Genomic DNA, 72,089 nt, shown 5'->3' with positions numbered 1-72,089 from the left:
TGGCACCTATCTTTCATAGTTTTCAATTTACTTTCACTCTCACTAGAGAAACTTTAGCAAGTACCATAATATTAATAACTCGTACGTCGTTGCATAAAATCCAACAAAAATATTCCTGTAACGTCTTTGGGGGTGTATCGATTATCACGAAAAGTTACGGTCGAATATCAGGTGTGGTTCCGAAGGTGAACAAATTCCAAACGCTTCCTATATCTCGAGACACGAGGAGGGTGCCTGGAAGAGATTCGGTAACGAGCTTTTCTTCTTATTTAGGAAGACGCGACTCGAACTTCTGGCGTATTCAAGAATTCTAATCGGACCACTCACGAGTAACTCGGTTCGTTTGAAGCGAACCAACCTCGCGAGCGCCGAGGATTCTTTAATTTCAGATTCCGACGAGAGCCCGCCGGGCGGAACTCGACGATTGCTGCGGGTACTTTTAGGGAAATGAAACTCCGGGGGCCGTGGAACCTCGCGGCGAAATGCTCGCCGGAAGCCAGCGGAGTTAAGAAATGCTTTCACGGCTTCTATCCGCCCCCTCCTCGACACCTTGAGAAACGACCGACGGGGTCGAGGAGATGAATTTTAGGCATCGTTTGAAGACAATCGAGCGTTGAACCGACGACGGGCTGTGGGGGATCAACCTGTTGGAAGAATCGTGCTTCAACGAAACGCGAAACCGTATGTTTCCCATGTTTGGTCAAATTACATCGCCCAAAGAAAGACAGTCATGTACACGTTTGCTAGAAAAAACGATTCGTTGATTAATTTATGGGAATACAATAACAGGAGCATATAATAATTTCTTTATTACTAGGTACAGATACAGGGTAATATTTACATTTTTCTAAGTTAATAATGTACAGTGAATTCTCTTCATTAAGGAGGGGTAACATTAGTTCGATGTAGGTTGGGCAGATAGTTATTTCAAAATTTTTTATGGAACTGAAACCACCACGAATACTCCAGTATGCAGCGATTCCCTTAAAAGATGATCTCCGATTTTTTTCTAGGTTTTGATCACCTTTCAATGGTCATAAGTGTCATGATAGAACTTGCTATATTCGTGTGAAACGAGATATTTAAATTCCAAATCTCGTCTTTTGAAATTGATTAGAATTCCACACTTTTGCACCCCCTTTCTCACGTTTGGCCTTCATAGAATAATTGTTACATCGTGTCCCATTGAAAGTGTGATAAAACGTTGAATAAAATCGAGAATGAGCTTCTAAGGGAGTGGTTTTAGTCGAGTAAAAATATTTGAAAATTCAGTAAACTAATGTTCGCTTTCTCGCTTGCTTTCTTACGTGAAAGGATCGTCGAGGAAATTCGACACAGGAATGTGGGAGTAGAATATTCAGAAAGATTACGTCTTTCTACCAATAATACAAATATCGACAACGTTTAGGGCAAGCATCCTAATAATAATACTTATAACTAACGAAATGTACCGGAAGCATATTTTTACAATGGTCGACGAGGTCCAAGAATGATCGTCCCTTAAAATTCTCCACTCTCGTCTCTAAAGCGTGCAGTTCTTCGCGTCGCTTTTCCCGCGACATACAGGGTGGCCAGCGTAAACTGTTACGAGGCACAAGGATTTGCATGGCACGATCGACTGCATAAATCTTGAGGAAATTGCAATGTCCAGTCTAGGCTCACGCGATCACCGTGGAAAACACGTCGAGCACACTTCTGCGGCATTCCGGATAAAGGGCGTGGCAGCTCTGTCCCGACACCTGCTCGCCCAAATGCTCGGCTGCTCGGTACTCCCTGTCCGAGTACTCGTCGTACTCCTCCGCGGTGCTGGACGGCCTGGAATCCCACGGAATTCGTTGTTCGAGTTGCCCGTGAAAAATTACGATTCGTCCGCCGCGAGAAATCGTGGCCACGAAAGGGATGAACGGGGGTGGAAAAGAATTCGGTTGGCGGAGTAGGGTCGAGGGGGTGGAAAGGGGGCGACGTGGGGCGTTCGCGGGATCAATAATGCGAGCGGATAGGCGAGAAACCCGCCAAGTTATTTCGCACCCCCACTCGTTAATTGGCGTCGCGTTGTGCAGACATTGTTTAATCCAACTGTACACGACCGGCGCGTTATTGTAATCCACTGTTATTTATTATGCCGGTGGAAATCTCGACCCGCGAATTTTCACGCGCCTTCCTGTTGCGGCCACCGACTACGCGGTGCGTTCGGTCGCATCGTGCACACGTTGTTTCACGGTTCTGAATCGAGTATAGGCTCTGCTTTTGGACGCTGTTAGGTTTTGGGTAGGTTTCTACTCGAATCGTCGCGTATCACAACATAGGATAATAACTTCAGCCTGAACTAGTCATACTCAAAATTCTTTTTTCTTGGACCACGCATGTGCATATCATAAAGGAAAGTTGATACATTTTTTAGTTTTCAATTTTTGCAATTTTGTATTCAAGTCAAACTGAATAAAAAGTATTCTTATAGATGTGTACAGAACTAACCATACTCATACCTCCTTGTTTCTTGGGCCACGTATGTGCATATCATAAAGGAAAGTTGATACATTTTTTAGTTTTCAATTTTTGCAATTTTGTATTCAAGTCAAACTGAATAAAAAGTATTCTTATAGATGTGTACAGAACTAACCATACTCATACCTCCTTGTTTCTTGGGCCACGTATGTGCATATCATAAAGGAAAGTTGATACATTTTTTAGTTTTCAATTTTTGCAATTTTGTATTCAAGTCAAACTGAATAAAAAGTATTCTTATAGATGTGTACAGAACTAGCCATACTCATACCTCCTTGTTTCTTGGGCCACATATGTGTATAGCATAGGGGAGAATTGTTGTGCTTTTCAATTTTCAATTTTTGTAATTTTTATTCGAGTTAACCTGAATAAAAAGTATTATAAATTTGTATAGAATTAGCCATACTCAAATCTTTTTTATTCTTGGGCCACCTACATGCATAGCATAGGGGAGAGTTGATACGCTTTTCAGTATTCAATTTTTGCAATTTTGTATTCAAGTCAGTCTGAATAAAAAACATTATAGATTTGTATAGAACTACTCGTACTCAATTTTTTTTATTCTTGGGCCACATATGTACATAGCATAAAGGAGAGTTGATACATTTTTTACTATTCAATTTTTGCAATTTTATATTCAAGTCAAACTGAATAAAAAGTACTCTTCTAGATTTCTATAGAACTAACCCTACTCAAACCTCCTTGTTTCTTGGGCCACGTATGTGCATAGTATAAAGGAAAGTTGATACATTTTTTAGTTTTCAATTTTTGCAATTTTGTATTCAAGTCAGCCTGAATAGAAAGCATTATAAATTTGTATAGGACTAGCCATACCCAAACCTCCTTGTTTCTTGAGTCACGTATGTAAATAGCATAGGGGAGAGTTGATACGTTTTTCAGTTTTTAATTTTTGTAATTTTTATTGAAGTCAACTCGAATAAAAAGTGTTCTCATAGATTTGCGTTGGCTCGATTGTTCGCTCAGTTTACTTACTTAAAGAAAATTTGCATCAACTGTCCCAGCAAACCGTATTTGTCGTCGAAGGGCGCGGACGCAGCCTCGCATATAGCCTTCATCACGCAAGCTTTTCCCCCGAATCCATACAATCCTGCCATTTTCTCCAGCATCTTGTAGATGCTCCATCTGCTCTTTTGCGTTCTGGAATAGGAGACACCGGGTATCGTGAAGTCCGTGGCATTGCTGGGCATGGCGTACACGATCTTCGTGAACATGCCGATGATTATGCTCTCGGTGTCCAGTTGCAACGGCGTACCCAGACCAAAGATTAGCTGTCGACACAACGAAACGAACGTTACCAGTTTAAATTTTTCATTTATACGTACAATAGGATGATATATATATTGCTATAATCTGAGGAAACGAAAGTGTCACTGAACAAACGGAAACAATATGGTTTTTGCATTAAAATATATAGAAAAATCAGTATCATCAAGATGTTACAAGTTGACTTAAAACTGTTTAAAAAATGGAAAGGATGGGTCACAGTTAAAATTGTTTATTTTTATTAAATTTACCTTTTCTCATCTATCACTCTCAGCCATTTGATAATTCAATCGTACAACCCACATTCTATCTTTTTTCTTGCATTACTCTATTTTAAACAAGAATAATAATCTTCTCTATTCAGTTCTTTCAATGTAATAAAATTCATAACGTAATGCCAATAAAGATTATCTAAAACTTCCGTCTATCGAAAACGATACGATTTTGTAGGAGGAATTTAAGGAACAATCCTGGATAGTTGATTTTTCGAAAGCGGTTGTTTAAATTCAAATAGAGCCCATAGTCTCTCTATAGGTATCGCCAGAACTAAAAGTAAATATGCAAAGAATAAATTCTAAAAGCCAAGACGCTCGGTCTCGCGGCGTTTACGATCGAACGAGTAATAAGAAGCTTCGGAACGTTTATTCCTTTCCCTATCTTCGTCTAGCCAGGTGTCCGTGTCCCTTAAACGACATTTTGTGCCGCCTTCGCAGAATCCGTCGTTGAGAGGCAACCGTGTAGATATCACGGATTGCGATTCGATCAGGAAAGTCGTGGTTATGACCGTTATTCATAGGAGGATGGGTCTAAAGAGGAAATTGGAGGAACTTAGACGAGATCGGGTTAAAGTCCGATGGTGTCCGCGCATTTGAGTGTTCCGGTGTTGGAAACGAATTGAGGAATAGCTTTCCCTCGTATCTCTGCGAGCATCGTCCGGTGGAGTTTGCTAGATCAACCGAAACGCGCGGAAAAATGATTTCAAAAGGAGCTTTTAAATATGCTTTCAATCACGGGGCTAATTTGACACTGCAAAAATCACTTGTTCAGTCAGAGAATTAATTATCGAGTAAATGTTCCAGTGAAAATTACCAGTGAAATATTATAGTGAAATTGTAAATTAAATGTTCCATTGAAGGGGTGATATTACCCTCGAGTCTGCACACACTGTAAAATTCAATTTTATTTGGGATAATCTAAAAGTTCCAGTAACAATAGATAACTTTGATTGAAAGAGCTTGTTATAGGATTCCTCTGTTACTGGTTTAATTTTTTAATAGAAAACTGTTTTCGTTTAGATTATAAATATAAAAAGAATCCCAGAAAATGATCGTCGATTGATTATAAAGCCAAACTGTGCCAATTTTCCATTTTCGACGGTTTTATAATCTTTCTCCAACATACATAAAATAATGTCAAAAAGAGCTTTGACATATGATGTTACTCTCGAGGATAATTTGACACTGTAAAAATTACTTGTTCAGTGAGAGAGTTAATTAGTTAATTATCGAGTAAATATTCCAGTGAAAAATGAGGTGAAGTTACCCTCGAATCGAGCAAGTCTGGGACGACGTCACAGTTGAGTACTTATTACCACACACACGCTGTAAAATTTATTAAATTTTCAGTAAGAACAGATAAGTTTGATGTAGAAAACTAAGTTGATAGATGTTTTCTCTGTTACTGAGGTAATTTTTAATAGAAAACTGTTTTCGTTTAGTGTATAAATATAAAAAGAATCCTAGAAAACGATCGTCGATTGATTATAAAGTTGAACACGCGCATTTCTCGTGACAATTTTCCATTTTCGTCGGTTTTATAATCCTTCTCTGACATACATAAAATGATATCAAAAAGGGCTTTGACATTTTACTCAAGGGGCTAATTTGACACTGCAAAAATTACTTGTTCAGTGAGAGAGTTAATTAGTTAATTATCGAGTAAATATTCCAGTGAAAAATGAGATGAAGTTACCCTCGAGTTTCGAATCTCGAATACTTATTATCAATTAACACACTGTAAAATCCAATTTTATTTAGAAAAATCTAAAAGTACCAGTAACAACAGATAACTTTGATATAGAAAGCTTGTTAGAAGCTTCCTCTGTAACCAGAGTAATTTTTAATAGAAAACTGTTTTCATTTAGTGTATAAATATAAAAAGAATCCTAGAAAATGATCGTCGATTGATTATAAAGCCAAACTGTGCCAATTTTCCATTTTCAACGGTTTTGTAATGCTTCTCCGACATACGTTGAGCGCAGTAACTGGCCTAAGAGCTTTCAGGGGTCGTATATGTATCGGGAGTCCACGGCGTGTATCGATCTCGATTGGCAGCGGGCCGTCGTTCGATGTAAAAACGCTTTACGCCCTTCCCACCGAGCCCTCCGCGAATCTCGTTAAACTGTCCTCCCCAGACGCGCGGCCCGAAACGATTCTCCGTGGAAATTCGCGGTTTTATCGAAAATTCATACCGGGCCATGATGCCGCGTGTACGTGCGCATGAATATGTATAGGGAGGCGGCACGCAGTCGTGGCACACGTGTGCAAAGGATAGGTATCCACCTGGCGCAGAAATTGGATGAACCCTGAAAGGTCAGGTGGAATATATGTTATCCGCGATATCGGGACGGGAAGATGGAAATCGAAACACGTTATACGCGCTCGCGAAATCTTCCAGGGACAGATTATTACTCGGTGCATCGATAATTACGAACATACCTCAATGACGGTGAGGTATAAGATCGTATTTGACATTTTAAAAATTAGCGATACTTTTCTTAAAAAAGTGACCGTAGTTTCTAACTTTCAGTAACCTTTTTCCCCCTTTGGCTTTAATGTCACATCGACAGATTCTATGTGGTTATTTTTTGGGTCATTCTGTTAAATTTTATGGTATAATTGGGTTTCTTTCGGATAATTCAAGGTGTTCACGTGGTCCTCTGAAGTTAATGACATTTCCGGATGGAGTCCATATTTTCTTCTTTGAACAGCAAATCTTTAGCATTCATATAGTAGACGGTGTGTTGATATTAGTTGCTTCAGTAACCTTTATTTGTAATTTTTAGTACGATAATTTCAATAATTGTATTTTTAACAATACTCGTATCCCTACTTCACTCTGGTAATGCACATCTTTGAGAAATTTGAATACCAAAGATATCACTTAACGTTATAGGACTCATAAATATTTCTTGTGAGTGTTTTACGTTGAATTGAATTGATGTAATGATATGGATGTATCCTCTAATTAAAAGAAAAACTGCATTTTAATGCAACTGTCAACGTAGCGAATTATAATAAAAATATGTGCAACGAGTGTCCGTAAACCTAGTGTTAAACCCTCTAATTAATATTTGAAAGGGACAAAGAACGCGTCCTAAGCTCTTCGACAATAACAATGTTTCGTAGTCCAAACAGATTCTGTAGAAGAAATTGTTTACGTTGTGGGAGTCGTGTGTAGAAACGTTCGATTTAAAAAGTCGCGCCTCGTTTTAAGAATCGTCGTTGTAATTCGAATTCCCCCCGGATTGTTGGGAAATCGAGCCTACAAGGATCGAATCGCTCCGTAGGAACTTTGACCGTGGGACAACTAATTGAAGTTTTTGCGGGGCTCGGTGGCCCATCCACTCAGCTCCTCGACCGCACAAAGCGAAATCCAGCGGTCCAAGTGGCCGTGGATTCCAGTTGCAGGCCCGCGAGCGTCCTGGTCACGGGTTTGCTCGTCCTATCAAGCCGCGCGCGGTTGTAATCCGAACGACGACCGTTTTCAAACACGCTGGATGGAAAATTGGATGAGCCTCGTACGCGTGGCTCGACCGGGAATTATTCAAGAAGTAAACGGTGGACGGTTTCGCGCGAGACCAGCTCTCGAACGTTTCTCTTTCGGAATAATTGAGCGAATCGATAATAATCCGAACGCCCGGGACTGCCGCGGGCGCCGACAAAGACTCCTACGGGGGCGACATCCGCGAAGCTTTTCAGCTTCCTGGCCGCTTAACGGTCGACGGCCTCGGATGTTAATAGGCACTCGTTCGCGTGGTTCGAAGGATCGCTCGTTATCGTTCGCTCGTGGGCCTGCACGTGAAAATCGTATTTTTTTTGTCGACGAAATTGATTCGCCCACGTTGCCCGCGACTGGGGTGAACCGAAAAAGAAATGAACGCTCGGAACAGTCGAAAGGGACGGATCGTTAAAGGTTAATAGATCGACGAAGGAAATAGTAATTGAAACGATAGGTTCTGCGGGAAACTATGTTTGACGTATTTGTTGCCTCCATTCGGAGGGATTCTGGCAACTGGGGTTGGCTGTGGTTTTATTTTGAGGGGACCTGGCAGTCAGTTTATGTACTGAACCTCGGTATGAATTTGTAAAAACTTCTAATTTCTAGAAAAAGATTTATAAGACGAGCTTTTTACCTTAAAATCTCCATTTTCTGTATTTAATGCGCTATTTTCGTAATTTTGATTTTTGTTAATATTTAAGTAGGTTCAAAGCGGGAGTTATTTCGAATAGTTTGATCACTGTAAAATAAATAATTTCTATTTGTTTAAGTACTCGCTAGAATGGTTGTTTGATTAGACTTTGTAATAAAAATATTTGTATTTGTATACATTTTAAGCTACCAAAACATCGTGTAAAAGGGAAATTATTTATACGTAACAGTATTTTTTTTAATAAATCGTTACAAAAGGGCTCAATCTGATTGCCTGGTTTTCTCAAGCAAAAATGGACGAAATTTAATTTTTTGAAACCATGTTCCCTTTGTGTGAATTTTTTTTTATAATCTTTGATTGTAAATCTAATAAAACATAACGAATCGAAAGAATTGTTTAGGTTTTAATATTGCAATTTATTGATCAATTAAAAATTCGTAAATTATAAATAATTGTGAGTACGATATATCAGTTATAATAATTTTCTCTTTTCCATCGTTTATCAAAACAATACGATGCAAATATATTTAATTTTCTCTTTAGTCTCACAAGAATTTAAATAAAGATGCAATGTTATTGAGGGTTTGGAAATACGAGCCTCGGAGAAGCTTGTTTACGTGCCAAGATTTAATTTCAGATATGTAGAAGATATTCTTTTTACTGTCCCAGAAAACAGAATAGACCACACTTTGAATATATTTAATTCGTTTCACCAAAGACTCCAATTTATTATGACGATTGAAATCCAGAATATTATAGAGACCCTCGACGTTATAATCGTTAATTGTATTGGTTGGAATCATCATTGATTAGTTCAGCGAATCTGCTTCGTTTCGGAAGTATCTACACGAACATTAACTGGAAATATTCCATCAAACGTAATATTAGAATAATTTATAGTTTGATAGATGCAGCTATCTTTCTGACAGTGTTTCAATTCAAAATCAATTTTCTAATAATCTCAGAGATATATTTAACAGAAAAATTCAGTATCCAAATTATAGGATCAACGCTTTAAATATTTATTCAAACAAAGAATATTTCATTTTCCTTTCACTTCATTCTAATAATACCTCACAGTAATTACTACCAAACTCTCATTAGAACAAATTTCTCATTAAATTCAGCTCAATAGGGAGCTTGTGAAATACAAGAGTAAGATATCAGATATATCAGTCGTTGCTATAAACTTATCGAGGAATACTATTTCTATGATAACTCATATGTGGTCATTTAGAAATATAAACCGTGAAGAATGAAAAATTTTAAAGTAAATAAAAACACTTAATATTCTGCAATTTTACTACTTTTTTTTAATAGGCATTTTCGATTCGCTTACTTTTAAGAAATCCTCAGAAGAAAAATAAAACGATCGAGGGGGTTCAATTTATTTTTCACCGAAATATTAAGTCAAACGTTATATTTTCGATCAAAACAATTATTTACAATTCCAGAAATATTAATTTCTCAACCCCTCTTACCAGGACTATTTCCTTCCACTTAGAGTACTATTTGCTCTGAAAGTCCTTAACCATTTGTTCAAATATAGCGTCATACGTTTCGATCAAAACAACTATTTACAATTCCAGAAATATTAATTTCTCAACCCATCTTACCAGGACTATTTCCTTCCACTCGACGAGTACTATTTACTCTGAAAGTCCTTAACCCTTTGTTAAAATATAGCGTCAAACGTTTCGATCAAAACAATTATTTACAATTCCAGAAATATTAATTTCTCAACCCATCTTGCCAGGACTATTTCCTTCCACTCAAAGAGTACTATTTGCTCCGAAAGCCCTTAACTCTTTGTTCAAATTTACCCTGTGTAATCAATAATCTATCATAATACAATTTTCAAAAGTTTCGTGTCTACCAGAAATAGTTTGTAGACGCGTGTTACGACAATTTCACTCGAGCTCGTGGAACAGAACCCTCGACATTTCCGATATACCTAGCCGTGCCCAGCGACAGGAAGAAAAGCCAGAAACCAATCGCGAGCACTTGAGCGACGCGCGACTGAATCCTCGATTGGCCTCAGAGACGGTTCGTTAGCCTCGTCGTGCGCAATCCGTGAGCGTACGTACCAAAAGCTCCGAGGGTTCCTTGAGGAAAACGAGAGCCCTGGATCGCCGAGAGGGACTTTCGATTGGCCCCGTCCCGTTCCACGACGCGTAGTCGTCGTTCTCCAGACTCTGGGTTGAACACCGTGGCAGGCAAACGAGCACCAGCGTCAAAAAGACGCTCGCAGGGATCATTGGAACGGCCATCCGGGACCCGCCAGCGATCGTGGGGACGACCGTGTTAGGGAAACGTGGAGGATTCGCGACGAGTCGTACGTTTGGTCGACACCAGACTGACTCGAGATGCCCGACAAACGCGAAAAGGGGTTCGTCGAACCGAGTGTTTGCGCGACTTGTACCGTTGCGTGGCTCGCAAAATAACTTGTAAATATTTAAACGGCGGACACCGCGTCTGGTCGGGCCGGTTTGCTCGTTCAATTGGCTGATTTTCACCGATGAGAAGCCGCTAACTCGGGTAGAATGCTTTTGGTAACGGAACGCCTCGTTAACGCGGCACCGAAGGGACCAGTTGGCCTTTGATTAGTCTTTGTTTGGATTTCGAATTTGGCCAGGTCTCCGAGAACTTCCCGGGGTCTTTGATTCTTGCTGGTTCGTGTCATCCGACGGATTTCGAACAGCTGGAGTCGTCTGTGAGGGAGTTTCAGCGCGTGGGAGGCGACTGCAAGGTTGCCACTGAAAGTTATGGCTCCACCGATGGGAAATAGTCCTTGCATTTAGAGCAGGGAACTCATTTTGGTCAATTTGCATTCTACATACACTCTGGATACACGTAATCATCTTATGACTGCGTCATAGTGATTTGTTTACAAATTTTAACGTCTCCTTAAAAACATTTTATTTTTAGTAGTACGTGTCTACCTTTTTTTTTAACTGGTTTGGAAATCGCGTCGAGCTTAAGCAAATTGTATTCCAACATCCCCCTTGCATTGTTTTTATAATTATAGAAGACAGAAGAGTGTTAAAGAAACGTGAAACTCTCATAATCTTGCACTTGAGTCGTAAAATTCAACAAATGGTAATTAAACGTTTTTTATCATAATTCGTGGCTTCGTTTTATCCATAAATTAGAACTAAAAATTATAAATAACTCTTTCTGGTTCAAACTACCCCTTTCTAAAGGGGATAATTACGATTCGAAAAAATTGAAAAGCCACCCTCGCGTCGTTTAAAAACTTAGTCATTCAGAATGTTGTCTTAAAGAGTAATTTCGACTCGCTGCACAACCTAACAAGCTTAATGCAATATTACTTGCTACATCGAACGTTTTTTAATCACCTTCGCTTCCTCTGATATTTTCTTAGCCTACCTCAGTGTGTTTTCTTTCCCCTACCCAATTTGGAAACCTCCCTACTTGAATCACTCCTGTCTTCACCGACGTAATTTTCAAACCTAATTCAGTCTTATTCCATAGCTAACCACTAAAGCATCCTTCTCGCGCGAACTAATATCTGCGTGAATTACACCGGCACATATTCCACAGTCGTTAGTTATTCTCACTGTGCAAATTGCCTGAAAACATTTAATCGATTAGCGAGGCACTTGTGAATTATTAGAATTTATATAGAACCTTAAGTGTTTGGAAATTGAAAAATACAAGCATCAAACTCGAGATTAAAGTATTTAGTGGAGTATACGTTAATGTAATTTGTGTGAAATATTAAGCTCGTGGAAATTGCTGTGTACTGTTAAGTAAAGCTAATGGCACTTATGTACAGGGATAATTTTATTACCGAAATGCAATTGTCCGAATGAGTATTTGACTAACGGAAGTGAGTACAGAACCGGTGGCTGTCGAGAGCCTATAATGTGTGCACCGACTGTGTGTGATTGACTATTCGCGGTTGACTACTTGTCTGTGTGATTCAATGTGCTGTCAACAGTGGTGGTGATTTCCTCCCGTTGGTGATTTCTCATAATGTTGGAGCAAGTACACGTACATGTATCATTTTGAATCGTTACGATAAAATAATTAATTTCCGTTTGCTCTGTTAGGTATCATTGATAATGTTATTCCAGAAATTACTATTAAATCTTTCTAGAGTAAATAACATTACATTGGAAAATTTTGTTATTCGTCTGTTTGTATTTTTATAACGAACACGCGTGCTTTACACGTATCAAGTAATCTAATTTCATCGCTGGAACGTAATATCATTAATAACTATTGTCACTGCTAGAACGATCGATCTTGACCCAATCTAAATCATTGCATTACATCGAGAAATGATAAATTTTAGACGAACAATACGTTACTTTGTTTTATTTTGCGAAGAAAGCCGTTTGATGAAAAGAATTAATTCAGGAATGATGGATTTCTGTATGCATAACGCGGAACCCGTTGGTTTATCGAAAATGTGAGCTTTCCAAACTTCTCCACGCATCCAGTTCCCTGTATCAGATAGTTTTAAAAAAGCCTCTCCGGCGGTAATTAATTCTGGACCAACTGAGCTCGTAGGTGCTGCAATTCGAAGGCTCGCTTGGAAAGTGAGGAGAATAACCGGCGGAAAATCAAGAATTAATACGTGGCGAGGAAAAACTCGGCGACTCGGAGTTTCGAGCAGGGTTAACGTGCAGCCAGAGTTTGTTATTTTTCAGTTCTTTATAAAAATATACTTGAAATCATTAAATAAAATTAACTTCAATCGATTGTCTTGCTCTCTATGGCTAAACAACTGCACTGTTACTGGTTAACGTTAACGTTATGTTTGTACATCAGTATTGGAAAAACAGTAATCTGATTAATAATTAACGATTATGCATTATGTACAAACGAGCCAGTGACAAATTATTGTAATTACTAGGTAATCGGTAACCACGATTAATGAATAATGCGAGTATTCAAAGCGAATGTAATCATCAGACACGATTAACTCATTAATCATTCATCGTGAAATGATTACATTACGATTGATACAATAAGCACGATGTAATCGAAATAGATTTTCGGGGTAAGGAATACGATCAATTAATTCGAGATAATATGTTATTTGAAATATATTTCAATCGAGGTAAATAGCATTTAATATTGTGCACAAAATATGGAGGTCTGGATTGTATTACTAGTTTTAATAAAAATTGAAGCAATTTATCCATGAATAATGACAAATTACTAATTTACGATGGCTGATTACTCTCACCGATGGTTATTTGATTAATAATTCTGATTATCGGTTTGTTCTCCCTTTGTTATCGAGAAAAGATAATCAATTACTGCCCAATATTGTTCTACATTTATTATTTACTTAAATTAACGAAACAAATTGTTCGACTAGCATAGCAAATTCGCGTATGTATTCCGATTCTCCGAAAAACACACTCTCTGATCGAATCGGAATATCGAATCACGGGAAGCACGAGGAACAATCGAGCCAACGATCGCGCAAAATTCTCAACAAATCCGGTTACACGAATCAAGCGAACAATGGCCTCATTAACCTGTTCTCTGTCGAAGTCGTCATTTTCATGTGTTGCGAATCATTGGTAATAAAGGGGTAAAAAGAGTCAATTACCTGAATATAGTATACTCTTATAGAATATCCTTTCAACTATCGAAACGTTCTTCTATTATAATTAAAACTAATTCTGACTAGTTTATCATTATTCATGCTAAATGTTCATTTTCTCGAGAAACAAAGACTCACAATCAGTACGACAAAATGTTAATCTTCGTACGCTGTCGTGAATAGAAACGTTCAACTTGCGAATCACGTGTGGAGTTCATTTAAAGAATCATTACTTCAGACTCGATTTTCTCGAGAAACAAAGACTCACAATCGGTATGAGAAAATGTTTAACTTTGTACGTTGTCAGAGTCGTGGATAGAAACGTTCAACTTGCGAATCATGTGTGGGGTTCATTTGAAGAATCATTACTTCAGACTCGATTTTCTCGAGAAACAAATACTCACAATCAGTATGAGAAAATGTTAATCTTCCTATGCTGTCGGAGTCATGGATAGAAACGTTCAACTTGCGAATCATGTGTGGAGTTCATTTAAATAGTCATTACTTCAGACTCAATTTTTTTGAGAAACAAAGACTCACAATTAGTATGAGAAAATGTTAATCTTCCTACGCTGTCAAAGTCGTGGATAGAAACGTTCAATTTACGAATCACGTATGGGGTTCATTTGAAGAATCATTACTTCAGACTCGATTTTCTCGAGAAACAAAGACTCACAATCAGTACGAGAAAATGTTAATCTTCCTACGTTGTCAAAGTCGTGGATAGAAACGTTCAATTTACGAATCACGTATGGGGTTCATTTGAAGAATCATTGCATCGAACTCGGTATTCTCGAGAAAATGTGCATCGTCGTGGCGTTCATGCGTTGCAAGTCATTGGCAATTAACCCGCGGGAGGAACAATGATAAACGACGGGGGTTGGGGGGGGGCGACGGGCGAAAAAGGAGAGACGAAGAGCTGGCGAAACTCAAAGGTTTCGGCCTCGGTGGCGTTGTAACGACGCGGAAACAAAATCGTATATTGTCGGCCCGTGTTAATTACCACGAATGGCTTTGCCCTGGAAAACCATTCTCCTCTTTGCCTCCCCCGCTGTCGGTTTCTCTCGGTCACCGGCGTCACGGGCCATTTTTTTCCCCTGCGCTCCGCCTCGCTCCGCGCCCGCTATAAATTTCAACCAGAGTATTTTCTCTTTTACGTGTACCTGTTATTGAACGAGAGAACTGCCAATAACGCCGGATAACTGCGTCACGTTTCGCCGCGAGGTACCGTTCACCCTCGCCACTTCCCGACCGCCGCCCCCGCAACGCTGCTGTGACTTTCTCCACCCGCTGCGCGTCCCTTCTTCCCTCGATATTTCTAATATCGTACGACATCGGGACACGTAAATTACCCCCGCCCCTCCCCGGGAGTTTCGATACAGTGTTTGGTTTCAGTCGTAGCTTCCCACCCACTCTTTTCCGTTTTTCTTTTTGTCGGCGCACTGCTGATGTTTTCTCGATATCATTTTTTAATAAAGATATTTTCTCTCGTTCGTTTTACCGAGTAAGTATTTTGTCGCTTCAGGGATGGCTCAAAAGTGCACAGAGTTAATATTGTACTAATGAAGTTATGATGTAATATTTACGATTGAATTTCATAATAATGCAGCAGAGAATGATTGGAAGATTGATAGATATCGCGAGGGGGGGGCAGTATCAATTTCAATTTTATTTCCCCCGCTGTTATTGACTATAACAGAGAGGAAGTATTGCTGTCGCTCGAAACTTGACACCCCTGCGTTCTAAAAGTTATTAAAAAATGTAAAAACAACGGTCACAACATTCTATATGTCTATTGACGTCAGCTTCATTTTATACCGGTTCGTCAAAAAATCATTTATACGATGATTTATACATAGAGCATTGATTCCATTAAATATTTGGATGATATATTGAAATAAGGGTACCAAATTTCATTTTGTTACATAAAGTAACATTGGCAGACGTAGTGCAAAAACTAACTCTCATATTTCTCATTATTATACACGAAACAAATTTATTCCCATAAGTGGATAGTGACAAATAGTACAAAGCTGTTCTCTGCAGAATAGTTTCAAGTCAAAACTCTTTTATTAATTTATTGTAATTTTGTTTCAGGGACACTCCTCATTACATACCTGTTGGGATACATTATAACGGCAGGTTCGTACAATTAAATGTTAATTACGGGTGCAATTAGGATGACTGACGACCATTTTGATGAATATCAAACTGTTCCCTCGATGTAACATCGGTGCGGTCGTGGGAAATGATACAGATAGCGAAGCAAATGATCATTCACGGACCTCGGTGAAGTACTCCAAGAGGCTCTCCGAGCATTCCGGAAATAAACTGTCACAGCTCCTGGCTGCTTGTCGTCCCATGATTTCAGCAGCGCGATATACTCGATCAAAGTCAGTCCTGAAGGGCTCAGAAGTGGTCGACGGCCTGAAATGCAAACGAAATTATCCACGGTATTGCGGGGGAGGAATTTAAATATCCGACGCGAAGACGGTGTGTGACGAGAGGTCAATCTTATAGCGTCGTTTTTTTTTCATTAACACTTTGCAATGTTTCTTTCATCGGTGTCGTTTCCTCGAGAAAGTTAAGTAAACTATACAGGGTGTTCGGCACCCCTGGGAAAAATTTTAATGGGATATTCTAGAGGTCAAAATAGGACGAAAATCAAGAATACCAATTTGTTGATGGAAGCTTCGTTAAAAAGTTATTAACATTTAAAGTTCCGCCCGTACTGAATTTTTTTCTCGAAAATGCGCAAGATTTCGGGGGTATGTCTATTCATCAAAAATGATTATAATTGACCCCCGCAACCGAACATAATTTTTCCAAAACGATTTGAAATTTTTCATTTTCGTCGAAAAATTTAGGCACCTTCTCGAATTTTTTTCTTGAAAGTGCGTAGGATTTTGGGGGTATGTGTAATGACCAAAAATGATTGTAATTGACCCCCACAACCGAAAATAATTTTTTCAGAACGATTTGAAATTTTTTAATTTAATTTTTAATAACTTTTTAACGAAGCCTCAGTCAAGAAATTGATATTCTTGATTTTCTTCTTATTTTGGTCTCTAAAAATATAGTATTCTATTTAAAATAGCAAAGCTGACCTTCGAATCACCGAAACATCTCCAGTCATAAAAGAATTAAATATACTACGTAATGTATTCCTTTAAATCATGCAACTTTTGTACAATTAAATTTTTTCGTGTAACGCATATTTTGGAAATTACAGAGCTGCACAAATTGCATAGACCACCCTGTATATTTTATCGTTACTCAGATTACTTATAGTGAGGTTTTCATCTTGCAATTATATCTTTATTAAATTATTACATATTTCATTGCTTTCAAGAAAAAAACATGTGTAACATTCTCCTGTAAAAATTTTATCAAGGGTCAGAAGTGACCCTACGTAAGAATTTCGATACTTTTCGAATGCAGCTCACCGTGAAAATGGATTAGAATTATGGCTAGCTTCTCTGACCTAAGGGATTTATACTCACGTGAGGAGGAGATGCATGAACTGAGAGCTGAGCCCGCGAACGCCGCTGAAAGGCACAGAGGAAGCCTCGCAGATCGCTCTCAGAAGGCAGGCTTTCCCCGATCGCGAATCGCCGAGAACCGATTCCAGAATTTCATAAATTTCCCATCTGGAAATGAGGCGCCCTTCCGGCGAAAAATACTGGTAAGAGACTGCGCTGGGAGAAGACGGGAGAAACGATTAACAGGGTCGAGACGAAAGAGAGAATCAACGGATAAGGGAGCTTCGCTTTCGGGTATTGTGCTCTCTTGGCTACGGGCGTTATAAGGCACGCAACAAAAGTAGCCTTGTTAATATGTAAAGGAAGAGGATTTCCTTCTTATCCTGGCGCTGAGCTTCGTTCCCTGGTCCTCGAAGCCGAGAGATACTCGTGAGGATTTAGAAGAATCTGGTTGTTACATCGAGATCCGTCCTTCGAATCGTTTATTTCGTCCCGGATGCGACGCGGGCTATAAAAGACACTCATTTCTAAGCGCATAGATTAATATTCGAATGTTTTGTCGTTGTGATATGCTACTGTTCGGACATTTTCAGGAGAACGCGCCGAAAGATATGGTTTTGGCGCTTGAAAAACCAAGCTTCTTAAAAATCACAAGGCAAGGGCAATTTTTGGTGAAAAATATTTCGCGTTTGCTTGCTGACGTCAATGACTATTTTATTCTGAAAATTTATGTGGTCGTATTTGAGTAGATATGCATCAGATTCACGTTAGATACTGTTAGAGACTGTTCAGACGCAATCGTGTTTACAGACATAAGAAATCACTTTTTTAAATAATTAAAACGTCCTAATCGAGGGGTCTTGAAACACCTTTTCGTAGAAATGTAAAGTACACTTTGAAGACCCCTAGTTACAGACAAATAAAAAAAGAAAAAGATTTCTTATTTTGGAATAAACGTGAGCGCAGAAAAGAATAACATTGAGCTTACTTTTTGCTCGTACGATTCATCGTACTTGAAATCGAGGTGGTTGAACCGGAGAAAGCGTCGACAAAAATGCCGGAAGCGCATCATCAGGAGAAACAAGGGTTCGCGTACCTTGGTGATCCGTCGCGGGGTCGTCATTTCCATCGACCTCGTCGCCGTGGCTGATCGATCTGTCATAGCGAACGTATGAATCCGTCAAGTAGGAAGCGTTATAGGGCAGGACGTAATTAAATTTCACCACATATCCGATAATCAGGCTGACATCGACTTCCATGGGTATACCGAGGCCAAGGATTAACTGGAACGGTTTTCAAATACACGAAGGTGTCATCAATCGTTTATAATAACCGCCAATCGAATCCCGTATGCCAGGATTGTTTGCGACTGACATTCAGTCTGGACGAAATGAGACCGGGAAATGTAGGCGCGACGAAATTCGCGAACCTATGCGCCCAGCAATTTTGGGACTTTCGAGCCTGTGAAATACTCTGTGCATTCAAAACTTTCAAATTTGCAGTCTGACCGATGCATTTTTGTTTTAAAAATGTTTTTATTAGAAGCACGAGAATTGTTTGAATTATTAACAGAAATTAACGCAATGATTTTCATCGTAGTAGAGGAAAATACAAAATGAAAAATGATATGAGCGAGGCAATGAACACGTAATGAAGCTTATCGGTATTTTAAAGTACAATAATGTATATAGTAAGATTCTGGGGCTTTAGAGACTCATTACAAATAGGTTATAGAAACGAACGTACGAGGAAATGAGACAGAAAATAAAATTATGGAAGCATTTCTGGCCACATATTATAATTTCGGTAAAGAATTTTTTTCTCAAAACTGATTGTAATTGACCCCAGAACCTAGAAATAATTTTTTTAGAACGATTTGAAATTTTTTATTTTCGCCGAAAAATTTAGGCACCTACCCCCGGCCAATTTTTCTTAAAAACACGTTTTTCATTTTTGGTAATTTTATTTGACGCGCTACGGAAAAGTTGTCTAATACTTTTTTGTAGGTACCCATGAGCTCTACTTCAGAAAAAAGTTTCATTGAAATATATTCACAATTGTAGGAGTTATGGCTGTTTGAAAATTGGACCATTTTTATGGGGTTTTTCTCAGTTTACGGCATCAACGATCAACTTTTCGAATATTTTTGTAATTTCTACATATTCTTCATTAAAATACGCGTCGTTTGCTTTTTTAAACATTAAAATCGTCCAATCCGTTCAGAAGTTATGACGTTTTAAAGATTCGCATGAAAATTCGGGCATACATTTCTGGCCACAAATTAGATTTTCGTTAAGGAATTTTTTTCTCGAAAATGGGTAGGATTTCGAGGGTATGTCTAATGACCAAAAATGATTGTAATTGACCCCAGAATCTAAAAATAATTTTTTTAGAACGATTTGAAATTTTTTTTTTCATCGAAAAATTTCACACTTACTCAAATTTTTTTCTCGAAAATGGTTAGGATTTTGAGTGTATATCTATTGACCAAAAATTATTAAAATTTACCTTTACAACCAAAAATAATTTTTCCAGAACGATTTGGAATTTTTTTTTTTCTCCAAAAAACTTCAACATCTGCCCCATGTCGATTTCTCTTAAAATTTCGTTTTTCATTTTTTATAAATTTGTTTGTCGCTGTACGGAAAACTGGTTTAGTACTACTTTGTAGGTGCCTATGAGCTCTACTTCAGAAAAAAGTTTCACTTAAATATATTCACTATTCTAGGAGTTATGGCTATTTGAAATTTGGACCACTTTTATGGGGTTTTTCTAACTTTACGGTGTTAAGGAACAACTTTTCCAATATTTTTAGAATTTCTACATATTCTCCATTAAAATACGCGTTGTTTGCCTTTTTAAACATTAAAATCCTTCAATTCGTTCAGAAGTTATGATGTTTTAAAGATACTCAAGAAATTTCAGTAGAACGTCTAAACTATTGGTCAGACGTGAAACTTTCGATAATGAATTTTTTTCTCGAAAATGGTTAGGATTTCGAGGGTATGTCTACTAACTAAAAATGATTATAATTAACTCCTGCAACCAAAAATAATTTTTTCGGAATAATTTGAAATTTTTTAAGATTCGTGACCTTAGCTGTCAATGCAACCTTAAATAAAATAACATAAATATAATTTCATAGTTATCATAGAACCTCGATTATGGGAACGAACAGAAAAATTAAAAAGAAAAAATTCTTTCTATCTTCTAGACTCGTTGTCACTCCATCTTGAAACTTTCAATTAGAAATCACCATAAAATCGTATAGCAACGTCCTACCTGTACTTTCGTCGGAGCTCCGTCCATTGGTTCCGGAAACACTAGATACCTCTTGGCCCGTTCAGGAGTAGAACAAGTCGAAAGATTGTAAAACACGAACGAAATCCAGATAACAATCACGCGATGCATTCCGAACTCTTGGACAGTTAAACGCGCACGGTTCTCGCCAGAACTTTTAGAGGTTCTAAAACGGGCATAACTAGATGGTAGCAGACGCCGGTAGATGTTAATAGCTGGCAATTAGTTCGTTATCACGGGTTAAGGGAATAATGAACCCGTTTCGATCGCGGTTCCCGTTATACAGTGCTAGGCCATGTACACGGGAGATGGACAGGTTGCATTGAAATTGCAGCCACTGCAGGCTGCCCACGGTGAAATTAATGCGACGATCAGTTCCTATTCATGAACTCGCGGCTCCGTTAACGCGGACGTAAATTTTTCGAATGGCGATTAACGTGATTCAACATCGGGCCAATTAATGGACTGGAAGCGTTTTTTTTCTGCGTTTAAAGGGGTTGGTAATCGAGGGTGCGAGGGAAAAAATAAGACGGGGGTGATCGATGGGACGGAATTAGAATCGGGCTCGAACACGCCGCGAGGAATGCAAAGTTTGAAATTATTGCAAGACGGTTGAAACTTGTGTTCCGGAATCGTAATGGGACCTTAAAAGGTAAATCCTTTCTACGTGAATTTTTATGAAATTGCGGGCAAAAGTATTGGTCACAGGATTTATAGGATGAATCAGTTTAGTTTAATGATCTCTTTATCTGGCGATATAAAGTAGCGAATGGAGTATTTTGTTTTAGGTCGATGCATTACCAATCGATAGGGTATTGCATTAAAATTAAATTTAAATTAATTTTGAAATCTTGCGCCCTTCTTTAATTTTTCGTACTGTTTGGAAAATAATTTTATTGTAAAAGAATTCTTTCAAGATTATCACACGATAGTTTCAGATGATTTTGTTATTTTTTATTGTTTTGATTTAGGACGATTCCCCTTTAAGAGATTCAGAACCAATTTGAGCCACTCCCATCCACGAGCTAATAAAGTAACGAAGATAAGACAAACTGCCAAGATTTCTGCTCAATTTGATCTGATCTCAAGACTACTGGCGATTCACGTGATCCTAGCGAATTCGGACACGTTTAACTGGCAGACATCGCGACTCCTCTGGTATCCCCCAATCGTATAGTCGCGTTCGCGCGACATTTGCATTATTTTCGTATTACGGTCGGCCTCGTGCGTTTCAGGCTGTACGATCATAAATCTTCCTAACAACGGGCCGCGGAGACATCGCAGAAGCGTATACAGGGCGAGCAAAATAAAGTATTACGAGCTTTTTTCTCTGAAAAAACGTGGGCATAAAAATTTCTTTAAACCAAATTGGACAAAGAAATCAATTATTCGATTTACAGTGAATTTTTCTCAGTCGTTTCCTTGGAGTACAAAAAGACTCGTTAAAACATTACTTTCTTATATTTTTTCGAAGACTAGATTCGAATAATATTACAATATATAGAATGAAACATGCATGTTTAATGCTTTAATATTGTTAAACTTTACAACTACACGTATTTCATTTAAAATGATTGGACTTTCTTCGTCTCCTCAGTAATCAGCTTAAAATAATTAACTCCCACCTGCTTCTGTTTAATCTTTTCGTAGTAATTTCAGAAATAACGGTTTGCAACACTTTATTTGACCCTCCCTGTAGATTCCACGCGCCGCGGAGCAGCACCATGGGGATTGATTCGAACGAAGACCGATATCGCTGGGAGTTTCCGCGAGTAATCGGTCCAAGGGAGCGAAGGTAAAGAGGAAAAAACGTCCTTGCTGAAGGTGATTATCGTGAAAATTCGTCGCGCGATAAAGGCCCTCCGGCCGCCATTTTATGGACGTCTTCGCCGTCGAGCAGATGCTGCTTGATTCCCAGCAGCCTCCGGATATCAGTTGGTAGCCTCGGGAGACTGAGAAAAAGCGCGCGGAAGGGAAAAGAATCCAAGTCGTGGTCGTGATTCGTTCCACATAGATGATCCTTGCTATCCTGAACTCTGTGAACAGTCCAGAGCGAAGGACGATCGTTTGGAATCATAAGTCGAACGCTGATAACCGAATGTGTTCGCGATGCGGTCGTAGTTTCGCGGAGGATTAATGTCAGGCGACGCTGAGACGTCATAAATGTCTGGTTCACGATTCGAACGACTGAAACGTGACATTTTTTAAGAAATATCCGCCAAGAATATTTTATCGAGCCCCGTTTCAGTAATTTAGCGAGAAATTTAGGATTTAAAACAGGTACGTGAAACGTATTCTGATCCAAAAACCAACTTGCACTTCGGAGTTAATATTTTAGAATTGAACATAGAGGTATACTTATTGGTGCATCGATGTGAAAAAGTTTCTTCCTCGATGGAATTTAATTTTCAGTTCAAAACAAAAATAATACATATATTACAAAATTTTCGTCTAGGATTTTTTTCTAATATTATTTGGGATAAAAGCCTAGTTCAGATTTTAGAATCACTTTGTACATACGATCTATGAATAACTAAATTCAAAAATTGAGCCAATTAGGTAAGGAATAAATTGTAATTATGATTTTTGAAGAAACTACAGTTGTTTGTGAACGTTGTTTTGGTTACGTTATTGACGTTTCCAGTCAGTTTGCCTAATTAATTTGCAATTAGTGGAACTTTGTTCCTTCCAGACGAGCGCGAATTATCGTTGAACCCTTTCGTATATACGTTGGTTACATTTCGTCTGCTGGCTTCTGCGGTTCATTCATCTTTTCCCAGTCCAATGAACGCTTTCATAGTCCCAGCTGCAGGTCCGGTTCATTTCAACGACAATTTATTCCCATTTGGACGGGAGAGCCGAAAAAATGGCGCGTTACTTTCTTCCCTGGTAATAGCTCTTCTCTCCGAATCCCGTGACGCGAGAAAAAAAGGTGGAAATTGTGTGTTCCACTGATCCGCGAACGGATCCTCCGCACGAATGCAACACGGAAACCTCATTTTGTAATTTCAGTTAATTTCCATGGGGAATGTTGTCATTGAAATCATATCGGTAGAAATGTTCTACGTTCCGTTCATCCTTTTGATTTTAGACATTACTCTATTAATAAGATCCATCTACTCACGTAGCATCATGATAGTACAGAAGCAAGAAAAAATTGGATCATCGAGACCCCTCAAATTAATATAGACTTAGCTGAAAAATAAAGAATGCAGCTACGAACGAAAAATCCTATAACTTAATACCAATTATATTCATCACAATAAAATGCACACATACGCTTCAGAGGCATAGGACACAATAACCAAACAAAATCCACCAAATTAAACGTCTCTAAATTGTATGAAGAAAGCAAATCCCAAGATCACGTAATTTATAGAGATTCCATAAGAAATATACTAATCATGTACAGTGAACTTACCAACAAGAGCAAAAATATAATCATTGCCTGGGTACGTTCTCACCAATAAATAACCGGAAACGAAAAAGCAGACATCAGAGAAATAGGGATCTCAGTACCACACCAAGACTTTGTACATTATGCGAAAACCAACATCAGAGAGGAATGGGATTGGACGTGGACCATATCTAAAAGGACAAAGATGCACCACATAATCAGAGATTTCTACCGACAAATCCCAAATAACAGCCTGAGCAGGAAGGAAGGAATACTAATATCTCGTCTGAGAACAGGTTATTTCAAACTCACACATGAACACCTCAAAAAGACTGCAACAACTGCCAAAAACTTTTGAACTACAAAGAAATATACAGGACATTCGGTTCCCATTGGGGAAAATTTGAATGGGAGATTCTAGAGGCCAAAGTAAGACGAAAATCAAGAATACCAATTTGTTGAGTGAAGCTTCGTTATTAACGTTAAAAAAAAAAATTTCAAATCGATCTGGAAAAAATATTTTTGGCTGCTGGAGTCAATTACAATCATTTTTGGTGAATAGACATACCCCCGAAATCCTACCCAGTTTCGAGAAAAAAATTCCTTACCGAAAGTTTCATGTCTGACTATGTCTTTAGACGTTCTACTGAAATTTCATGTGTTTGTTCAAAACGTCATAACTTCTGAACGGATTGATGGATTTTGATGTTTCGAAATGCAAACAACGCGTATTTTAATGAAGAATATGTAGCAATTCTAAAAACATTGGAAAAGTTGTTCTTTAACACCGTAAAGTTAGAAAAACCCTATAAAAGTGGTCCAATTTTCGAACGGCCATAACTCCTACAATAATTAATGGATTTAATTGAAATTTAGTGGTAACGTAGAGCTCATGGATACCTGTCAGAAAGTATTAAACAACATTTTCGTACAGCGATAAACAAATTTATTAAAAATGAAAAACGAATTTTTAAGAAGAATCGACAGGGGGTAGCTGCTGAAATTTTTTGGCGAATTTAAAAAATTTTAAATCGTTCTGGAAAAATTATTTTTGGTTGCAGGGGTCAATTACAATCATTTTGGGTGAATAAACATACCCCCGAAATCCTACACACTTTCGAGGAAAAAATTCGTGCAGGTGGACAAATTTTATTAATAATTCAGATTATGCTCAGATTTCCCAAAACCACGTAAAGTGCACAATTAAGTACCTAATAACCTGTCATTAATGACCAAAGTGTCAATACGACGTTAAAAAATTTATAAATGTATATTTTTCTTTACATTATAGAGGCTTCTATTTCAGAATAGAAAAATATGTTCACGCACACAGAAAGTTCAAAAGTAGAAGATGAATTCTCATAATTATTCTTTCTGTGCTTCAACTATTAATTCTTAATTACATTTGTATAATTATCTTTGTAATCTGTTGTGCGTGAAAGCGCGCGATTGGCCAATACGCGTGGTTTGGTAGTGGGGCGCGGTCGGCCTCGCGAAACCTCGCGTTGAACCAGTCTCTTTTCGTTACGGATCCGTGAACGTGTCAACATCACCGTCTAAGGAAAGGAAAGGACTCGTCAAAAGGCTTCGACAGGACCGAGAAAGCTCCAAATCCAGTTACATGGCCTCTTCTCCAGTAATCAAGGCCACCGTCCGCCATCTTCTTCTTAAACAGAGTAAAACCAATTTTATTTCTTTACGATTCGACCAGCAACGTACCATCCTACGATTAGATCGTTCTGGGGACACACACAAAATAAATCGGAATTCTTTTCACCTTCCCGAAAAATGTTACATGATTTTATTCGAACAATTTCTAAAGTCGATGGACATTCTAGAGCAGGAACGCTAGAGATAGGTGTCGAGTGCATCCAGTGTTAGACTCCACGCTCGTTCGTTCCTATAAATCCGAATATCACACCTGAAGGGTTCGGAATTCCTCGAGTGCCTCGAGGAAATATTTGAACAGGTATTTAATTAAAAAAAATTTACAATGGATCGGACAGCGTTGGACATTTGCACGGAACGCGGATCGCAATTTCGAGCTGGTGGAGATGTCCTGCGGAACAGATTTTCCACTAATCCCGGGGATGGACCCGGCGAACGTAGGGCGGGTCTCTATCATTAAAATTAGAATAGTCCGTGCTCAGAGAAAATTACAGACCGCCGGAACTTGGTACACACCGTGGAACGAGAGAACCGTGTGCCAGATTTCTGAAAATTTCGAACGTCCGCCATTCTTCTTTCGAACCGACCAAACAAAACTCTCCAGAGTTCATTACGTTAGGTAATTCCGCGTATATGAGCTCGCGATGTGCTGGAAAACGAAAACTCTGTCTTTGGAATATTGTCAGATATTCGAGGGTCCGTCGAAGGATCGGTTTTTCGCGAGCTTCCGGACGAAATTTCGTAGAAACAGCTCGATGGGAAGTGGCAAAGAAAACTTTGGGCAATTTTCCGCCCTCCCCTGCACGCTTGGCGATTTTGCAACGCCACCTTTCGCGCAAAGTTTCCCTTGTAAATTCTGAACAACGATCGCCCGCATTTTCGCGCGGCCCAGAGAGTTTTTCACGAGAAACAACAATTTACGAACGAGACTAAGGTTGATCAGTGTGGTTTTCTTAACACTTGTTCTCTAGAGTATCGAGAGTAGAAATCTTTTTACCAAGAATAGAAATCGTAACTCTTGAATGTTGATAAAAATTTACGATGGAGACATCGTTTGTGTTCGGTTGTACGACTTTTTTCAGATTCACGAAAATGGAAAGTTTATTTTTCCAACGAGGAAACGCTTTTGGTTAGAGTTTGTAAATCATTGCATCGAGTGTTTAAGAGACTTTTCGACCAGAAATGGATAAATGCGTGAGGGGTCTCGATCTGTAAAGCAGCGACGAAGTCACGTCTCTATCGTAAACCTCGTCCGCGTTGCCTTCCTTAACGGAGCTCGCGTTTCCTCGTTTTGGGTAACGTTATCGAGTAGGGACGCCTGAAACCCCGATGTCGTAATAAATCCACGTGGAAATTCATCGACACGTAACGAGCTTCGAATTCAATTATTCTTGTGGGACGAAGGGACGGATATTGATGGAGTTTTTACGCGGATTATGCAGACCAGGTTTCCTTTCGGAGTTCCTTCGACGCGATGAATGCGACCAAGAGCTCAGAAATTAGGGTTAAATTCAACTAGCGTCGCGAAATTTAATTTATCAAAGTTCGAATACAGGAAACTCAGATTTCAAAGATCGGGAAATAAATAATTCGACATAGACGAATATCACTTTCACGTTTTATAAAATTGTAATATTTTTATCAGTCAGAAATATCTTCCTTTATATGAATTTATTTTAAGAAATAATTAATGTTTGAAACTATCTGTTCCCATATGAGAGATTGGTGGTTGAATTTGAATCAATCATATTCCAATTCGAAGCATAAAATTATTATAACTTTGGATAGTATTAGAGAAACGTAGAATTTATATTTTATTTCTCGTAAATTGTTGCACTCCCGTTACGATTACTTGTGGATTTTTCTAAATTTAAACTGCAGACAGTCGATTTAAAGGTTTTGTACGAAACAAACAAGAGTGCGACGAAGGAATCGCAGAGATATAAGATCGTTAAGGATAACTGTGTTCCGCAGATATCAAACGGAGACGGATAAATTGGAAAAAGTCTTTCACGGTGGAAGACATTTCGAAGAACAGAGGGAACGCCGAACGATTTTTGCACTCGCGGGTGCAGCGACGCATAATCCGTTTGAAAATTATGGCGTATAATCGCTTTTGTAGATCGGGGCCGAACGATTTTAATTCCAGGATCGATTCTTTATTCATGCATTTGCGCTTCTAACAAAGGGATTCGCGAAACGAATTCGAATTCGAGAGAGGAAAATAGGGATTCCTTCACGCTGTGTTTCTACCGATTTCTAGGGCGACGATTCCGGTCGATTTAGGATGGAATTTCGTATTCTTCGAAGAACGCGCCACAATCGAGGATAAAATTTAGTAGACAAATGGCTGAAATGGCTAGAAATTTAGGTAAAACGTTCTACTAGATTCAAACGTTCTAGTGTAGATTCAAATTTCATTTATCAGGATGTCCCAGAAATTATCGCACATTTTTAATTTGATTAAGATATTTACTAAAACTGTAATTTTTTTAAAACTTTAGTGTTTGTAGCATGTGATCCTATTAACACGGTTTTCTTCGTTGAATTACATTTTAAGGTTAGCGTTTTAGTACAGTTGATGTATTCGAATAGAAACAAGTTCAGAAAGCAATCCCTATTTTTAGTGATAGGCAATGAAACGATGTTTCGTTCTCCGTGGTTTTTTGTTTCAGAATTACTGTATGCACGTTTCTTTCTCGACTACTGATCCACGAATAAATATTATTCTCCGCTCCTCCTCGTTGTTTTCCTCTAACCACGTTCATTCCTGACAGATCGACCGTACTTGCACGACGTATGACCCATTTTTGTCTTCTCGAAACAGGTTGGAGACGATTTTTCCTCCCGAGGACGAAGTGCCTATTTACCACAGACGCGTCAGTTACTTTTTACAAGGATAGAACGTCGTTGTCTCGTCTCTCCTCTTTCTTTTTACCCGTTCAAGTTCCACCGTTCAGCAACTGTTTCGCTATTTCTGACGTGTCAATGGAAGCATTTATGATATCCGTCTTTCCACTAAAACTACCGTGCTGCAACAAACCTCTTTTTTACGGACTGTCGCGGTTCCCTCAAAGTTGATACGTTTATCGGTAAAACATTTCGCGCGACGATCTTCTGATTCTAACGATGCACGATTCGAGCATCCTAAATAAATGAATTCTACAAATGCTCGACATTATGTTGGTTACTTTGTACAAAACTAGATCTGTTTACAAGTTAAAATCGGAAATCAGCAATTCTTCTAAATGTTTTCGGTAGAGAAATTCTTTTAGTTAATATTCTTTAAAGCAATTGTTAAATATTTATCTAAGTTTGATGGTTTCTTAGACGTTGAGTGTATTTTTCATTTGCAACTTTGAGGGCTGTTTTCGTCCCTTTGGACGATACAGAAATACGTGTCAAATGGTTTTGCGTGCGATAGATATTATACAACAAATATGGCGATTCGGTTAGATGTACGGGTGAATCCATCAATGAGGTTGGCCCAGCAAATCTGGCTTTGAACTAGATGCAGCGATTGATTGCTGAACAAAGAAATGCCAGCTTATCTAAACCGCGAGGATCAGCTTAAGCGCATCGTGATCTGGCGGTGTTGGTTAGAGACTTAGCTTGAGTTTAATGCCAATTAAATCTGGATCAGCCTTACTGATAAATCCATCAGCATATTTAGGCGAAATGCTACACTCGTGATCTATCAAACAGAAGGTTACGAAATAACGACCACCATCCCCAACATCTCCAAGCGTTAAATTCCTTTAATTTATCAAATTATTTTCATATATTTATTTCTATATTTTGATTTCAAGTTGTAGATATCATCTGTTCAGTCAATAATTATATATAGTGCTCAGTTATCCCTGGGAAAAATTTTAATGGGAGATTGTAGAGGCCAAAATAAGACGAAAATGAAGAATACCAATTTGTTGATCTAGGTTTCGTTAAAAAGTTATTAACGTTTAAAGTTCCGCCTGCAGATAGGCAACCTGCATACAGCTGCGTGCGATAGTGGTTCTCACTCCGCATGAGAAACTCTACTTAGTGACGTATCGACAGCCTCACAGCTTTCTGAGTGAGAACCACTATCACGCGTACGCAGCTGTTCGCAGATTGCCGTTCTACAGACGAAACTTTAAACGTTAATAACTGTTTAACGAAACCTAGAACAACAAATTGGTATTCTTCATTTTTTTCTTATTTTGGCCTCTAGAATCTCCCATTAAAATTTTTGGCATTATTATCAAATAATAATATTTGACTCCTTCTACGATTTATAACAATTTTAACAACGTTTGAATATTCTTCTCGTCAAGAGCAAAAATATCAATTTTCCTCTTTGCTAGGTTTTTAAGATTTTAACTATAGAAAATTAGTTGAAATATAATTTCTGCGAGCCTCGTTCTCAACTAGAACTTTATCCTGATCTTTTCAGAGGTATCAGAGGCTGTTGCACTCTGTCGTGCAACTGTCGCGTCGAGTTTCTTCGCGGGTCCGTTCGCGCGTTGCAGTTTATTATCGTGTTCCAGTCGCTGAGCGGATACGCGCCTGTTCGCTGAAAACAGCTCGTTGCCGCGACGTGTATTGATGTTAAACGAGAAAGGGAATTAAAAACGTGAATAATCCCGGCAAAGAGGGCTCATTTACGTATGCATGGTTTAACCGCGACCCAGCATTTCAACCGTGACCCTCCTCGCGCCCTCCCGCCAGTTTTTCCTACGCGAGGCAGCATAAAATCAGTGAAGTTTTTTAATCACCGCCACCGTCCTCCGTGATATCTGACGTGCAGGATTGTAATTGCGTTGCGTAACCATAGCCCCCGGAATCCGTGGCAACATTTTGGCCCGTGGCTACTTCCACCGCGGAGAAAATCGAGAACCAAGCATCCAAATTTTCTCGAAATCCAAGGAATCTTCATTGACGACGAAAAGTATTTTTAGCGAAACTAATGATCGCTAGGTGGGGACATTTTAAACAAATAACTGAAATAACGTGTTCATTTTTCAAGATAGAAAATGGTCCAAGCAGAAGTTGTTCGATTTTGTGGGCGATAGAGTACATTTTCTTTTTCTGTTTATTTTGAAATAAAAATCAATTCTTAAAGTTTGCAAAAAATTACAAATTAAGTTAGACAAAGTTTAAAGCTGTTTTCTTTGAAATTGTATTCTACAGCTCGAATAAAAATAATTTCAATATCGAGGGGAACAGTATCCAGAAATAGAAATATTCAGAAGTTCAATCGTGTACTCGTTACTTAATAGCTTTCCTAATGACAGCGAAGTTAGTTAAGAGTTTGCAAGTACCAGAGTTCTTTCGTTTGAAGAGTTTTATAGAAATTCAGAGTGGGAACTTATAAATTTACGAGTTTGCAAGTTTGAAGCGCTGATTACCAGCAGTTAGAATGGTATCCAAGTTGCCTCTTATCTCGTATTTAGTGCTTCTTATTTCGCCACACTAATGGTTACGTCAAACATAAGACCGCTTCAAGACCTCGCGTTTCCTATTAACGTTCCCCGATGTTTATTCTCCGTCTTTTTTACTCGAACTGGCCGATCGTCGAACGATTAACACCGAAACGTTCCTCTTGTTTCTGTTGCTTAACACGCTGGAGCCACAAACATCGAACGAAAAACCCGTTTGCGTACGAAAGACGAACATCGAAGTCCCAATACTTCAAACCAGTCTCTTCTCTTGAAGTTTACGGTCGTGGATCTCTGAGTTGGAGAATGTCGCGGCATCTGGAAGAACTTTTGTACGTTTCAAGATTAACACAGTTTAATTTTAGAAATTAGTGATCATCGTGTTGAACGTAAACAACTCGTTAACGAAGTGCCATGTAAAAGCTCGAGAAGAGAAATAAATTTCCGATAAATTCCGATAAATTCCCCTTTAAAAAGGAGCTTTAATTCCGTTCGATGGTCGTTAATTTTTAATATTAATGAATGTGTTTGTTGCAATTTGCACTTTTCTTCGATTTGATATTTACGTGTTTGATGTTACATTCGTGAGTTCTGTTTGCGTGCGCGAAGCTTTACGCGGTGTTTTATTGAATCTGTTTTACGAGGAACGTGTGTGGTTTACTGTTTCGGAGGAAAGTAAACTCTTTCTTTATAGGCTTTTGATGTTCAATCTGGCTCTGGTACTCTGCACGGGCCGTTCGAGATCTCCGAATTCGGAACTGGCTGAGGTCCTTCATCGACCCATCAGAGCCCTAACGTTTCCTGAGGAGAGTGGCCTGGGTGTAAGTGTGAACGCTAACTTCCTTCGTTTGTACGTAAGATCGCAAGTACCGATAACTTTGAATCGACTTGGTCAATCCCAGTTTTTCGTTTCAACTTCTTATCATTATATTAATTCTCTGCAGCGAAAGACTTTTTCAATATCGGTCGATTGGAGGCAATTTTCTGCAGATTCTGAAAATTAAATGTACTCTGTTTCCTACAGACATATATACTTATAATAACTTTATTATTTTATTTAATTAATGCAGTCTGCGTTACTGTAAATAAATTTTCATTTAAAACGATTTTTAAAGTTTAATATCTTATGGGACGAATTTTTTCATTAGGAAAGGAACACACTAATTTTATTAATATTACTAGTAACTTGTACCTACATTCATATAAAATGGAAATATTTCCATTATTTACTTTAATTTAAGAAATCAGTGACATACATGAACGAGTTCTCAGGTGACAAACTACGGTCAACGTTATAAAGGTACAACAGTTCGCTTAACAATTTTATTTTTACACTTTTTTAACCTTTCACCAAATGTTCTTTGTACGTTGGAAACTTTTGAAGCATTAATGAACATACGATGCATGGAATGCGTTTTTAATAAACAATATTGTAAATTTATATCTTTATAAACGTAAACATTTCGTTTCTAGATTGGTTCATACAAGGTGTTCGGCCACCCATGGGAGAAATTTAAATGGGGGATTCTAGAGGCCAAAATAAGATGGAAATCAAGAATATCAATTTGTTGATGGAGGCTTCGTTAAAAAGTTATTAACGTTTAAAGTTCCGCCCGCTCTGAATTTTTTTCTCAAAAATGCGCAGGATTTAGGGGATATGTCTATTCACCAAAAATGATTGTAATTGACCTCATTAATCGAAAATAATTTTTCCAGAACGATTTGAAATTTTTTAATTTCATTTTATAATAACTTTTCAACGAAGCCTCAATCAAAATAATCATATTTTGGCCTCTAGAATCTCCCATTACAATTTTTCCCAGGGGTGGCCGAACACCCTATATACGACAGTAAGAGTAATTATTTTTCAGCATTGTTATAATTTATATTTACGTTTAAAATAATTGATTTTATTCCAGTTGTTCCTCGCGTTGGCGGTACCGCTGGAAGATCCTTATAAATCCGTTTCCATAGCAAACTTTTTCGAGGCCACGTACGATCTACCCACAAACGCATCCGATGAGCATCTCTTATTCGAAACTGGACAGAGTAGGAGGAGGAGGAGAAGCCTCAACAGAGCTACAGTTTACGAAATGTTGGAGATCAAGTTCGACAGGTGTGTTTCGTCGATTATTATGTCGCGATCTTTCGTTTCGATGGACTTTCCATATCTTTTTTATCATTGGAATCGCGTTGCCTCGCGTTCGCGCGCAGAAGAAAAGGTTGGATAAACGAAACTGTTACACGTCGGGGCAGATATAGATACACAGCAGCTGACCTAGAAGTCATAGTGGGTCAGAGACGGTCTTATTTTATTTTTCACTTTGCTCCCCCGACTTTCTGCGCAGCTACGGATATCAGGGTCACGAGTGTCTGCTGAGGGCAATTTGCGAAACTTCGGAGCATTCCTTGAGACATAACGGGCTCATCGGTGACATTCTGCACGTGATCTTCACGTAAGTTTCTTCGTCGACTTTTGCATTACCTTAATCCTTATTCGACGATCACCCTATACCCTGGAAACCTGTGGTCCTCACACTGGCCCTTTTACGTCGATAATATCAACAATACATTGGAAAATTTGATCTTGAGACGAAGGTGTAAAATTTGAATGTAATGTTCAATCATTTAAGACAACGCGAAACATTTAAACAACTTCTTTTTTAAAAAAAAATAATAATACATATTTTCTTGAAATTGATCTTGGTTATTTTTTTTATAAATCACGGAGTAAATTTCGTTTTATTTTCACATGTAGAGTCACGTTCTAAATAATCTGTACATTTAGGAAAGATCAATACATAGTTTGATAAGTATGCACGTATATTAATAACACAAAATTATTGACTTCGTAACAGACTTTAAGAGGTGGAGCAACGAGTAGTAGGTAAAATAAAAGAATCGTCGAGAAAGGTTAGTTGATATTGATAAAAATTACCTAGAATTTTATAGTCTGGTCATCAATGTATAACTCGAGCATTCGAGAAAGATTCCTGAGGGCATTTTCAGAGCTTGGTGGGGACGAGGCGTGGCGAGAGAATAGAGTACTGTAGCCATCGGGTGTTAGCTGACACTGTTTAAAAGAAGTAACGAATAGGAACTTCAACATTTATCTCGAGCAGCGTGCTAGGATACTCAACAACTTTCAATTCATCCGAACAAAAACATTCTTTCATTCTACAAATTCTTTTATGAGTCCAAAACATTGATGTCAGACAATTCCAAACTACGTAACTTACAATTTCTCTCAGTAATTATTTCCATAACCACGCTAAAATTTACGAGTCCCGTTCAAATTCGTATCGTTTAACATCTCAGTGTGAGATGTTAAGATCAATCGAACGCACTTAAAATTAACTTAAAATTTGTCTCAGCAATTATTTCCATAACCACGCTAAAATTTACGAGTCCCGTTCAAATTCGTATCTTTTAACATCTTAGTGTGAGATCGCTTCAGTTTCCAAAGTGAGAGGTCTTCGACACTCGCGTTAATTAACGTTCTCGAGATCAATCGAACGCATTCCCCAGTCAACTTTGGTCGCCACGAGAGCGGCCCCAAAAAAGTATCCACAGTTCCCTTTGCGAATCAGCTTCGCTGGTGGTCTTTGCTCGAACATAGTCGGGTATTGTTCGCGCGGGGGCGTAACGCGCTAAAGGACTCTGCTGGAAAATTCGCCGGCGCGACCTCCTTTCGCGCGTCGAGGGAGAGAAAAGAAAAAAAAAGAAAGAAGAGCCAGGCCTTTTTTCGGCCGGTCCAAGGCGGCGCAAATTGGAGTAGATACACAGACCGTGTAGAAAAGCAAATTTGGTTTAGCTTTCTCGCTTCTCCGCCCGGCCTGTCGGTCCTCCTCCGTGCCTGTGTGCAGGCGCAGTTGGCTCCGGCGTGCCCACCAGTGTGTGTGTGTGCATGCTCGCGCGATCTCGTGGGTGGATAAACTCTCGAGCCAGGGACGTATGAATAAAAAAAGAGGGCCCGCGGGCGGCCCGTGACGGCGCATTGTCGTCCTCGCCGTCGACGAACGTCCTATATCCTCGTCGTCGGGGAATTTCCGAGCGGTTTTCCAGCTACGAGGCAGAAAATAGACCGACGAGAATGTGTATTAGGACTAGAAGCGTCGGGCTCGTTCTTTCTTAGGGTTTTGGGAGTTTCGTGGTTACACCGTGGACGGTTACACACGGTTGGTCTACCTGCATCAGGCTCTGGTATAAAGGGTGGACGGATTCAATGGGAATATGAATCAAGTTCTCTTGCGTCGAGCAGAGAAAATCATCTAAATGGGAGTATTTTAACATTTTTCACTCGTGGATTCGCTATTCATCGCGTAGTACATTTATGGAATTACGTTCTCTCGTTTCTATTTGTGGCCATTTACGATCCGTTGGGAGTTATCTAAGGAAAATTATAAATAATTTTTCCGGGGGAAAAAATAATTTTATGCATGTGAATAGATATGGAACGTAAAACGCCATGTGTGAATAAATGTGTGCCAGATTCGCGTTAGATATGAGTATGTATAATTTAATATAGAATACATATCGGAACATCGTATGAGATTGACACGTGATATTATACAGGGTGTTCGGCCAACCCTGGGAAAAATTTTAATGGTAGATTCTAGAGGCCAAAATAAGACGAAAATAAGGAATACTAATTTGTTGATGGAGCCTTCGTTTAAAAGTTATTAACGTTTAAAGATCTGCCCACACAGAATTTTTTTCTAGAAAGTGGGTAGGATTTCGGGGATATGTCTATTAACCAAAAATGATTGCAATTGATCCCTGCAACTAAAAATAATTTTTTTAGGACGATTTGAAAAAACTTTTTTTCGTCGAAAAATTTAGGCACCTACCCCCTGTCGATTTTTCTTAAAAATTCGTTTTTCATTTTTAGTAATTTTGTTTGACACCCTACAGAAAAGTTGTCTAATACTTTTTTATAGGTACCAATGAGCTCTACCTCAGAAAAAAGTTTCATTGAAATATATTTACGATTGTAGGAGTTATGGCTGTTTGAAAATTGGACCATTTTTATGGGGGTTTCCTCATTTTGCGGGGTCAAGGACCAACTTTTCGAATATTTTTGTAATTTCTACATATTCTACACTAAAATACGCGTAGTTTGCTTTTTTAAACATTAAAATCGTCCAATCCGTTCAAAAGTTATGACGTTTCAAAGATTCGCATGAAAATTCGGGCAAACATTTCTGGCCAGAAATTATATTTTGGGTAAGGAATTTTTTTCTTGAAAGTGCGTAGGAATTCGGGGGTATGTCTAATGACCAAAAACGATTGTAATTGACCCCCGCAACTGAAAATAATTTTTCCAGAACGATTTGAAAAAATTTTTTTTCGTCGAAAAATTCAGGGAAACATATCAATGTATGGTCAGACATTATAGTTTCGGTAAGGAATTTTCCTCTCGAAAGTGCGTCGGAATTCGGGAGTATGTCTATTCACCAAAAATGCTTGTAATTGACTCCTGTAACTAAATATAATTTTTTTAGAATGATTTGAAATTTTTTAATTTAATTTTTTAATAACTTTTTAACGAAGCCTCAATCAAGAAATTGATATTCTTGTTTTTCGTCTTATTTTGGCCTCTAGAATCGCTCATTAAAATTTTTCCCAGGGTTGGTCGAACACTCTGCATATGACGTGGAATTGTATATCGTCGAATAATATCGTATATGAATTTGTATTATCGTCCAAGTGTATAAGATCACACTTAATCATATGCAGCATCCCATGCATATATGGTTATATAGGGTGTCTCAGGACAAGCAATGCAACGGGCAGGTGGTGATTCTACGTGCAAAAAGAATTCGTAAACGTAGAATAAAATTGATTTTCGAGGTAATTAAATTCGAAAATTTGGCAGTCGTGCGTATTCAATACAATTTTCCGCGTCTGATCAATACTTACTACTTCTACTTGAATTAATAACCAAGTCTCCATCGCAAATTTTTGTAAAAATTGTCAATTCGCGTATGATAACAAGATTGAATCGTTTTCCAACGAACTGTACAACACGCTAGTAAAACGTTACCATCCATTTTTATGTAAATCTGCACATTAGTTGTACGTTCGTGTCGCGTGGAACGTCACGGGAAGGGGACCCGGGGTTAAATTATTCCGCGTTTTGGAAGGAACTTCTTTAAAGTTTTCGTGACGGAAGGGAACTTACGGGGGTTGATTCATGAAAGGAAAACTGCGCTTCGACCGACTGTACGGTGAAGAAAACGCGGGCAAAGAGAGAAACAGTGGGTTACGCGTCGCACGGCGGGAATAAAAATTGCAAATGAGCTTTTGTTTTGCCGTTGAAGTTGTTATCGCGCCGGGGAGAGCGCAGGATGCATTGTCCTCCTTGGGAATCCGTTCGTGCGCGAGGTCTCACGGGTAATTTGAGGGAATGGAACGGGTCGGAGAGGGTATGAAAAAATCATGGGGATAGCTTATTTTACTTCTCGCCGCGAACGACGCGTTATTAAATTCGTATGAGGTTTCCCCGTGAAGCTTAACAAGGACTGCGAATAAACGATACGTTGCAAAGATACTGATACCTTTGCCCGGAAATGGACGACTTCTCCGCGACCTCTCGAAACCCTCGAAGCGAATTTCTCTTATTCCGGTACCGAAAAGAAAATTTTATTTCTCGAGAAGCACGTATAACGTTTTCCAGCATTTTATTATTTATCGAGGTTTTATTTGGAGTCATTATTGTCACAGAGTTTTCTTTTTTTTAGACATTGTAAATATAAAACAAAACATTTGTACAAATTCAAGTAGGGAAAATTAAAAATATACAAGCGTTGTTAATTTTTAAAGAAATCCATAATTGAAACCTCGAAACCTAAACCCTTTTTAGTCGTAGTTTCTTCTCTCTAATAAGAAGAATAATTCGATATAATTAAAACACTTTATACACGAACGACTTTGCAAATAATTTAAATCGTAGAAAACAGTATATGGAAACCGTTTTGAAATTGTTTCGTCGAAGGACTCGAAGATCGTTAGAGTCATTGGATCGAAGCAATCGTAGGGGGGAACTCGAAAGAAACTGGAGAATACTCGTCTGTTCGCAGTTCATGTATTTTTGAGGAATGCGTTGCGCACTGATAACGGAATTGCATTGTTTTTCACCGACGTATCGTCGAGGCGTCGAAACGTAGCAGAAAGGTCGAAGGGATGCACGGTTCTCGGAGTCCTCTTGATACGAAATAAGGAAAGGCAAAAGTCGGTGCAAAAGTGCAACGAAAGCACGGTTCTTGTTTTTACGACCGCGCTAGATACGCGAGACATATCGTTATGTTTGCCAGCCCGTTGCGCGTAATGATCCCTCACTGAAACGGAGGGACTGTCACTGCGATGATATAAAAAAAAAAAAGAAACGAAGAGACCGGAAAATGTACGAAGAAATCCCGTTTATTTCCGTCCAATTTTGTCGCGAACTCGCTACGAATCCTCAATTATGCTCCCCCTAAACGGAACAGGCGCCATTGAATCCCGAGTGGTTTTAAACTCCGCCGACCGACCTCGAAATCTTTAAATTTAATTGTTGGATGAACCGCGCGCGATGCCAAACAGAAGAAGCAACGAACGAAATTTCGATTATTTTTTTTATCGATTCGGTGCTTAGTATCGAATAAGGGTAAACGATCACGGGAAAATCGTAAGATTGATCGAGAATAGGACTGAAAATGACAGAGAAACATTCGAGGCCCAAAGTGCGGTGACAACATGACTGATTCGATAATTGAGAATTGCAAATAGTAAATATCGTTGAATATTTCTTCTCCCGCTCTCAATTCCAACTAATTGTAAGTAACGCATATTAGTTTACAAACGAATCAGACAGCAGCAATCTGTAGGTTTATGGATAGTTTAAAAAAATGATTAAAAAGATAAATACTTTGATGCAAGGAAGAATACGATATTATCTGTGTCCTATGTGTTCCTTCCAATTTAGAAGTTTTATCTATTTTTTAAATATTATCAACTGTTCAAGAGAGGGTGACACGCAGATTAGATTTGTCTATTATTCTAATTTCTTCTGTTAAACTGACAAGTTAAATATGTTCCCATAAAAATGTTTTCATTTTGATCGCGTATGAAAAAAAGTTCCGAGTTTATTGGTAGCTTTCTCAAATTAGTTTCATTTACTTTTTAAATATTTTGAAAAAACATAATATGCATAAATTATCACTGTTCAAGAGGGGGTGAGATGCAGATTAAATTTGTCTATTATTCTAATTTCTTCTGCTAAATCGACAAGTTAAATATGTTCCCATAAAAATGTTTTCATTTTGATCGCGTATGAAAAAAAGTTTCGAGTTGATTGATAGCCTTCTCAAATATAAATACGAGTGCAAAGGGTTAAATTACTAGTGTTCCACACCATAAAAGCAAGTAAGAAAGTTTGATGGAACGAGCAACGATGATTGAGTTCTGGGAATTGTTATCCGAAAATATCTTGTCGATTCGGCCGAAAAAAGGAATGGCAAATAATAGTCCTTCCGTCGCGGGAGTGGTTCCTGTCGCGTCATGTGACACGCCACTCGTTCAGCTCCCTCGATGCCCGCAAACACTCGGGCGGCATTAAATTGGCCAGAAGAAAGCATCGTATGACGGCAATTTAATGGCCGTCCGTTAACGAGTTGGCCGACGTTGCGTCGTGCTCGTTACGCTAGCCGTATCACGGCAAGAAAAAGCTCCTTATTATCATCCGGGTGTACGATATGTATGTACGGTGCTGTGCACGTTGTTTTCAGACCGACGAGCTCGCGACACGAGGAACTGCCGCAGGACATTCTTCAGGCTGAAGTGGTCGGACGTAATGGAGGCTGCTCGAAGTACCAACCGCAATGCCCCGTGGGACTCTTCGACTTGATTGGAGTCCTCCGTTGAGCCCTGAAAATCCACTGCGGTTCAACCCGTTGCTTTTCGAGCGGGTAAACAGACTGGTTTTATTAGGGAGTGACTCATTTAAACGCGACTTCATCTTACCGAAAAATTTGTGGGACGTTCTTCACGGGCTTACCAAACAGTGCATTCGATTCTAGCATCAAACTCATTTAATACTAGTTTATTACACCGTCGTGTCAGAAGTAAACTTGTATTGGAAAATAATTTCTAGCGAAGTGGGCGAAAAGATTTGTTCGTTTCAGAGAAGAGCATAGGTTAGGAACAATTTTTGTCTCGAGTAATATTATTCCATTTTGATAGAGATATTCGGTAGTAATTCGTAGATACCAAAATATTTTAGCAAATTTATTTCAGTCGCGATTAAAGTTGGTGAGTTCGTGATCGACGCGACGTACACGGGACTGTGTGTACTTAAGATTGAAGTAATCGTCGGACGCAAAATTTTCGAAGAAAATGTGTGACCCGCGGCATAAAGTTCGCAAGGGATTTACGTCAAAAGTTCGTGAAACCAGCAGAATTTTACAACCGCTATGGATGTTAAGTCCGCGGGAATTTCAACACCTCTGTAAGTAAAGCCAGATACTTTACAGCGGTAACATAGTAACTTCCGCGAACTTTCATTAGGGATTCAAAAGCGGCAGAAGTACTTAAGTGTATGTGCGAACCCAAACCCCCACCATTCGTTTGGTCTTTGGAGTGCTGTGTCGGTGCTGATTTGTCATGGAGTCCGAAAAGTTTCTGAAAAATTTCATTCCTTCCTGTTGAATGTTTCATGAAAGAAGTCTGCCCAGTCTGACAGCAAAAATAATCGATTTTTCTTTGTTCTGGCAAAACCGGTGGCTTGACACGAAGATTTATAAAATATCGAGACTTTATATGGCTTGGCAAACCCTTTTTTATTTATTTCAATAGTTACCTTTGGATATAAATATATATTCTGAAAATTCTGATAAAATAGGGGAGTAGAAACAAGGGTGAATTGATAGGTTTTTTTGTGTCGAATTTTAATAATTTTTGTTCCAGTTTAATAGTCTGAAACAAAGTTTTCCAAACATTCACGACCCACTTTCGAAAATGGCAATCGTGGTTCATTCTCTTGTAATGCATAATTTAAAAGGAAACAGACGTTGAATAAAAAATATTGCTTTGTTGCTATTAAATTGACCTTAAACAGGCGACGTTCTATCAATTCTATGTATCTCGAGTTTTTATGTTTCATTTATTATGTTATTTTATTATAATATATATATTCCATTATCTTAGAACAGTCTAAGAACGCGTATTAAAAATAGTAAAACTTTAGACACGTGTAGTTCTGGAACTAATCATGTTTTCTGCATAACTGCGACGGCATTAGAAGCGGCAAAGCTTTCCCTTTAAAATGGCTTTTGGTTTTAGTCGATCGGACTTTCCGTTTTCGAGATATCGTAATTTATGTAAAAGAGTATTTTTCTTAATTCGACTGTCTCACTGTCCGGCTCGCGTATAATAGCTTATTCACGTGTATTAAAAATAGTTAAACTTTAGACGCGTGCAGTTTCGAAACTACTAGTGTTTTATTAATTATTAAGGCATTGTTAGCGGCGGCAAAGCTTCCTCTTTAAAATGGTTTTTTGTTTTTGTCGATCGGACTTTCCGTTTTCGAGATATCGTAATTTATGTAAAAAGGTATTTTTCTTAATTCGACTGTCTCACTGTCCGGCTCGCGTATAATAGCTTATTCACGCGTATTAAAAATAGTTAAACTTTAGACGCGTGCAGTTTCGAAACTACTAGTGTTTTATTAATTATTAAGGCATTGTTAGCGGCGGCAAAGCTTCCTCTTTAAAATGGTTTTTTGTTTTTGTCGATCGGACTTTCCGTTTTCGAGATATCGTAATTTATGTAAAAGGGTATTTTTCTTAATTTGACTATCTCTGTCTCCGTCTGACGCGTCGCGTCGTACCTCCTTGTCGCGCGTGAGTCGAGACAGTCACGTGACCAGGAAGTCGTAGTATTTCCAAGAATTTACTACGCACTGTCTACTATCTACGCGCGCGATATCAATGAACTCGCGCGAGCGCAACGAAATGTAAACAAATCTTCGGACGCTTATATCTTCGAAACTAGCCACCGCATCGACTTGAAACTAAAATCGCTATATCTCCGAAACTAATAAAGCTATCGACTCGCACAAACGCTCATTTTAAAGGGCATTTCATCCTCCACCTTATGATCATATCTCCTACTAAAATTTTTGCTGTCTTCCATGTTTATTTTGACATTTACTTTGACGTCAGATGTTTAAAGAAGTTTAAGAAATTCCTATTGATAATACGACTGATGTGCGATAAAACGGTATTATAAATTGTTTATTTAATTGAACATGGGTAAAACCACCACCTGGAAAGTTTGACGTGCCAAAGTGGCTAAAAATTTTCAATAAATCGTACTTCTTCCATGATTATCGATGGTTAACGAATACTGCTATGTTCTAACGTGGCAAAATTATTCAACTATTATTATTTACGTTATCTTCTATGTTTATTTTGAAATTTACTTTGACGCTATCTACCCAAAGAAGTTTAAGAAATTCCTATTGATCACCCGACTAATGCAAGTGAATTGTAAATTGTTTATTGAATTGAAAATGAATAAAATCACCACGTGGAAAGTTTGACGTGCCAAAGTAGCTAATAACTTTTTAATAAATCGTCGTTTCACGAATACTGCCAAGTTTTAACGAAAATATCTACAAAAATTATTCGTGACTAAATAAATACAAGCAACGTGGCTTCCTACAAACTGCACGCGTCGTTCGACTGCGAAACACACCAGACATCGTACGTCGCAAACGCGAAACGCCTCGCAAAAATTGCTTAAATTCTGTGCTCTAGAGCAAGATTCGGCTTCGATTTCTCGCGTTCCACGCCTTGGGAGATTCTAATCCGCGGCAGGTGTCGTCGACGCGTCGAAAGTTCCCCCGCGGAGTTTCGATTAATCAGCTCGTTGGCATGCAGCTACTCCGCGGCTATATTCAGGGGTTTGATCGGCTAATGAATTTCGAAATTGGCCTGTTAATCGATTTCCTTTACACCATAGCGTGCATTATACATAGCAATCAGGGAGGATAACACTCCGCGACGTGACACGAATCTACGAAAAGCCGAGTACTCGCCCCGAACCACCCACGCCGTTACCGCAAACCGCGAAACTTGTCGCTGTAGACCTTTCGCGGAACTATCAAAGATCTCGAAAAGGTCTCGAGAAACTCCCGCGCGGTTTTGAAGGACCCAAGGAAATTGAAACGTTTACGGGATCGGCCCCGGTGTTTGGGAACCATTGAAACGCGTTTGGCAACTTTCTTCGAGCTTTTCAACCGGCTACGCGCGACCCACGAATCCGCTACAACTTTCCAGCTGGATTGAAGCGATTAAAATTCACCTAAATCGTTACTCTCGCTCGTATTCGTACGTTATAATAAAAATGTACAGGTGATTCGCTGTAAATGAAAATAAATAAGTCCATTCTTTCATGCATTAATATATTTAACACTAGGTTTACGGTACGCGTCAATTTGACGCATTCAGATTCTAAACTTAACGTTGTAGGAGTCATAAATATTATTTGTTAGCAATCTATGTTGAATTGAATTGATGTAACGATATGGATGTATACTCTAATTAAAAGAAAGACTGCATTTCAATGCAACTGTCAACGTAGCGAATTATAATGAAAATATGCGCAACGAGTGTCCGTAAACCTAGCGTTAAGGAGGTACAATCGCGTGCAAAGGATTAAAGAATGAAATATATAATTAAATTAAATTCGTTGGTCGTCGTAAGACAGAATGTGGGACCTATTGTCTCGCATGCGTGGCGTCCTTCGTGTTCATCAGCCGGATGGGCAAGACATTACAAGCTTTCGGGGCTCCGACGTCCATTGAAGAGGGTAAAGTGACGAGTGACGGTGAAATTGGATTGAGTTTGCTGGCAGGACGGTCGGGTGTTAGGTGTCGACGCCGATAGTCTTCGCTAAAAGGCTTCGAAGCGACGCGTTGTACGTCTTCCCGTATGAAACGAAGGGTCGAAGACGGCTGAGAATCGAATTATCCTGACTGGGACTCAGATCGCCGTGAATCGACGATTATTGGGGGCGTCTCGTGAAGCTGAAGCCTCGGCAATCTATTAGAAGGGGAGAAAACTAGTACAGGAACAGTGATTCCCAACTTCCCCTATACGACACAACCGATTCGTGGATCAATATGAAAGCATAAAAACTTTTTTCAAAGAAACAGCACAGTTCAGATCGATTTAAAAATATTTAAAAGGAAACATTGGTATCTATCGAATGTAAAAAGAAACTCGAACCAATTTCTGAAGCCTTGTTTCGATGAAATTTATTTCAAATATTTTAAATATTTGCTGCACAATATGCACATTTCTGTTTATATTAATTCTATTTGATAATCGAGTGTACACAAGTGTCAGAACGTTTGCTTTAATAATTAATTTTATAAGCTTATTTCTGGTATGGTTATCAGCTTAAAAATTATTGAAAATATATTATTCATTTTCTGTTCAATTGTTTTATTTTTAGTCAATTTCGACGAACATTTTCGAATATATTATTTTATCTTATTGAGTTGCGATTAATTAAATTATTATAAAATGCATTCATTGACGTGTTACAAACAACATAAAATGCTATTACTGCGCGGATATGTCCCAGTAAAAGTTATTCAGTTAAATTCTGTAGTAATTTTTGTTTTTAAATCATTAATTTATTCAGTGGTAAAATATGTGACGTATATTTTAAAAGGGGTTTTATAATTCAACAAGTTTATTAAGATTCCTGTGGCGGTGGCTTAAGCGTACTGCAACGGATAGCGAGGATAAGAGCTGGGAAACCTTTTTGGTATTAAAAGGTCGCGCAATTCTTTCTTCTGTTAACAAAACCCGACGCGGTTACTGCGCTAAGCAGTTTTCGAAGCTCTGGAAAATATAGTAAAGTAAAATTTTAGAGCAGATTGTGACTGTGAACGAAATCTCGGTCTTTTATTACGATCCTCTTTCAAAATGAGAGTCTATGGAACGACGTCGACTTGGCAAGGTTCCTCGAAGGGAAGCAAAGTCGGTCAATTCATAAGGGAAATAATGGGTACAATTTTTTTGGATTACGATGTCATACTCTTGATTGGTCTTAAGAGAAGCACGGCGAAAAAGGGGGGAACAGAATCTAAGAAAACTCGCTAAATGATCTCGACTTCTCCGCGATAAATACATCATTTCATACAGATTTATCGAGCTAAATTATTCTTTCTGCAATTCAGATTTAGCTTCGAAATTGAAATTCAATCTTTGGAACAGAATGTTTGAAGACGATGAAGAGATTGGTTATGTTAGATCATTTTCAAAATAAAGGTAAACAATATTTTGCTATCGTTATATCATCTTCATGTTCTGACAAATGTAAAATTATGTTCATTTCACGAATAAAAGTTTCGTATGGATACATTTTTTTTAAAAAGAGCCGTTGCAAATGAATTTTCGGTTAAACACTTGTCAAATTCATCGACAAAGTGTCGACGCAGGGGGCATCGATTTCCCCTTTGATGTATCCGCGAGCCTGGCTTGCCAAAGGAAAAGCTCAGGAGTGTCTCGAGAAGTTCTCAGGGAACCTTTTTATTTCGATCGACCTTTGGCTTGGAGCTTTTCACTAACCTAGGCAGATTCACCTTTGAAACGCGCACGTACGTTCCTATCCCTCGCCCTGTTCCTGTAAACTGTAGTCCTCCATTACTGAGCATCCACTGCAGCATTTTGGGCGATCTTGTTACGTCTTATATCGACAAGTTATCGTGCAATTTCTTCCAACAATAGCAATTCTTTTAAAAATGATTATACAGCGAAATGTCACAACTATCGACACAGATTTTGCAGAAATGCGAAAGTGTAAAATTTCTATTAAGATTAGTGTGTTACTAGCCTATTCTTATTTCTTTAAATTTTAAATATTGTTATGTTTACCGAGTGTGTGGATTCACAGAGATTTGCAGTCGGTTGTTTGTTATCAAGAAAAGAGTTCGATCGCTTCGATAAATCCCGTGATCTTTACTACGTGCATTGTTCCGCAAAACGTCGCGTAAATCATTACGATATTGTCCGTTTTTCGACCCAAGACACGAATCCTCCACCTTCGCGATCGAACAGAGCGGACACAGAATACCGAAACGAAGAGTCGCGAGAATATTTCACGATGTCGTGGTCATAATTACCAATAACTAAAATTTTTAACCCTGAAGGTTGAAGGTTTCGAAATCTACGGTCCCGAAGAAAGTTTTCGAAGCGATTCCCGTATTACTGGCTCGTTTGAATATTCGCGAGCAAGCTCGTTCGATGTCTCGACGTCGATGGTGCGTCCTCGTCGCGTCGAGTTCGATAGCGATTCTTGGCGATCGATGTCGACGGAAGTTCGTTAACCGGCGATTGCAATATTTATACGGGCGAATTGAATCCACCGACAGCCGGCATTAATTACTTTCCGCGAATTTCCTGGAATAATCCTAGCCCGTAATAGCTTCCATTGATTCGCTCCCGACGACTATGCAGCGGTGAAATTTGCATAGACGTCGGGGGAGGATTCGCGTGCAAGTTCCGGAAGCCTTCGAAATCGCTGCGAGGATTCTTTGACCGAACAGATGACGCGGGGAACCATGAATTCCTGAGAACGCGTCGGGATACCTGCGACGAACGCGAACGAGAGCTCGTTTCGCTAAATTTCGGGAAAATTAAACAACATTTGTCTTCGTGAGTCTTGGGACAAGCCAATTTTCAAAATAAGTACGCAACGTTTCTACGAAAATTCTTAGGAAAATAAAATAGAAAGCTGGGGTCTTTTAATTCGTGGCATTGGACTATCAATCTCAGGAATTATTCTACTTAATGTTGATTTTTACCAAATTGGTAAATGGAAATCAACTTTCCTTTAAAGCATTTAAAAAATTAATAGGAGATAAATTTTCAAATAATTACATTGATATGTATTAAACAATTGTTAATTTAAACTTGTGCAGGACTGCAGCGGTTCCAATAATCCACTGAAGGGTTGAACGATTAGAATTATGTACCTAACTTACCTAAGAAGGATACAATACTCGACAAAATTTAATTAAAAGGGAATCAATGAGTTCAAAAACTGGAAAATTGAAATGTACAAATCATTGAACGTATGTGGATAATTATGTGTGGATGTTTGTTTTTTAAATTTGTATAAAATCGTTACTGAATGTTAAAAATATAATACTCCAGTGATCGCTAATAGTTTTTTAACTAATGCAATATTTAAGAAAACGAAACAAGAGTAAACATGAGTCTTTGGTGAATTGGAGGCCTTACTTTTCATCCTTAATGAAATTAAAATACGATATCAAATTGAAATTTCCTATTTCGGTGTCAATCCTGTACATTTCAATGCATCCTGCTACTGTGAATTGCTCTTATTACCAACGAAGTATATTCCGCAACATCGTATTAAGCTTGTTGACCTATGCGTTCGTATTACAGGGCAGGTCTGTCGAGGTATCTCGTAACTGTACATTCCTGCAGCTCAAAGGGGTAAATACGAGCGAGCAACATTGATTGTACTTCTAGCAACCACCTCCAGGGAGGTAATCAGGCCCAAATTAACCAGCCCATCTTTCTCGAACCCCAGAAGATCAAGTACTCGAAGACCCTTCTTGACTCAAATATATCTTGACCTAATTGCAACATGTTCTCAGGCGAGTCCTTGTTTTTAACACATTGACTGGCCACATGAAACCCCTCAGATTGCCCACGAAACCGAGACATTGATTTTAGATAATTGGGAATTAGCATATCCACAATTTGTTATTTTTATAGCTTAGTTAGAACTCAAGAGTGTTTTATTTAGATTTATTTTCTTTAACATCTAATCTTGAGAATTGATTATTTAGCTCCTTAATGGAAAGATAATGTTACATATATGAGTGATGTGGGTAGTCAATGTGTTAAATATTCTGAGACTATTATTTCCTCAGTTTTTCCAGCATATCCACAATTTATTATTTTTACAGCCTCGTGAAAATTCAAGAGTCCCATCTAGATTTATTTCCTTCAATATCACCCATATATGGGAGATGTGGGTGGTTAATATGTCAAATATTCTGAGTCCATTATTTCCTCAGATTTTTCAGTATACCCACAATTTGTTATTTGTACAGTCTTTATAAAATTAAAGAATCTTATCTGAATTTATTTTCCTTAACAACTAATCTCGAAAATTAATTTGTTTAATTCCTTAGTGGAAAGTTAATATCACCCGAGGGAGCGTTTCGTCCCGGAGTCTGCTTAGAAGGACATTGAATGGTCCATCAGAGGAGCGTATATATAGAAATAGGACATCGATCAAGCACTTGCGAGAGAGTTAAGAGCGCATCCCTCTGGTGGTGAGTGCGGGAGGCGCCGCGACAATACGTAAGACGGAGATTTGGTCCGAAATCTCCATCTTACGTGGCCAAGGAAATTCTTATAACGCGATTCGTCCTCTCTATGTGGATCGATGGAATCGAGTAGCGTCGTAGGTGGACGGGAGATCAATTTTCTGGTCGAATCGAGGAGCCGCGATCCCTTCGATTGAATCGCGAGACGAAAGCGAAGGCCGGAACCCCATTTCGAAATCTAATCAACGCGAAACCAAGGACAAACCAATCGGATTCGCGGGGCGGCGAGTTTCGGCTTCAAAGAGTTATGAGACATCGGAGTCACGGCGTAACCGCTAAGCCGGCGGCCGTGTATCCCGCAACGATGAGGCAATCTGATAGGATTCAAGTTCCGGCCGGGGCTGAAAATAAAGCCGCCGCGGCCACGATTAAACCCCTCTTGGTACGTTGATTACCAAACCGGACAGCTCTGGGAGGGCAGCGGTTGGCCAGGCGGTAATGCCGGAACGAGAAACGAAAATCGATGCCAGACCACGTCAACCCGCCTCTTCGGAGACTTGATTTTCCCGCTTAACTGAGTACCGCGCGATTTGGTCGGCCAACGACGCGTGTCCCTGCGCCGAGAGATATTGTTCCAAGAAACGCTCTGATACGAGCACAACCGTGTGTGCTTTGGTTCCTTTGCGTTCTATTAAATAGCCTCTATTACTTTGCAAGAAAATGTTGCGCTAATTTAATGGCAGGAGCAATCGATGGGGGGAAAAATATTTACGTGAGCTTGGAATAATAGGGTGATTGAAAAGATGAAATCACGTACGCGTGACAGTGGCCGTCAGAGCGTTAATCTTCGTTTGGTTACACAATGTATTTTTCAACGTTATTTTCCACTCCTTGTATAGGGTGTTCGGCCACCCCTGGGATAAAAATTTTAATGGGAGATTCTGGAGGCCAAAATAAGACGAAAATCAAGAATATCAGTTTCTTGATTGAGGCTTCGATAAAAAGTTATTAAGAAATTAAATTAAAAAATTTGAAATCATTCTAAAAAAAATTATTTTCGATTGCAGGGATTAATTACAATCAGTTTTGGTTATTACACATATCCCCGGAATCCTACGCATTTTCGAGAAAAAAATTTCTTACCGAAAATTTCATGTCTGACCATTCCTTTAGACGTTCTACTGAAATTTCATGCGTATCTTTAAAACATCATAACTTCTGAACGGATTGGACGATTTTAATGTTTCAAACGGCAAACAACGCGTATTTTACTGAAGAATATGTACAAATTCTAACAATATTGAAAAAGTTGTTCTTTGACCCCATAATATTAGAAAAACCCCATAAAAATGTTCCAATTTTCAAACAGCCATAACTTCTACAATAGTGAATATATTTCAATGAAACTTTTTTTTAAAGTAGAGCTCACGGGTATCTACAAAAAAGTATTAGACAACTTTTTTATAGGGTGCCAAACAAAATTACTAAAAATCCAAATGTGACGGCTAAAAATAAAGGCTAATATCAAGAATTTTTTGGGCGTGACTATGAAACTTTTTCTGATAAGTGTTTAATATTTTCGAAAGTACATTTCTTGAACTACTTCTTCGTAAAAATTTCGTATAAAAATATTAATTATTATAGTCATGATAGGAACCAGCGTGAGAGGTCTCCAAAAATTTCTTAGAAACGCATGGACGTGTAATTTTTCACTGCAAGTAGTGAAACAAAAAATCATGCAATTTTCTTAAACTATAAGACAGTAGCTTCAGTCTATAAAAATAATAATTTATTACAAAATGGTGATACTTTGAAGAAAAAATCTCAAAAAACTGTGACAAAATCAATATTTCTTTTAACATAACGTCGAAACTAATTATTCAATTAAAAATTCCTTACGTGCAACAGAAGAGAATAGTATTAGGAATCACCATATAAAATTTTAAGTAAATCGAGTAAAAATTGACCGAGTTATTGAGCAGGACAGTTTGAAAAATGCGTCCGTCTGTGGTCCAATTTTAATATTGAGGACCTTCATTATTTATAGCAAACCTGAATAGCCATCGTTAAATTGAATTACGGCTAAATAAATTACCAGTTGTACCACTTTGGTCGTGTATCGGTACGTTTCATTCACACCACTTATCACTCTAGACTAAATACTCTTGATTCACATAGTTATCTCGACCAAAACACTTCCCATTCATATGAAACCTCTACCACGGCAGAAATAATAAAAGAGTTTCAAATGAATGATGTAAAGAGCAGTTAGTTTCGAGCATCACGCACATTACATTGTTTACATCTACTAAATCTTCTGTAACTTTGTTATTTATACGAATTTCACTTTAATATTTTAGGGAGTTATTCTTAAAACCCTACATCGAAAAGAGATAAAAAAAATTTCGATTTTTTCAATCCGTCACAGTGGTTTTCCCCCTCAAATTTTGACGAAGGTCCACAAATAGCCCGAAACGTCAGAATAAACATTTCTCGTATCTCATAAACCGCATCGCCCTCTTCCAAAGAATTTATATTACACACGGCAAACGTAAAGGGAAAGAATCCCTTTCGTAAATTCGCCGGATAATGGAAATACTTCCTCGTCATAATTCAACGCTAATCCCCCATCGATAATTCAACCCTATCGCGGAAGTTTAATTGAGGAAATAATTACCGATAGCGTAAGAAGGCGATATAGATGGGAACAAAGATAGTCAAAGTTGCTTTTTCGCCGAGTCGCCAGCGACAGGGGTGAAGAAGAACGCGTTAAAGGGCGGGAGAAGGAGAAAGGGGGTGTGGAAGAAATGTAAAACGAACGAGGAGGGTGTGGCCGAGGGAAAGAAACGGTCGGGAATAATCAAAGAAGAAAACGGAGACAAAAACGAGGAGCGATATTTCAATCTTCCACCACCCCTGCACCCCCCGTCATGCCAAGGGGCGAGTTTCTTTTTTGCAGGTTGCGGGGGTAATCCGCATATCACGGATAGATTTCGTTTCGTGGGATGGGTCGGTCAGGCGATGGTTGGCGCGGCGATGAAAGGCGAAGGGTGGGGACAAAGACCTCGGGGGGTGGATGGGGTTGATTGTAGCCGGTCGAGCAGACCGGAGAGAAATTGCATTTCCCGCCGCGTGTATCTACGAGCCTTGTGTCATTTCGTTTAAACAAACCGCGTCCGTCCATCGCTGCCAACGGCCACCCTTTTCATCCCCGTTTCGTCGTTTTGCCAGCCACCCTCCCGGCGCGGTGTCCTACAAAACGCGAAACTTTCATTCTACCCCCCGGAACCGGTGAGTCCTGTCGCGGACACTTTGATCACGATTCCGCAAGTAATTCTGGCCGGCGAAAAATCGACGAACCCCTTCCTGGAAGTTCGGAAACAAAATGGTGATGTATCACCTCGCAGCAGTGAATTTATAGTCGTGATCGTACCAATACACGCGCTTAAAAATTCGACTGCGTTCACGCTGCGATTAAACCGATTTTTAATTGTTTCACGCTACGCATGATTATTTTCTGGAAGAATTATCGAGTGGAAATGAGCGAGAGAAGCATTCGTATAATTAATCTTCTCTATTCGTTTAATAGACTTTTGAGTAGCTCCTTGGAAAGTTTCTGAATTAACCCCTTGACGTACGGATTAATTTCGAATAATTTGACAAACCTATACAATTTAATTTTGTTTCAATTTTGATCTTCAACGAGAAAAACATTCGTTTAATTAATCTTCTCTATTCGTTTAATAGTCTTTTGAGTATCTTCTTGGAAAGTTTCTGAATTAACCCCTTGACGTACGAATTAATTTCGAATAATTTGTCAAACCTATACTATTTAATTTTGTTTAAATTTGTTTTTACGAGTATTAGCCACGAAAAAGAATAAATTTATTTTACGATTACCTCGTGAATGTAAAAATCTGTCGATTTTAATGTAAGACTTGATGACCAGTAGCCTCATGATTGTGTAAACTAGACATCAGAAATTTATAACGAGTCAGATTCGTAATTGCAAGGGGTCAATCAAAATCGTATTTTATTTTAGTATTAATTTCAGCTTCGATATGCAATCACGTATAAATTTCTTGAGTAATAATTGCACGGGTAATTGTAGGAAGTTCCATTAGATGTTGTATGTTGCTTGTGGTTTACGCATTACGGTGCGTCGCCACACTCGAACCAAAATAGCTATATAGTTATTTGTGTTAATGATTTCCTAATGGAAAATTAAATCGCGCAGAATCTATTCCATGGTACGTTCATTTGCTAGCCCCGAGTCCGGTGGATTTTTATTTTCTGGAGTCCTTTGATCCTCCGATGCATAATGTATTCGATGGAGAGCCCAAGAAAAAGAATCTTTGTAAAGGCTGCCATGGAACTTTAATTGGATTTGCATACGTGATGTTATCTTACGGGAGTGGCTGATTGCTCTCTTGATTTATCTACTTAATGTATGAACGTCCAAGAGATACTATCTTTTTCGAAACGTTGAGTAAAATTCTTGCGATAGAAAATTGAAAACATTCACTTATTCAGCGTCCATTGTCAGGGTTGTGATATTCCAGTAACGCGAAGGGAAACATTACCAACGAATCCGATAAATGCCTGGAATATCTGAAATAAATGGAGAATGATAAAAAATTAATAGATACGAATACTTCTCATAACTTTAATATTAATTCTGTAAACGACACGAAATTTTCATTTTATCGATTAAACTTTCACTGTTTCTTGTGTCCTGAAGTGGCGTTCGTATCGAATACAATACTTCTTGTATAATTATTTACGTGAATGTCGAAAGTTCGAACATTTTGGATGGACCCCTAGACATAGAGAAACGAGAGTAGATACAAGCTTCGAGGGAAGTAGGTAATTAAGCTGAAAACGATCGACCATCGAATCTTTTCATGGAAACTTTCGTTTCTAGAGTAGTTCTTAAATGTTTTTTTTTTTTTCAACTCGACGTTGGTACGCGTTCTCACGGTCGTTCGAAAAACTAATTGCATTCCGATGTAGCTCGCCTCCCGTGGTAGCTAACTAACACGCAATCACCGACAAAGGCGTCGGAGCTTTTGTCATCTACAAACTTTCTGGATTGTAATTTTGCCGTAAATTAACTTTCCCGGATCGCGATCCCTTCCTTTTCTGCCCGGGGAAACTTTTGCTCCAATCATTGGCACGGAACTCGCTCAAAACGAGGGTGACGTTACATTTTATCGAATACTTTGATCGCCCCGGTCGAGAATTAGAATCGAAATTGGAACGACGCTAGTTTCCATTCTGCTACCTTGTTGCGAAATCCTTTGGTTTAGGACTTCCAAATAATTTTAAATTACATTCTCTTGCAATTTATAAATTTTGAAAATGTATTTCTAATAATCATAATTCTGATCAGTCAAATAATTCCACAAGATTAGCGATTACCGATACGACAAAGACAAGTTTTATGATTTCGTGCAAAGTTGATTGTTCAGTCTCAAGATATCAAAGATTTCTCGATCAAAATAACTCGATTTTATTTGACAAAAGTTCGTGTGATATGTTTCTAAGTATACAGTATCGATGATACATTCAGGAATAGGGTGATTCTACGTGATGAAACAAATTGAAAATGAATAATAAAATGTTCTTTCATTGAGACTTCGTTTCGTGTATGCAGAAACCTATTTGCCAACGTTAAAGATGCGTCCTCGAGACGACGTTAAATTACCAAAGCGCTCTAACGTTCGACTAATAAAAAAAGAAAAGAAAATAGACGGAAAAAATTTGCAATAAGAGCAGCGCGTCGACCTTTAACCCGATAACTCGAACTAGCGTCGACGGGGTCGAGAATAATTATCACGAGCAATCGATCACAATGGAACGGTATTGGATTAAAGCACTATTAACGACTGCAACCGGTCGAACGTAATCGTTTCGTGGGTTTTCAAGCGGTGCTTTTTCCAGACTGTCGCACACTGGGAAGTTTGTCTAAAAATATCATCAAAAGTCTGTAGCAATGCTTCCCTGTGAACGTATTCTCTACGAGAGGCGTTATTTCACAATATTATATCGTCTAACACGACTAAAAATAAAAAGGAGTAATTAAACAAAGTCTCCATGGAAAGTACTTGGGAATTGTGATCCAAGATTTATGAATATTTTTGTGGAATTTATATTGTGAGAAATGTTTACTTTATCTGTTGGAGGAAGTTAAGTTTATCGTAAATATTAATTTTAATAAAGAGGGTTGAACCACGTTCGTTTGGAAATGTGAAATCGTTAAAAATCGCAAACGATAAAATAATTTAATGAATAACGAGCAACAGAGTAGTATCTATTTCGAGGAAAGAACTGATTAGGCGGTTAGCGGTTCAGCGTTTGCCCCGATGGCTGCTTTTATTAGCTTTCGAAGACGTATTAACATCCGCTATTCCGAGCACGTAGCTTGCAGTATTACCCTTGTCAGCCCTTAATCCGATATATCTCCCCAAAGGTTTCTGTGTTACAATTAGAAAGGGGTAAATGACCGTTAAATCCATCATCTTGAAATCGACAAACGTCATTAATTACCCAACAACGATTAAGTGCTTTACTGGGTTCGTGAAATTGCTCAGACGCGTCTCTGTCTCTTCGTCCATCTTGGTAAACTCTTACGATACCAACTCTTCACTTCCACGATAATTGCAACTTTGGCTGTGATATTTAAATTATAATTTATCCAACGAGGACATATTTTATTCGTAAAGAAACTATTTAAAAAAGTTGATTAATGGTCTCGATCTAAATTTCTTTCGCTGTCGGAAAATCATTTGTCCAGCTTCTAGCGTACGGTGTTTAATTAATTATCAAGCTGGTAGTGCTTGGTTGAGAACTGACACGTATCAATAGTAACGAGTACGCCGATGAATTGGTCCCATCGCTGCAATGAAACCAGGAAAGAAGGGACGCTCGATGGGGAACGAAACTCGTTGACTCGGCTCGACCTCGATTCTCCGTTGGCCAGTTCGAAGGCAGGGGTCGAAATCGGGTGCACGGTTGTATCTTCCGCCATCTGGAATCCTCCAGCTGTACATACCTGGCCGAGGGCTGACGAAGCTAATTTTGTAAAGTGTGCGTCTGGGACCGAACGTGTTAAACGGGACACGATGGTGCAGGGGACAAGTGGTCCGATAAGAATGCTTCGACGAACGAATGGAGAGAGTTATTCCGGAAAATATGAGATTGAACCCGTCCCTGGGACTAGGAGGTGAACTCTGAAATACTTACTTCGGTAGTTGTTTGCCCGGATACTGTCGAGAAACTTTTGGGAGATTCGAGAGTGACCGTAGTTCAAGTAAAATTCAATTATATTAGTCAAATTATAAGAATCTTTTATATATAATATTCAATTATATTAGTCAAATTATAAGCATCGTTTATCTTAAAAATTTGCTTTCTGGTACAATTTTGCTTGTTGCATATTTATTTTAATTTCGTACGAGTGTTATAAAATTTAGAGTAAAATTGAAATGATTAAATGTGAGTGAGGGGGATGATAAAGTCGCTTTGGAGAATTGTATCTGTACCTTGATGGCGTCGATCCACGTTTCAGATCCATCGCTATTTGAAATATTCGAGAGCGACCGTAGTTCAAGTAAAATTCAATTATAATAGTTAAATTATACAAATTTTTTTATATAAATGGCAATATTGTCTACGAGTTCTTCTACTTTAATTTCGTACGTTAAAAGTTTACAGTAAAATTGAAATGATTAAATGTGAGTGAGGGGGATGATAAAGTCGCTTTGGAGAATTGTATCTGTACCTTGATGGCGTCGATCCACGTTTCAGATCCATCGCTATTTGAAAGATTCGTGAGTGACCGCAGTTCAAGTAAAATTCAATTATATTAGTCAAATTATAAGTATCTTTTTATATAAATGGCAATATTGTCTACGAGTACTTCGATTTTATTCGCATTTATCTTAAAAATTTGCTTTCTGGTACAATTTTTCTTGTTTCATATTTATTTCAATTTCGTAGGAACGTTGTAAAATTTACAGTAAAATTGAAGTGATTAAATGTGAGTGATGGGGATGATAAAGTCGCTTTGAAGAATTGTATCTGTACTTTGATGGCGTCGATCCACGTTTCAGATCCATCGCTATTTGAAAGATTCGTGAGTGACCGTAGTTCAAGTAAAATTCAATTATAATAGTCAAATTATAAGAATCATTTTATATAAATGGCAATATTGTCTACGAGTACTTCGATTTTATTCGCGTTTATCTTAAAAATTTGGTTTCTGGTACAATTTTGTTTGTTTCATATTTATTTTAATTTCGTACGAGCGTTGTAAAATTTACAGTAAAATTGAAATGATTAAATGTGAGTGAGGGGGATGTTAAAGTCGCTTTGGAGAATTGTATCTGTACCTTGATGGCGTCGATCCACGTTTCAGATCCATCGCTATTTGAAATATTCGAGAGCGACCGTAGTTCAAGTAAAATTCAATTATAATAGTTAAATTATACAAATTTTTTTATATAAATGGCAATATTGTCTACGAGTTCTTCTACTTTAATTTCGTACGTTAAAAGTTTACAGTAAAATTGAAATGATTAAATGTGAGTGAGGGGGATGATAAAGTCGCTTTGGAGAATTGTATCTGTACCTTGATGGCGTCGATCCACGTTTCAGATCCATCGCTATTTGAAAGATTCGTGAGTGACCGCAGTTCAAGTAAAATTCAATTATATTAGTCAAATTATAAGTATCTTTTTATATAAATGGCAATATTGTCTACGAGTACTTCGATTTTATTCGCATTTATCTTAAAAATTTGCTTTCTGGTACAATTTTTCTTGTTTCATATTTATTTCAATTTCGTAGGAACGTTGTAAAATTTACAGTAAAATTGAAGTGATTAAATGTGAGTGATGGGGATGATAAAGTCGCTTTGAAGAATTGTATCTGTACTTTGATGGCGTCGATCCACGTTTCAGATCCATCGCTATTTGAAAGATTCGTGAGTGACCGTAGTTCAAGTAAAATTCAATTATAATAGTTAAATTATACAAATTTTTTTATATAAATGACAATATTGTCTACGAGTCCTTCGATTTTAAACGCGTTTATCTTAAAAATTTACTTTCTAGTACGATTTTGCTCGTTGCATATTTACTTTAATTTCGTACGTTAAAAGTTTACAGTAAAATTGAAATGATTAAATGTGAGTGAGGGGGATGATAAAGTCGCTTTGAAGAATTGTATCTGTACCTTGATGACGTCGATCCACGTTTCAGATCCATCGCTATTTGAAAGATTCGTGAGTGACCGTAGTTCAAGTAAAATTCAATTATATTAGTTAAATTATAAGAATCTTTTTATACAAATGGCAATATTGTCTACGAGTCCTTCGATTTTAATCGCGTTTATCTTAGAAATTTGCTTAAAAATTTTGCTCGTTGCACATTTATTTCAATTTCGTACGAGCGTTGTAAAATTTACAGTAAAATTGAAATGATTAAATGTGAGTGATGGGGATGATAAAGTCGCTTTGGAGAATTGTATCTGTACCTTGATGGCGTCGATCCACGTTTCAGACCCATCGCTACTTGCGCGATGCACTCCTGAACCACAACACTTGTTTCTACCCTTGTTCCTACCCTCGGCAGGTTTCCGTGTTGACGTTTTCGGATCAACGAGGAATCCTCTCAAGAACTTCTTAAACCCCCTCTGCATATTTGAAACACGACATGTATCATAAACCACGCTCCCAATGCCTCTTAGCGAATCGTTTAATCGCATTAATCGTCTACCGACCCGATATCGAGGCGGAATTAACAAACTACTTGTTGAGTGCGATGCACCTGCGCTGGAAATTACCATAAAGGATTACGCGTCTATTATTCACAAGTATGTAATCGAATTCGTAATTAAAGCGACGGCCGAGTTATCAGCGAAATAACAAAAACACGGGCGTCGAGAGTTTTCGATTAATTGATCCTCGTAGATCGTTAAGTGTTTTTAATTAAATTGCTGCCGTTAACGTTGTAACGTTCCTATTATATTTTCTGTAACTCCTCAGGGCTTACGTAATGGTAGTTTATTGAAATTTTAGGCGCTGGAACTATCAAAAATTCAATATTATTAATTACGATACTTGGTGTTCGAACGAAAGTCATTTGAAATTGTTCCTATTGGTTCGAACAACGACATCACTTTGGTAAAAAGCGTCAAAGGGCGTTTTTCGGGAGGTTGGATAAATATTGATGGTACGACTGCTATTGTTAAACCATAGTCACGCGACAAACGGCGGATTCGTTAACGCCGTGCAAACTCATTTCGCGTCCCCGAAACATTTTTTCGCCACACAGCGTTCCCCGTCCTGTTAAAAACATTAACGGCAATTAAATGCGCTCTCGACAGGCTAATTTGAAGGCAATGTCAATTGGGGCGTGGGTCGTGCCATTTTTACCGTTGCTACCAGGAAAATTGTTGCGCCGCCGTGACGAAATCGCTATTAATTCGCTCGCTGTCGCAATTACACGTAATTAAATAAGGCAAACACGGGTCGCAGGAGAAATTATCAGAGACGAAAACACATCGCTTTAATTCCATCCCCATCGAAGATATTTATTTTAATAAAACGTAATTCTTTGAATTTTATTTACTGAAACATTTAGTGGGATATTTATTTAAGTTCGCCAAATAGAACGTATTTCTGCGGGAGATTTCTTTAGAATACTTTTTACTGCAAGTAACGAATATACAAGCAATCGTTATACACGGTCCAATTTTGCTCAGAATCGAATTAGATTTTAAGACGAGATTGTGAGACATAAAAAAGATTTATTCAGGGTGAAATTGCTTCGATTACAGATAAAATTCTGTTAAAACTTTTAAAAATATTTTAAATGTGAATTAGAGAAAATTAAATTTTGCACAGATGATTTGAACGTTTTCTCTATTTTCTCTAATAATAAAGGAATTAAATAACACCTTATTCAAATCACGTTAGTAAATGTGTTTTAATCGTTACACGTGTGAAAGTATTCAGACATTCGTTAATTATTCCAACGGTTGACCCCAGTCAGCGAGACGCTAATTTAGGGCATTCGGTGATGCACCCGTAAAATCCCGGAAACTTTTCCGCGCTCGGTTCCCAATTCCTCCAGCAGCCGAGGATTTTAAAAGAGGATCAAAGACAAGGGAACGAACACGGTCGGGAGGATCTCGTAACTTTCGAGCTAATTTCTGCGCGAGTTGACTTGCCCGAAATGTGTACGTACGCACACCTGACGAATCCCGGATTCTTCCGGGCGAAACTAATTTCTCTTGATAATAACCGCCTCGTCCGACTAACGCTCGACCACGGAAAATTACGGCCCCGTGGCCGACTCGAGCGGAATAAGCGCTTACGGCACACTTTTTCCAGTCGGTTCGGGGCCATTTTGCGCCGCGGAAAATGGCCACGGTCTGCGGAATTTTTTTCGAGCGACGCTGGTGAAACGGGTGATTGACACGATATACTGACTCGCGGCACCTGAAATCCGAGATTATACTATCAACCCCCTCGTGAACGCTTGTTTATTAAATTGTGGGAAGGATTGTTTTCCTTCCAAATGGTACTTAACGCTAGAACTACCGATAATTGTTATTTATTTGTACCAAAGAGATTAAAACGATAGATACGTCTTCAGGACTCTTAGATTTTTTCAAATATATAATGCAATGGAAATAAATGTTTATTCTTCCATAGAAAACCAGGGTAAATTTTCAAAGATTCGGACCAGTAAATTTTTTACAAATTTTGTTAGGAACTATGAATCATTTTGACTGCTTTGGTAGTACTAGCACGCTTGTTTATTAAATTGTGGGAAGGATTGTTTTCTTTCCAAATGGTACTTAACGCTAGAGCTACTGACAATTATTATTTATTTGTACTAGAGAGATTAAAACTAACTAAAAGAGATTAAAATAAACAAATAAATGCAGGTGTGACAGTTTGCTAGTGTAAGAATTTGAGCAAAGATGTGTTTTTGTCGATTAATTTGGTATTTATAAAACTGACCATTGCTTTGCTTTACATCTTGGAAGAAAATTGAGAAATCATGAAATTTGCTACGGTGACATTTATATATGGATGTCATCAAATTTTGAAAGCAAGAAAATTAAATTTGTTGATTACTCGTATTCCTGAAAGCAAATATGAATTTTAAAATAATATTCCGCCCGTACTGAATTTTTTTTCTAGAAAGTGGGTAGGATTTCGAGGGTATGTCTATTCACCAAAAATGCTTATAATTGACCCCTGCAACCAAAAATAATTTTTCCAGAACGATTTGAAATTTTCGAATTTAATTGTTAATAACTTTTTAACGGAACCTCCATCAACAAATTGGTATTTTTGATTTTCGTCTTATTTTGGCCTCTGGAATCCCTCATTAAAATTTTTCCCAGGGGTGGCCGAACACCCTGTATATACACTCCTCGAATGACTTACCAATATCCCAGTCGTTTATGGCAGGGTCAGCTAGATAGCCTTACTGATGAATCCACTAGCAGACCCAGACGAAACGCGCCCTTCTTTTTTTTCTGCCCTCCTATGATTCTCACGAGTTTCCACACCGCGGCGACGCAGCGCCACATAACTATTCTTGCGTGGAAATAAATTTCTAATTGCCAAACGTGAGTTTTTGCGTTTCAAGTAACGGTGTTTATTTTTTTAAATTCAATTTATCGTAATTCTGATCGCTGTTGTCAACATTCCCATCGATTTTATCGAGATTTTGAAATCGAGAACCAGGTTTTTCGTAGAACAGAGGGTCGAAAACGTGACTACGAACGGGTCAGGTTCGAGTTTCACGAGGTACAATGATTAAGATTGTTCGTCTCGGCCATGATCGAACGAACGAGAATATCGGCAGTTTCTTTATCGTTGGTAATACACGGGAAGGTCCAGCTTGTTAGCTTTTACGGTGAAATTCCCGAAACGTCGCGCTGGATTAAAGTTTCGGACGTTAGGGAAGTTTTCAGGAGTCACGTCTCGATCGAAAGGTAAAACCTATATCGAGGATCGAGACGCTCTCCTGTAGGATATCGCGCGATCGTTATTGTAAATATCAACGCCGTTCGATTTGATTATTAATAATTGCTCCGTCTCCCTAGCGATGGGAAATTCATTTGACCGGAGTTGATTTGATTGACCATTTTGTTTGAAAAGTCGTTACTCCCCAGTTCGAAATTTTAATCGGTAAAATGGTGGCGATCGATTTCCTCAAACAAAACGGTCCGTTGTAATTGAAGTTGAATTGATATGATTGTAACGTGACTCCGGTTGCCAATATAGACCGCCGATCCGAACAGAATTTGCTTGTTTTACCAAACGCGTAACAATGAAAAATGTTTGAATTTCCTGCGTGCGAGCACGGTTCCCGTTCGCGTTAAATGAATGTTTCGAACGACGATGTAAACCACGCATATGCAAATTACGTCGAACGTGATGCATTATAATTCTTCTCAGTTTCGAATATCGACTCTAGTTTAAACGTATAGGCGTCCTCCAAAATAAAATTTTGATTATTATTAAAAATTACACAATCGATCGTATTTAAATTACACTTAATGCAATATGGAATTCAGACAAAATAATTACGATGCATATGTTTTCGTTATTCCCAAACAAAAGGTGAACTACCACCACGAGTAAATGAAAACTCGAATACAACTCACACTGACGTCAAATTTGATGTGTCAAGGTGCTACTTTCAAAATGTAAAATTTTGAAAGGAAACTAGAAATGTAATTGTTTATTATTGCAATATTCGTGGTAGGAGACTCAGACTTTTAGTCATGGAACGAAGAATTAAAAAATAATAGAGGGGTAGTCAAATGGTCGAAATTGAAATGAGTCGAATGCCAAAATAATTACTAGGTAATATTATATACGATGCATATGTTTTCGTTATTTTCAAACAAAAGTTACTCTTGTGAACTACTACCAACAATAAATGAAAAATCAAATACTCAAATATCGGCCACCCTTGGGGAAAATTTTAATGAGGGATTCTAGAGGCCAAAATAAGACGAAAATCAAGAATATCAATTTCTTGATTGAGGCTTCGTTAAAAAGTTATTAAAAAATTAAATTAAAAAACTTAAAATCATTCTGAAAAAATTATGGTTAGTTGCAGGGGTCAATTACAATCATTTTTGGTGAATAGACATACCCCCGAAATCCTACTCAGTTTCGAGAAAAAAATTCCTTACCGAAACTGTGATGTCTGACCATATATTGATATGTTTCCCTGAATTTTTTCGACGGAAAAAAATTTTTTCAAATTGTTCTGGAAAAATTATTTTCAGTTGCGGGGATCAATTGCAATCATTTTTGGTCAATAGACATACCGCCGAATTCCTACGTACTTTCGAGAAAAAAATTCCTTACCCAAAATATAATTTCTGGCCAGAAATCTCTGCTAGAAATTTCATGCGAATCTTTAAAACATCATAACTTTTGAACGGATTGGACGATTTTAATGTTTAAAAAAGCAAACTACGCGAATTTTGATGGAGAATATGTGAGAATACCAAAAATATTCGAAAAGTTGGTTCTTTGCCCCGTAAAGTGAGAATAACCCCATAAAAATCGTCCAATTTTCAAACAGCTATAATTTCTACAATAATGAATATATTTCAACGAAACTTTTTTCTGAAGTAGAGCTCATGGGTACCTATAAAAAAGTATTAAACAACTTTTCTGTAAGGCGTCAAATAAAAGTATTAAAAATGAAAAACTAATTTTTAAGAAAAATCGACAGGGGGTAGGTGCCTAAATTTTTCGGCGAAAAAGAAAAATTTCAAATCGTTCTGGAAAAATTATTTTCAGTTGCGGGGATCAATTACAATCATTTTTAATGAATAGGCATACCCCCGAAATCCTAGGCACTTTCGAGAAAAAAATTCTTTAAGAAAAAACTTCAAACGTTAATAACTTTTTAACGAACCCTCAATCAACAAATTAGTATTCTTGATTGTTGTCTTATTTTGACCTCTAGAATCTCCCATTAAAATTTTTGTGATATCTATGACAGCAGACTTAAACTTTCGACCATAAAAAAATAATAATCAGTAGACAAATGGTCGAAATTGAAACTCGTCGTCACGAAAGTAATCAGTAAAAAGGTTTCGACGTATTAAATAAATAAACCTGAAACGCCGGTCGGGGAATGGCGTATTCTCGAGGTGTTCAAAGGGGCGAGTCGTCGTCAAGTAGTCGATCGTCGGAGCGTTTGACGTTGAACAAACTCATAATCGTTCCGATTCGCGAGTCTTCAAAGCGAGCCTCGAAGTTCCAGGCACTGGTGGCTTGTTTGGCAAGGCCTAAGGCGGTTCGAAATTCGACGCGGCAGATTTTGGCCAGTGCTTAAGCGTTGTCCCGCTCGCAACTTCAATAAGTCTCCGAGACGTACTCGCGTTCCCGTGGAGCTTGTAATTGATAGCACTTCGGCGGCGACTCCGAACCCAGCAATATCTATCAATTAATTTCTGAAGGCCGTTACGCCAAGTTCGTACCGCTGCATTTGTCACGCGTCGCGACGTTTAATCGCTCGCGATAAGTGCAAGATAAGTTCTGGGTTCATTTGTTATTCCCCGCGAGACGCATTAAGTCGTCCGTCGGCGGATCCGTGGACGTTTATGAGAGCGTTGCATCGATGGAACATTATAAAAAATGTTTTAATTGAGAATCGTTCGTGAAATTCGTCAATTATTTCGACTTTGATTTAAAAAATCTGTCGATAGATTATAATTTACAATTGAATTGATAAATAAAACGTGAAAGTTGTTTTTAAAAGATGTTTCTCGCGTTTGTTAAGAATATCGTCGAACGGTGTTATTCAGAAAATCTTTGAAAAAAAGTTTCGGGCCGATTAAAGCGGAAGAAAATCCTGTATCGACTTGTTCTGAAAACTTTGATCGTTAACATCGAAGGCTCGCGGCCAGTCGACTTGATCTCCGCGATTTCACGCAGTCGTTTAAAATTTTAATCGTCGGGAGTACCCGCTACCGCGTGCAATCGAATTACTGGGAAAAATTCACGACGAGAAGTTATAACGATGTTCTTTTGTTAACACTTCCCCAGCCGAAGATTTTATCGCGCGGACTGAAACTGGGAACCGCGTGCTATTTCAGAAACTTCAAAAGCTGGAAGTTTCAAGGTTCTCGCGTTCGAATGAGAGCGAAAATGAAAATGAAAAATATTACTTTGGAGTCGTTTAAAAATTACATCTCTTTACTTGCGTTTTGACCTTTCTATTGTCACTTGTGATAGATTTTATTATAAATTTCCTTGGAAAACAGAAAAAAGATTTTACATATCCACGATACAAACTCATGTTTCACACGTTGCTATTCTACTTTATGACACATAATTAGCCCTGAATGGCCAAGACACGTCGCTTGGACGTTAAGTGGTCGAACATTGACGTGCACCAATTGTTTTTCAACGTCGATTCCGAATCCACCTCATTCACGTAACCTGTTCCTGCCTTCGTGCAAGCTTCAAGATCACAGAACTTGGGGAAACAGGTCTGCCACGACATCAGGCACGGAAGAACGAACTTGTATCGCGACCGTTACATCCTCGACTGGAACCGCAAGCTGCCGGAAGTGTTGCAAAGAGATTCGAGCAAAACAAGAGTCCCTGGCGACATCAAGAGCTGTTAGTATTTTCCCGACAATTACACAGACCCGGTGGCTTATCATTTACTGTTGTCGTCGCGGGAACAAAGACTGCATCGTTGAGGTTGCAACTTTTCTTCGTCCGTTGAAGAAGCTGCCATTTTATTTCCGCTTCGAACTAAATCAAACGCCGGTGTATAAAGTAACGCGGGTGTATAGTTCTCTCATCTTGCTATCGAATTTGTACCGCCAGATGTGGAGAGGTTCAATTATAAAAATGAAAAAAATTAGAATCGAGTGAATCGATACGGATGGAATGAAATTCAAATTGATTCTAGCTTTAAATTCGTCGACAAAAATTTTCACCTTATTTTTAATTTAAACTTACGTACGCTTCGGGCTGAATTGTATCGAATCGTCGTGAAACATATTTGCTGTTCTAGGTACAGCTACTTTCACTTGTAATAGTGATTTACTATAAATGGAAGAAAACCTGATTCGAGTCGTTGTTTTTGAACGTCTATTTTGTCATATACTGAGATATTTGAGGGACTAAATTCCAATTCAAAGGGAAAGAAAATTCCTAAGACACAAGTTTCTTTTCACGTATAGCGAATTATAGCGTACGAATACGAGTGTATAGAGTAGGTGTCTATAATTGTAGTCCACTGCTAAGAATCCCATCTCAGTTTCATCCCAATCTTTTCCAGGATGAACCAGAGAATGATACCACGCCATTTAATCGTTTCGCAAAAAGAGCTCTGCATATCGTTGCAGTTAGCCTCGTAATTATTCTCGAAGGTGCGATTTCCGACTCTAACGAGATATTCCCAGTGACAGTTAATGTTCGCGCGATGATGAGGTGTAACCCAGGGGCGTTTAGTTGGACGGCGAATTGTTCGAAGTCCGGGGTAAGTACAAGTTTCTCAAAGACGCGGGGCGAGGCCTTCTCCGTTGTTTAAGGGTGTATCGAGTTGCTCCCTTGCAGTTGTTCCTGGCAGAGCACCGGCACAAAAGGAAATCGCTTAATGACACCGAGCGCCTTAAGTTTGTCGTTGCGTTGCAAGCGACGGAATGCAATAACGCGCCCTTGTCGATCCTCAATCGAGATCGCGTCGAGCGTTCGAGCGCATCCAGACGCTTCAAACAGAACGATTTAGTGTTCTGATTACCGATCAGCGCTTTGCAGCTCCCAACAACAACACCCCCATCGCTCGTGTTCCTCGGAGTTTCCGTAGATATTAAACTCACGTGAAAATTAAATTTTGTTTTATCCTCTACTACAAATACAGTCGTGTGAAATACTCGATCAGTAATTATTATTTTTACATTTAATTAGGTTCTTGTTTGTCTCACTTTGGACACTTAAATACCTTTCATGTTTAAGCGTATACCTCCTTCTTTAACACATAGTGAATTTTCTCTTTATATTGAAAAGAAATATGTTTTTGCATATGTGATTTGTTGGAAACGTTCATTTTACAATAATGACAAGTGGAGTGTATTTACTGTGACACTCTAAGCGCGTGAAATTTAGGGAGAACTGTTCCTCCCACTCTGACTCTTCGCGATTAACAATTAAATTTAAAAATTTCAAATCGTTCTAAAAAAATTATTTTCAGTTGCGGGGGTCAATTACAATCATTTTTGATCATTATACATATCCTCGAAATCCTGTACACTTTCGAGAGAAAAATTAATTACTGAAAATATAATGTCTGACTGTCACCCTGAAAATTGAAAAGTTTCAAATTGTTCTAAAAAAATTATTTTCGGTTGCGGGGGTCAATTATAATCATTTTTGGTGAATAGACATACCCCCGAAATTCTACCCACTTTCTAGAAAAAAATTCGAGAATGTGTGAAATTTTTCGACGGGGGAAAAAAACTTCAAATCGTTTTGGAAAAATTATTTTCGATTGCAGGGGTCAATTACAATCATTTTTGGTGAATAGACATACCCCCGAAATCCTACCCACTTTCTAGAAAAAAATTTAGTACGGGCGGAACTTTAAACGTTAATAACTTTTTAACGAAGCCTCCATCAACAAATTGATATTCTTGATTTTCGTGTTATTTTGGCTTCCAGAATCCTCCATTACAATTTTTCCCAGGGTTGGCCAAACACTCTGTATATTCCTAAATGCAACGGAAACGTATAATCATTATATTACAATAGTCGTATCAATCTTGCGTAACATGCTCCGTGTATCGATCCTAAAGGGTGTCGTTTCCGCGAAACATTCGTCCGAGTACGTCGTAAAGGCATCGAAGAGCCATAAAGAAATATCTTCGTAAAAACGTACCGCTGAAATATAAATCTTAAGGCAGTCCATAGTTTTGCGCGCAACGTTTCGCGAACAAGCAACGCGAACGTCCTCGATAAAACCTTTCCGGGGGAAGTCGCGAGCGTCTTTCCCGTTGGCTCGAGTGGGAGGGTGGGTCTTGGAAAAAACAGAGGGGTCGCCTGGTAAGAGATATCCGGCGACGATACGCCGGGGGAAATTCAAATTCGTGCCGGAATCCAATATTTCTGGGGCTCGCAAGAAAGTCCCGTGGAATGCCACGTGGAACGATATTACGGCGCATTGCTGCTGGCTACGGGGGTGGAAGCGATGCTAGTGGGGTTAGAGCAGTGATTCTTAACCACTATGCCGTAGCACATCACCGTGCCATGAAACCAGCAACCCTGCACCGTCGAATATTTAACGAAAGATCTAACGAATTTTTATTTCTTACGGTTCTCGAAATTCTTGGATGCTACGACCGAGCAAAAATAACAGATTTGTTTTGACGAGTTGCATTTACATTGGAATTTCTATCGAATTAAAATGTAATAAAAGTTTTTGCTACTTTAAAGCCACCTCTGGTAATATTATTTCCCATTAAAATTCTCGAGTCATCCTCCACGCGACAGAAGAAACTATACGAAAGTCAAACATAATTTGTAAATAAACTTCGTGATAGGAATGTAGTTAAAACAGCCACTCTTTTTTTCGCATTTAAGTAAAAGTAAATTAAATCAACAATTAATTATAGTGCAAAGAAAGTGTTTTTCTCCGTTCGCGTTGTACGGTTCGTTTTTTAATAAATAATGCATAAATACGTCTTCGTGCAGTTTACGTGAAATATTCTTGGAAGTCGATTTCATGCTTTCTATTTTGTTTCTTATTTCTCGAAGAAAGATCTACCGTAAATATGAGATTTCTCGACGGCCTGGATAACAATACACGGAAAAATAAGGGCTGAAATGCAGGAAATAGTAGACAGTAATACAGAACGGAATTGTTGTGCAACGATTAGTCTACAGATATCGGTATCGAATCCACGACGATGTAAATTATGCGTTAAAAGTATGGCTGCATTAAAAAGCGATACGTGTTTACATCATTTAATCTATAGCAAACATTACAAGGCGACAGTAACATACTCTTCCTTGGAAACGAATGTAGAAATGTGCTGAAAGAATGAATTTTTATTCGTATTTTCTTGTTAATAAATTCATATTTCTTTTCATAAACACGAAACACTAAAAGCTTCTTTGTCACAAATTTAATTAAGAAATTTAATTATAGAAATTACTACACCAAACTTCGTTATTCCTTGAAAAAATCTCTCCTGAAATGCACATTGAATTTCGAAACCTTTTTTTTATTTTGAACTCATAGCGCTGGAAGCCATCGAAAAATGAAAAAACTCAAGAGATCAAATTCGAACCTATAGCAAAGCTTCCTCTGTTACATTCAATAACCAGAAAAGTAATGTGGACCAGAATTTTTTCAAACTATGCTCCGCTTTCGACGAAAAACGATTTTGAAGATTCCAGTTTAGAGGCTACCAGTGTGTTGGAAACGTAGTAAAAAAAAAGAAAAAAAATAACGAAATTCAAGAATAAAATTGACTTGTCGAAACGAAGAAGAATATAATGTTTCAATTCAATCCAACACAACTTTTTTAAAATATTCATGTTAAAATATTTCGACAAATAATGGGTTCCTACTTTGTTTAATATATGTTTAACATATTCTTTCCATGGATAATGCGTCCCACTTATATCTACGATTCATCAGTAGATTTCAAGTAACATGTCTGACCATTGTTCGAGATTTCTACTTAGATTAATCCTCGAAAACGTTGTCGATGTTGTTACCTTCTTAAGTTTGTTTCAGGTGGCTAAAATATGGTAACGTCGATGTGAAACAATTGCTATAAAGATATTTATTCCATTGTGAAAGATCTGTGAATCTTTGAACCCGTTTCTTTTTCGAAAACACTAAACATGGACATCAATATCGTTCTCCACTACACGAGAAGCTAATTCGCGTTTCTTCGCTTCTACAGAACAATTTATCGCGCATTTCGCGTCATTTAACAACACGGCGAAGTAACGCGCGATCATTCGCGAAGCGTTAACAAATAACGTCGACCGGCCCCGTTTATCGCGAAACTTTTAATTACGTTCGCGCTTCGGAGCGCATCTTCCGGGGGCCCGATTTTCGACGAAACTTTAGAAACTCGCCATCCAGCCGTAAAGTAAGGGCCAACTGCTTAGGCGATTTCGCGAAGATAAAAACTGCAGGGAGCTAAGCAGTGGGCGCAACTTCCCCTTAACGTCCTCGAACTTCGAAAGAGAAGACACCCACTTGGTCGACCATTTTTCTTCCTCAGCCGTGACTTCGTTCCCGCCCTTTGACTTTTTCTCGAATTAAATTCATTGAGTCACCGCGAAGAACTGCTCGACTCCCTCTTTTCCTATCTACCGTGCCTTTTAAAATTGTGTTTGGTTCGTTTTAAGGTACTTTGGAACCCTGAAAGTGTACACACGTGGGTCTGACAGATCTCGTTATGGCTTCTTGCCTCAATTTATATTTATGTTTTAGGTTCTAATATAAATTATTTTCGAGCAGAGACTGACTCTGAAAATGTTTACCTTACAGAAAGCGTCAAGTTTTCTCGTTTGCCAAGAGAAGTGGTGGAGCCATCGTTGGGTTCGTTCGCGTCGAACAGGCGATTCGTTATCCGAGCAACGACGAAAGCAATTATTCGCGCGTTTATGGTTGTCTACGTCGGAGGGAAACTGAATTCCACGACGAGGAAAAGTATTTTTCATTAAATCGTGGACTCTATCGAGTTGTGGAACTCGCCGCTATCGGATGGGAGAGGAATGAATTCGAAGTTGTTCGGTTCGTTTTCAATGGGAGGAAGATTTCTGCAACCGACTTAAATATCGAGCAGAGGCATTCTTCGGCGCGGGGGGGAAAAAGGTCTTGCCAAGTTCCGTCGGTCGAACGCAAGTTGTTTGCAAACGCGGAAATGCTCACGGCCACAGGAAGTTGCGAGCAACTAGGCGCCAAATGAATATCATCGTAAACTGTTGCCGCGAACTTGCGGGGCTGCTTCTTTTTGACGATTCCACCGGCCAGCATCGAATCCGTTCGCCGTTCCGGTGGCCAATTTGCAAGCCTCCCTTACCCCGGAAGAATTACTTGCCAGAGGAATTGGCGCAAATAAAAGTCTCGACGGTACTACGAAAGTTCGCGCAATCTTGGTATGTTCTTTCTTTGCGAATAATTAGACGGCGAATAACTCCGCGGCGAGCGCCAACATTTTACAGCGTTGCGGTATCGCGAAGATTCTTCTTAGGTACGAGGTAAAAACACGGTCCCGAGGAATTTCGAGGGAGTAACGAGTTGTTCAACGATGATAAGTTATCTCGTAGCCACGACACTCGTGCTTCGAAGTACGTAAACGCGATTAAAAATATCCTCGACGACGGTGGTTAATAACGTTACTCGACGGATGATACGATAATGGCGACATTGATTATTTTTATATGCAGAAGGGGAGGTTCGTGCAACTGATACAGGCTATAACTCCCTTGTTAACGCATTTACGAAAAAATGACAGAGCAGAAAGGAAAATGACCCGATGAGCACTGTATATGTAAGACCTTAAATTAGGTTCGAATTCAACAGTGCAGGTGGAATTAAGAATTGCATACTTTTCTTAAATGGAGATACATATTTTTTGTTTCACAGATCCATTCCCCTGAGAATTCTACGTACAAAATTATTAAGGTATCACACAAAGTACGAGGTACAAGGTACGACAACATGTACGTTTGAATTTTCCTACAAGTCTCCGCGAACCTCTGCTGACCACTGCTGGTCTCTCCATGCCTCTACTGGTGGCTAACTTGAGTTAAGAGGTAATGTCATAAAACTGTTTTTCCCAGTTATACCTATTTTTAACTGAAGACTAAGGTGAAAAGCACGAGGTACAAGGCACGACTACATGTACTTTTGAATTTTCTTACAGGCCGCCGCTGGTCTCTGCTGACCGCTACAGACCACTCCTGATACTTCTGACAACGTATAACGATTACGACTGACTACTGTTAGCCTCTCCCAGCCTCTGCTGGCCTCTGCTTATATTGCTGACAACGTATAACGATTACTACCGACTTCTGACAGCCTCCGCGGACCTCTGCTGACCACTGCTGGTCTCTCCATCCCTCTACTGGTGGCTAACTTGAGTTAAGAGGTAATGTCACAAAACTGTTTTTCCCAGTTATACCTATTTTTACCTAAAGACTAAGGTGAAAAGCACGAGGTACAAGGCACGACTACATGTACTTTTGAATTTTCTTACAGGCCTCCGCTGGCCTCTGCTGACCGCTGCTGATCACTCCTGATACTTCTGGCAACGTATAACGATTACTACTGGCTTGTACCAGCCTATCCTAGCCTCTGCTGGCTCCTGCTGACCACCGCTCATATTTCTGACAACGTATAACGATTACTACTGACTTCTGCCTGCCTCCGCTGGACTCTGCTGACCGCTACAGACCACTCCTGATACTTCCGACAACGTATAACGATTACAACTTGCTACTGTCTGCCCCTGCTGGACTCTGCTTGCCACTGCTTGCCACTGCTAGCCTCTGCTGACCACAGCTGACCACCCCTGATGCTTCCGACAACGTATAACGATTACTACTTGTTACTGCTT

At 38.6% G+C, this 72,089-nt stretch overlaps 3 protein-coding genes across 6 annotated transcripts; 1 reads left to right on the top strand and 2 right to left on the bottom strand.

Moving 5' to 3' along the window:
• Positions 1–1,658: 1,658 nt before the first annotated feature.
• On the bottom strand, positions 1,659–4,094 carry LOC143342034 (uncharacterized). The gene is made up of 3 exons (XM_076765515.1): positions 4,086–4,094; positions 3,499–3,794; positions 1,659–1,815 (listed from the first exon to the last, which is right to left on the bottom strand). Exons 1-3 carry the CDS (start codon positions 4,092–4,094, stop codon positions 1,659–1,661), a joined length of 462 nt encoding a protein of 153 aa, XP_076621630.1.
• An 11,987-nt stretch (positions 4,095–16,081) lies between these two features.
• On the bottom strand, positions 16,082–20,701 carry LOC143342033 (uncharacterized). The gene is made up of 4 exons (XM_076765514.1): positions 20,573–20,701; positions 18,387–18,573; positions 17,312–17,474; positions 16,082–16,235 (listed from the first exon to the last, which is right to left on the bottom strand). The coding sequence occupies exons 1-4, from the start codon at positions 20,699–20,701 to the stop codon at positions 16,082–16,084; spliced, it is 633 nt and encodes a 210-aa protein (XP_076621629.1).
• Positions 20,702–31,302: 10,601 nt separating this feature from the next.
• LOC143341966 (uncharacterized) lies at positions 31,303–71,864 on the top strand. Of its 4 annotated transcripts, XR_013079706.1 has the most exons (8): positions 31,303–31,404; positions 31,767–31,893; positions 32,992–33,188; positions 33,421–33,528; positions 39,841–40,020; positions 70,016–71,286; positions 71,397–71,621; positions 71,732–71,864. XR_013079706.1 is itself a non-coding variant. In XM_076765414.1 (5 exons), exons 1-5 carry the CDS (start codon positions 31,379–31,381, stop codon positions 39,974–39,976), a joined length of 594 nt encoding a protein of 197 aa, XP_076621529.1. In that variant the 5' UTR covers positions 31,303–31,378; the 3' UTR covers positions 39,977–40,209. The 4 variants fall into 4 exon arrangements, 1 of the variants encoding a protein (XP_076621529.1); XR_013079707.1 differs by lacking the exon at positions 71,397–71,621 and having other exon boundaries at positions 71,732–71,842; XR_013079708.1 differs by lacking the exon at positions 71,397–71,621 and having other exon boundaries at positions 70,016–71,155; positions 71,732–71,825.
• Positions 71,865–72,089: the final 225 nt, after the last annotated feature.

The sequence above is a fragment of the Colletes latitarsis genome, chromosome 5 (assembly GCF_051014445.1).
Source record: "Colletes latitarsis isolate SP2378_abdomen chromosome 5, iyColLati1, whole genome shotgun sequence".
Lineage (NCBI taxonomy): Eukaryota > Metazoa > Arthropoda > Insecta > Hymenoptera > Colletidae > Colletes > Colletes latitarsis.
Note: the sequence above shows the minus strand (reverse complement) of the source record. Positions and strands in the feature narration are given on the sequence as shown.

Bases quoted from the DNA above. Each gene is read 5' to 3' on its own strand.
- LOC143342033 (XM_076765514.1), bottom strand. From the start codon at position 20,701: ATGCATCGCGTGATTGTTATCTGGATTTCGTTCGTGTTTTACAATCTT. The intron at 17,475-18,386 runs GTACGCGAACCC...TTTCGCCGGAAG, and splicing joins CCCCGCGACGGATCACCAAG to GGCGCCTCATTTCCAGATGG. The intron at 16,236-17,311 runs GTGAGTATAAAT...TTTGCATTTCAG, and splicing joins TTCATGCATCTCCTCCTCAC to GCCGTCGACCACTTCTGAGC.
- LOC143342034 (XM_076765515.1), bottom strand. The intron at 1,816-3,498 runs GTAAGTAAACTG...GTGGGATTCCAG, and splicing joins TTGATGCAAATTTTCTTTAA to GCCGTCCAGCACCGCGGAGG.
- LOC143341966 (XM_076765414.1), top strand. From the start codon at position 31,379: ATGTCGCGGCATCTGGAAGAACTTTT. The intron at 31,894-32,991 runs GTAAGTGTGAAC...ATTTTATTCCAG, and splicing joins CTGAGGAGAGTGGCCTGGGT to TTGTTCCTCGCGTTGGCGGT. The intron at 33,529-39,840 runs GTAAGTTTCTTC...CGTTGTTTTCAG, and splicing joins ATTCTGCACGTGATCTTCAC to ACCGACGAGCTCGCGACACG.